Genomic DNA, 52363 nt, shown 5'->3' on the forward strand with positions numbered 1-52363 from the left:
TTTTGCCATAAAACGAAGCAAGGTCAAGGGACCTGCACAAGAGATCCAGGTTTTAGGAATAAAATGGCAAGATGGGTGTCATCAGATCCCAATGGATGTGATAAAATTGCAGCTATGCCTCCACCTACTAATAAAAAGGAGACACAGACTTTCTTGGGCGCTGTAGGTTTTTGGAGAATGCATATTCCTGACTACAGCCAGATTGTGAGCCCTCTCTGTTGAGTGACACGGAAAAAGAACCATTTCAAGTGGGGTCCTGAACAACGAGACTGGGGGAGGGGGCGGGGGAAATCAATACTGGCACCAAAAGAGTTAAACCATAAACATTCACTTTTTTTTTTTATTAAGAAAGCATGCACAAAAATAAACTTGTGAGACCACGCCCCTCTTTCCCTGACCACTGGAACAAAGCGCAAGGGGCCACACCATGCTGGAGGGGACACCCCACACTACAAGGGCCTGCAGGACCCCTCTCCAGAACAGGCTGCCTTGCTTTCCCCTCCCCTCCCCACAGGCTGGTACCCAAGCACCCTGCAGAGCTCTACGCCACCCACCCGATGCCTTCCCACCCACTAACAACACACATTTATTTCAGGGGCAGAGGAACGAGGCTAATTTGCACACTGACCGGCATGTATTTACATATCCAAATGAGGCGTAACTTAATATGCAAATGATGTGAATATGCAAATCAGGGGCACTTGGATACGCGAAGGAGCCATCTTGTTTTCCTTCCAGTGGTGTTTTCAGACTTCTACAGGGCCGTCTCTCAGTAACATCCTCTGCAAAGCATGAACTGGCATCTACCAGAGGCTGTCTCTGGCACCACTTTCCACATAAACCCAACACACCTGCTTCCAAGCTCTATCATTCCCATCCTGAGGCAGCAGAGATAACAACTGACTCCATGTTGTAGTTGTCTGGGATTAATTTCTCTTGGAAACACTCAGTGATGAACACTCCCCCAAACACACACTTTAAAAAGAAAAAAAAAAAACAGTCCCATCACCCCTGCAACACGAGACTCTGTCCACTTCCCTGACAAAGATCCAATTGATCTATTCCTACAGCAAATTTAAAGAGCAGTACTAGTTCCCTACCCTCCTGCAGTCAGAGTAGAGGTTATAACTCCCCTGCTCCAGGTCTGTCAAACAGCCATGATGTTTTATTTCCAGCTTGGTTCTCTTCACTGGTAAACAGGGAATATGGGTGGGGGGAAGGCTTTATTAAGAGGAAACAAGAGGTTTGACAGAACAGAGCCATACCAGAAAAAAAGGGAAACACAGGACACAGCTTTGGGGAGGAGGCATCTCAACATTCACTCCTGCTCCAGAACCTTTTCCACCTTCCTGATTTGCAAGTGCTGACAAAACTCATCCTTCTGGATTTACCCTAGATTCCATCATCTCCCCAGCTGAACTACAAGGGGTCTGACCCACCCTTTTCCCTTTTATACAATGCTCTTTGGCTGTTCAGTTTAAAAATTTGCCCCCACTTCATCCTCTCTCTTCTAATGCACCTCTTAAAAAAGACCACACTTGTGAGGGCCACCCACTTACTTGACCAGAGGATCCAGCCCCTTGACCTCTAAGTCCACTATTTCACCTCCACTCTGAGCAGCAGCTTCCTCTTCCCACCATCAGCCCATTCGCGAAGTGGGAACCACTGACTGAGAACTGGCACCTACACAACAAGGCTCCTGTTGCTGGCACTCTCAAACCACAGGCAAGGACAGTCTTCAAAGAAATACGAGGGGCAGAGGGCCGAATAACAACGGAACAAATACTGATGGGAGAAAACTTCCAAATTTGCATATGCAAGTAAGAGCCTCACTACATATTTTGAAGAACGGCTTGAAGGGGTGGGAGGTGAAATTAAAAGCTCTGGAAAACAGAATTCGCTGAATCACATGTGACACCCCTGACTGCTTTGTTTACTTGATGGGTATGTAAGCTTCACCTGGAGACTGCAAAGGCAGTGTAGAAACAGTTCAGGATTCCTTCAGAATCTCTCTCAGTCCTCACAGATGGCACTGCATTCTGAAACCAAACTTCTCTGCTGAAACACCATCTCTGCTACATTTTCCTTTCTCCAAACTCAGGTCTACCCTCCCAGCTGAAGCTCCCCCTGCCCTCAGGGACTAACCTCTCTCTGTGCTTGGAAACTGTAATTATTTTCTTGCTTTTCCTGCTCATGCAAGGAAGTTCATGGAGCTAAGATCACCCCTCCAGTGTCCCTTTAGCCCCCTGACCTTTACGACATTTATGAAACAACATAACTACAGGCTCCCAGGGTCCACTGGGCTCTCTCACTCCAGTAGCCAATACAACAGATTCACCAGCCACCTTGAAGGGAAAGAGGGATTGTTAAACGCAAAATGATGAGGGAAAGATGCACTCAAGGATCCAGCCTTCCGAGGTCTTTTCATGGCACCAAGGACCCATCTTTCCACCCTCCACAGGGCACCACACAACATGAAAGAGCCGATCTGATGCATCAGAGGCCACCAGAGGCGGGGGAGAGCTGTGCTCAATTATTGGTAATAATAATAATAATAACAATAATAATAATAAACAAAAGAAGAAAAAGAAGATAAAACAGGACGCAAGGAAGGATTATCTTCGGCAGCATCTTGCGGTGGCTTCTCTGGCGGAGATAGAGAATATATATCTATATACAGACAAGGCAGGGAGGCTGGGGAGGGTGGTGCTGGCACCATTCACCCCATGTCCCCCTCCCCTCCCACATCCTTCACGAAGGACGGGCTATCGAGTCTGTAACTTGCTAGGTGATCAAGTCCCAGTCGAAATCATCGGGGATTTCCTCATTGGCACCTGGAGGAGGCCCTGGAGGCCGAGGGACCAGATGGTGAGCTGAGTCAAAAATGAAGACAAAAAAAAAAAAAAAGACAAGACAGGAAAGACAAGAGAGAATTAGTATTAAAAATGTCACGCTTTTTCACAGTGGGCCCTTGGGCAAAAGAACACATAAGGGATTCCAGCTTTCTCCCTTCCAAAAATCTAACAAGCAAGAACACTACTGTCATGAATTTCTCCCTGTCAGACAGCACCTACCAATGTCTGCAGGTGGTCTGCTACAAAATTCTCCACAGCAGCTTCTACCAAGGTTAAGTTTCAGTCTCCTTAACTTTCCTTACAGCTGTCTGCTGATAGAGCAAAAAGGACTTCATCAAAAGAAGTTTCTCATGTAAAGTTGCCTTCAAGCAACCAACTGAGGGTGAGGCTGAGCTAGAGGACTATTCATGTGAAGTGAAAGAAATCAGGCCACTGAAATCCTAAACCATGCCAAAGCCATGGCAGAGCCCTAAATGGAGGGTCCCTTGCACTGCAAGCTTCCTTTCTACCCTCAGTGCTCCATTTGATTAGTAAGTGCTTAGAGAAATGCACAAAGGGCTTGGGAACTGGTTCTTCAATGTTTATTGGTATAATATGCCTTACTGTCACCCCTTACCTGGGCGATTATATCCTGGAGAGTCCTGGGTGGACATCTGGTACATAGGAGATGGCCCGGAGAAAAGATGGGGAGGCTGGGGCTGACCATAGGAGTTCACTGTGAAAGGAATAAAAAAACCAAAACCAACAAACCTGTTAATGTTCTGGTCAGATGTCTTGGCCCCGACTGAGTGGCAGCTCAGCCACAGAGCAACTCACTCAGACCCATGGGATACTGAGGAGACGTTCAGCTGTTGGGTCCTAACTGCAAGCTATAGCTTGGTCAGGGATCTTGTTCTTGGAACCAGCAGGAGTTTATCTATTATTGTAAAATAAGAAAATGTTCATCCAGAAACACCACAAGTTGGCTCAATATAATCCATTTAGTTCAGTACTAGATGACACACACCATCACAGTTGTATCAAGGCCATGATATCCTCTGTGCTCTCCTCCTACTCCTTGTCCAGTTAGTATTTTCTGCAACACTGGGTGCAAGAGATTTCTTCTTTACACCTCCTACAGCTCCTGCCACCTGGAACAGCAACCTCTTTACCTTGCCATTCCTTTTGGTTGGTAACCTACAAACACCACCACCTCCTTCTCCTTTCATGGGTTTACCTTTTAAATGTATTTCTGCCTGGAGAAGTTGCCTGTCAATGCTATGCATCACATAATAACAGTCTGTCTAGGCCACAGACATAGGACAGCCTAATTCTTTAAAGCCAGAGGAAGCTGAGTTGCTACAAACAGCTGACAGCCCAGCCCTGGGTTGCTCAGTGCTACATTGCCCGGGAAGGCAGGAAGTAGTTTAGGATATTCGTAGAATTGGGCCTTTATTTACAAGTCACTTTAGTCTCCATCTTCATTACCTTGGTTCATAGATTGCTCCTGTTTGCCACTGTTCAGGGCACAAGAATCAGAGATTCGGGGGGTCTGCTGTGGGCCAACCAGATGAGGGAGTTGACCAGTCTGGGTAAGGAAGTGATTAAGGGAGTCACAGAGGTTGGCAATATGGTGCTGATCCAGTGTCCAGTTCTTCCGCTCAGCCTGGCGCAGACTCTCCATCAGCTCTGCAGGGGACAAAGGGCAATGTCAAACACAGTACTCACACTGTGGTCTTCCCTGCAAAGAGTTTCTGTCTTCTGCCTCTAAATCCTACCTTCTTCCCACAAACCCAACTTCATTGCTTTGAATCTGTCACCAAACTCCTGGAGAACTCCATATCTAGGATACTGTCTCACTGACTCAAGCAGGGGAGGGAAGAGTAAGAGGGAAAAATTTCAGTTAGATTTCTGACATACTTCTTGCAGTGTCCAAGCACTTCAGGGTCTTTAACAGAACCTCATTTTACAAATAGAAGAGCTGAGTCACTGAGAAAATCATGCACTTGACAGGATTACATTGAAAAAAGATCTGGCCACAGCACTCACATATTCTAGACTACAGCCCTAGTCAGAGTCACTAGATCTAGCCACTAGGCCAACACTGACCTGAGAATTGGGAGTGCTCAATGCTAGACCAGTTCAGCCGGTTTACCATCTTGAAGCTTTCCTTCAGGGAATCAATGTTGGAGCACCAATCAGGGGGAAATGCTGCAATGAAATGGGGACAAGATTATTCCAATACCGACGGCTCCTTCCCTCCATTCCTTATTATAAAATGGTTGGCCCCTCTTCACCATCTTTGGCCTAATGCTACAATAGCTAGAAATCCTTTTTCCCTTGGAAGACCAAGGATGGGGCCTTTTTCATTTAGCCCCTGCCTTTATCCTGCATCCCTAAAGAGAATTCCAAACCCAGTGTGGATGTATCCTCCTTTCTTTCAGTAAGGAAGCAACTTCCCCCTCAGATTTCAATCATAACTGGCCTTTGCCCTTTTTCCACATAAAACACAGGCACTACATAGTAAAAGCTCACTTATGGCATTTCTGTCTGGGGACTCCTCTCTGCTGCCTTTTCCCCAGCTGTTCTTTCCATCACCCTGACTCACCAAAGCCAGCATTGTTGATTGAAGCCTGCGACTGCTGCTGCTGCTGGTGCTGGTGTGGCTGCTGCTGTGGGTGGGAGTGCGGGTGATGTTGATGCTGGTGGTAGCCTCCATGCTGCATTGGGGGTGGGTGCATGGACATCACTGGTGGAGGGCCATAACCTTCACCACCCTGCTGCTTCCCCCCTTGGGATGGACAACCCTCTGGGGTTGGAGTGTGGAGTGGGGCAGCAGCACCCACTGATGAGGGACCTTGCTGCTGCTGGTACATGTAGTAGTTGTGGTTGGAGGGCTGCATGTCACCAAGGAGAGAAGAGAAGCCTGCCAAGTAGGAGGAAAAAAAAAAAAAAAAAAAAAAAGAAGAGGAGGGAGCTTTAAGAGCTGCCTGGATCAGACCTCTGCTTAAATTATCCATCTCTAATTTCACACTGCCTATTCTGCTATTTATGAAGCTTTTGGAGTGCCCTCTGCAGGCTGCCAACAACTATCACCTGCACAGTTATGCCCTCACTGTGCTCCAGATTCTCTTCAAAACAAAAGGCCCTACAACAAAGCCCCAGAAGGATTTAAACTTCTAATAGAGAGTTAGGCACTTAAATTCCTCCCTGGATTTTTCCTGTATTTATCAAAGTAACCCATGCTTTCCTGAAATTTCACACACGTGCTGTTCTCCTAGAAATGACCATTAAGCAAACAACAAAACACTTAGAAACCAGATAACTTGATAAATCTGACTTGCTGTTTCCAAAAGCTCTCTTCAGTTCCTGTCTTACAAGAAGTTTGGTCAGGAACCTTCACAGTTTTTCTCACACAGATCATTAGAGGTCACACATTCTACTGCTTGTATTCACAGAGCACATTACATGCATCAGGGCTCCTTTATTACTTTCATTCCTCTTGACACATTGGGAGTCTCATTTCTGTCCTCTTGTATTTCAGGTATCCCACTACATGGAATGGCATCAGGTGTTCTCCACTCTTCCCCACATCAGGAACTTGGCATCTCTCTTAGGTCTCCTTCCCCAGTTCATTCTCCCCTTACATTGTGGAACCTCCGTGAAAAATCACAGTGAAAGGCATTACGAGCCACTAAACTAAGCTACCTATTTATTACGTTGAGCACCCTTACTTGGCCATCTGCAAGCAAGCTTCAGTTTTTCACTATATCCAAAATCAACCCTTAGAGCACCCTACTACTGTGATGGGGCAAAAGGATGAATACTGTCATCCTGACTCAAACACTGCCTACAAAATTTCCTCCAAAATTACAAGTTTTCCTAGACTACCTTACAGTGGAAGACTTGGGGGAAAAAAAAAAAAAAATTCTGCTGCTAAGCTTTTACAAACAGAGGTACACACTCAGTCAAGGTTCTTCTCTACATATGGCTACATACATGTAGCTTGCTTATTCTACAACATCTCACACAACAGGCTCCTACTAGGAATCTCAAGTGCCAGCATAATGAAAGCAGTAAACGTAAAAAAAAGATTATTTCACTGAAGTTCAGGTCAGTTCAGGAGGCTCTTCCCAGAGTAGCAAATTTTGCCTACACTATATCATGGTTGACAACAGAGACAAGAGGCTCATGTAACAATATATTCCTTTTTAGTGTTTAAAGGCAGGACAACTGGAGGTTTTTCTGGAGTGTTTTCTGTGGACAACCCATCCCTACAGCCGTTCTGCCCTCTGGTGGCTGCTCCCCCAGACTCCAAAAAGGCAAGCTGTGAATGGAGCTGCAGGCTTGCTCTTTTCTGTGCTCCAAACCCATAAAACTCAATTCTCCAATGCCTTGTACAATCCTAGTTTTAACAGATCTGAGCAATAATGACTTTCCATTCTCCTTCTGGAGAAATTCTACATATAACAGTCCCCTCCCTCTTTTGGTTCCTAGCCTGATAGATTGTGAATACTTCTCTGACACGCTTTTCTTTAGGACTTCATTTTGCTAAGCTTCTGCCATTTTAGTATTTGCTTTTATATCAACACAAGGTATTCTTAAATCATTATCCTCTTTATTCTGAGACAACTAGGGGGAGCAATAGATAAAGGACATGCAGATTTCTTATCTGGTCTTGGCAGAAATAAAGACAACATGCCAAAGAAGAAAAGTCTGTTTGCACAGGCTCCTAAACAAGTAAAGATAGCAAGGATAGATCAAGTCAACAACTGTGTGTGGGCAGATACCTCCCCACCTGACATGATACGTATAGTTACTCACCGTGCTGAGAGGAAGATGATTTCTCCAGCATGGATTTATAGAGATTTCGGAAGGACCAGCTGAGGTCCTGGAAGTTGATCTCAGAGTAGGAGAACTTGAAGTCATGGTTGGCACTGTACAGCGGGGACGGCACATCAGCCCCTTCACGGCCCTGCCCCCCTGCTACAGTAGAGGCAACATCCACAGGCCCTGCACCCTGCTAAGGAAGTCAGAAGTAATGACTTTAGATTGTACTTGGTTTTGTAACTTGAGACCAGGATCCAGAGACTAGATACAGGTAGAACATGTACTGGCAACCCAAATCACTGAGCTCATCTTCCAACAAATCTTCCCAAATACCATTTTCCTTGAGGAAAACCAATCACCACCTTCTCCCTCTGGAGCACACTGGCTCCAGATTTTTCTTCAGCTATCTAATACTGTTATACCTTTATTCTTATCCTCATCCAGCCCTTTGTTAAAATTCACTTCCTCTTTATTTTTTGACTCTGCTATTTCACATTCTTCCCTTCTTTTTTTTTTGCCTCTATGTCACCATTTTCACAATTCCCTCTCTTCTCACCGCTTTGCTTTTCCACTCACACTCTCCTCCCCCTCTCACTTTTCCCCACCATAAGGTTTGTACACTTTACCCTGCTGCTCACCTGACTGTAGTTAGTAATGGGGGTGGTGGTCTGTAGTGACAGCTGAGGAGTGGCCTCAGGTGGCAAAGAGGCTTCTGTGCTAACTGGAACAGCCCCTCGGGGGCTTTTACTGGCCTCTTGCTCTGGAGAGTCTTGTGGTATCTGTGGATGGGGAAGAAAGAGAAAAGGAAAGGAGCAGAAATCAAGAACATAGGGAGAAGTGAAACTGCAGATGGGAAGCCAGCTCCCCCACTGTGGAAGTTCATGGCTTAGAAAAGAGGAGGAATGGATCTTAGTCACTGAAGAGCCAGGATAAAGGACTTTACACAAGATTAACTTTGCTACTGAACAGCAGCAGCAACAACAGCCAATTGGCAGGATATACATGCTAGTTCATTCAGCCCTAGCCTTTTTATCCCCCTCTGTACATGCTGCCTCCAAAATGATACCATGGTCTGGTGCTGGAGGGACTCCCTGAAACAAGAAGGGAATTTCCCCTCCCACTCCATGCTGTCTGGAAAAAACAACACTCACGTCATCATCTGGAGGATGCCGCCTCTTGCGAGATATATCTGGACATGTATCTATTGTCCAATAAGAGCCCTGGAAAGAAGACCAATTGGTGAATGTATGATTAAATCAGAGAGCTTCCTGAAGCAGGAAGTTACCCACTAGAAGAATGCAGCCTCAACCAAACATTAGGACCACAACGACCACCCTCCAGAACATCAGACAACTGAGACCTGGGTGTTGCAAAGAGATTCCCCTCTTGCATTGGGTTGTATTGAACAATGAGGTTTGATGCTACTGGTGGAAGGCAGAATGCTCTACATTTGCACCACTCCAAGACAGGACACCACGAAGAACAAAGGATGTCTTGATCCAAGATAGGTCAACTCTTTTGGGCATGCACAACCCTTTCAGTACCTTCCTCACAACACAAATTTGTTATTGGCTAATGAGAACCAACTCAATGTTTAGATTGGGCAGAAACAGCTAGAAGGATCACTCTTTGTCCATGCTTGGGAGACTCCACTTTGAGTACTGTGCCCACTTGGGGGGTTCCCAGTGCAAGACAGATACTGACACTCCAGAATGCATCAAAAGAGGGGGCTAAGAACCAAAACACATGATATACAAGCAGTTCACATAGAGAGATCTGTTTAGCCCAGACAAGAGAAGGCTAAAGGGATCTAACCACTGTCTTCAACTGTGTAAGGAGACTATAAAGAAGAATAAAACTCTTCTCAAAAATACACAGCACAAGAAACAGAGGCAACAAACACAAGTTGCAGCAAGGGAAATTACAATCAGATATAAACAAATAATTATTCACAATGATGGTGGTGCAGCACTGGAATAAATGCCCAGTTGTGGTATCTCCATCCTTGGAGACATTCAAAACTCAGCGAAGACATCAACAACCCAATCTAACTGTCCCTTTCTGGGAGGAGAGTAGCGGTGCATGTTGACCTCCAGGTGCCCCTTTCAACATAAAATAGTCTATAATTTTGTCTGCTGTTTTCTGAATAAGTATAAAGAGAACTCCAGAGTGTGATTTAGCCCATTTTAACCTCCAATCTGAATAATCAGTGACAAGCACAGGCCAGGTTTTCATTATAAATCCAGCTGAACATGCCAATGAACACCTGCAAACATCATATACCCTGAAATCAGTTAGGATTTGCTGGAATAAGCCATATAATAAATTGTACTTTTGAGCAGTGATCTTCAAAGATATACTACTTCCATTTATAGATGCCAACTGAGCACCACCTAGTCCTTTAAATATAACTTGAAGTAAAAGGCTTGAGCAAGTGGCCCTTTCTGGTAACTTTAGGATGGGGGAGGAGGAGACAATCTTTCTGTTTAAATACATAGGTTCTTGTCCCCATCACCTCCTCCTGCTTGTTTGTGGGTTTTTTTAACAGTAATAATATCTGTATACCAAGATGCCAAGTCTTGGTTTTGCTAGCAATTACCTTTACAATCTCTATATACTAACAGAACTTTATTAGCCCGTACTTAGCCAAAAAATTCCTAAATTCCTGAGTTTTACTTGTCAATGACTTCTGCAGATTCAAACTGGCAGTGACACTTTTTCCTCAACACCAAATATTTTACAGTCCAAATAGGTAGTAGTTCTGCTCTCACTTCCATTATCTTGCTTCCATGAAACCCATGATGTCACATCATAGTCCTGCCATTCACCAGCAGCAACTACGGTTTTCCATAATAGATCAAGCTGGCCTAGACCCACATTTTACACACAAAAAACAAGAAGAAAAAGAAACAAAACTAATAAAATATATTCAACCCCATTTTTTCCTTATTTCAGTATCTCTAAAGTTAACCAAAGATCACATATAAAAACAACTGCTAAAACCATTAAGGCCCCTATACCGGTTCCCTTTAAGTGAATGCCTCTGTAGCCAAAGCACTGCAGTAAATCTTACTACTGTTCCATTTTTGCCTACACTTCAGGTTTCAAATTCCAACCATGAGTTAGAAAGGGCAACCCCGGCTTATTCTCTGCAGTTTTAAATTGCGTGCCCAGGAGCATGCAGATTTCTTACCTTCCCAGGATCATCTCTCGGTCGAGGCACCTTCCGAAAACATTTATTCAGAGAGAGGTTATGACGAATAGAGTTCTGATGAGAGAATAAGAGACACAGGTAAGTGCTACAACAAAAACATACAGCTTTCTGAGTATGTCCAGGAAACGAGTAGAGAAAACAGAAGAACAGTGCATACTCAAAAGCCAAATCTCACTACATCTACACAGAACAGAGCAGAACAGAAGCTGTGGAAGGGAGAGGGATGGATTAGGATGAACAATACGGGGCTGAACCACATATACACCTACAGAAGGTGCAATGAAAATAGTATTAGTGTGATGCAGAGGTTGCTAGTGAGGTAGGTTTTGTGGGGGGTTTTGTTTTCTTTTTCTTCGTTGTTGTTGGTGATTTTTTTGCAGGCTCCCTCTTAAGGGGCCACCACATACAACAGAATTCTCAGAGAAAATGGGATTTCTGGCTCTGCATTTTCTCCAGTTGGTCAACTTAGTTTCACATCTGTCTTTTTATTTTGCTCAGTGAGGATACTTTGCACAGAATTAAGAATGTAAGTCTTGTAATCAGACAAAATGGGTACTTTTTGTGACCAATGCGAGTCCTCACCTTCCAACCAATACCAGCATTTTTGTAGTAGGGAAAGTTGTCACAGATCCAACGGTAGATCTCACTAAGCGTCATCTTCTTGGCAGGTGATGAGTTGATGGCATATGTGATCAAAGTGGCATAGCTGTAGCGTGGCTTCCCATCTTGGTGCACTGCAGCCTCATCCTTACTCAGGGTGGCATTGGGATCTGTTGGTGAGCCTGGGGGACACTTTCGGGCAGCACCTGGAGGTCCTGCTTGTGAGGAACCCCCTAATTTTTCTATAGTAGCCCTTAAGGTAAGCTGTGGCAGCCAGTCTATGGAAGTGAGGCTGCTTTCCAGGTCGGAGGCCATGATGCTGGATGCAGGAGTACCTGTGAGAAGAAAGGAGCCAAAAGAGAACTCCTGAGATATAAACAAGGTGAACCTTAAGAACAGAAGCATCCATTTGCATTCCTCTTCTGCTTCTCCCCCATCAGAAGTACCTGTGTAAAGATTATCCTACTTCATATATCTTATTCACAGCCAGACAGAATCATCCAAAAAGCCTTATGACTGTCTCTGGAAGGACCATCCTTGCTGATATTAGCCAGGACAGTGATGATGGTAACACTGCTAGGACAGACTTACCCAAAGCATCCCAACTGTTCCCAGGTAAAGAACTGAGAACTAGTCAAAGGAAGTTGAGCCTTTTCAGCAGCTGTATCACATTTGCTCCACTACTATATAAGCAATATAACCTTGTGACCCTTCACCAAGAGTACCTGTGATCCAGTAGGTTGTGTCAGGTAAGAGGAAAATTATAGTTAAAAGGGAATACTCCTTCATGCCACATACAAACCACAGTTTAATTAGATCATCTGTAAAAGTCAGAACTGTGACTATCTTAATTTGTGGGGAAATTCACTTCTCCCTAAGGCCTAGTCTCTCTTTTTGCATCAGGTGACATTATAATGAATACTACTCCTTAGAGCTAGGATTACATATCATTTTAAAATGCCAACATCATGCGTAGTACTGTATACAGATAATTACATCTACCATGTCAAGGTGGAACAGACTATATTAAGCTCATAATAGTTAAAGCTTTGCCTACCATAACCCGTTTTTCCTAAATATACATTTCATTGAATTAAATCTACCTTAATGCACAATGTAGCAGGCAAGTATTTTCCCCAAATCTGAGACACAAGAAAAACTTACTTGTCCAAAGTCACACAAGAAGTTTGTCACAGGGTAGAAACAGACTCAGGATCTTTCCTCTCATAAGTATTATATATTTCCCCCTCACAAAAATAAAACACACATGTCCAACATGGCTAGCACTTGTACCAAAGGTTTTCTACTTCACAGTTATTTTATATGAAGAAAATATTTAGCAGCATAAACTCGTACACTTAGCACACAAGCTTGTATGCTGTCTTTTGTAGTAGTCAAGGCAAGCAGAAAGATCATAATTCTTACTCATAATTGGCTGCATCCTTATACTAGGAGCAATCCCTTAAAGTCTGGACTGAGATAGCTAAGTTTCTATGGACACAACCTGCCCTGCTCTGCACTTACTCTTTCCATAAAGAGAAAAAAACATGTCTTGAAGTGCTGTAAGTTCTGCATCTTTCATTTTTGAAATTAATCTTTTAAAAAGATTAGATACTATCTTTAAGCATGCTAGTACATACAAAAGGCAAATGCACAAACACACGTACACGGTCATGTAACACATTAAGCACATGCATACATGTAGGAGAGAACAGACGCACATGAACACACTATGCTTTGGAAAGATTCATCAGCAGACACCTCCCACTAAGTGCATCACTCAGATGAGTGGATCAGATGAGACAGGGAGACACCCATCTGCATGAATACCAATTAGATCGTCATTCTAAAAATAGGTATTTGACAATAATACAGTGTGGATGCACAGATCCAGAGACAGACCAACCAGCATTTTGACACAGAAGCTCCCTGTTCTTCCCCCACAACTACATGCATTACACCTTGCACTTCTTCACTGAAGTGCTCTCACAGCACAAAAGCACTCAAGAGTCTACACTCTAACACGTTTGTATGCACTAAACCTTTCGTTTTCATGTATGTGCTCATCACAGCTCTTAGGGCTCAAATACCTACACAACGCCCCAACAAAATCTACCCCTCAACCACCACAGGCAGTGGCTCCAAAGCCCTGGGCTCAGAAAGCATCTCCTACCCTGTTTACTCATAAATAAGACAGGGTCTTATATTAATTTTTTGCTCCAAAACGTCTTACTTTTTTACTTGTATATCCGCCTGGACACTATTTAAACTGACTTTTTAATGAACTGTAAGTAGGGTTTATTTTTGGAGTAGTGCTTATATTTGGAGCATCCTCAAAAATCCTGAAAAATCACGCTAGGGCTTATTTTCTGGGTAGGTCTTATTTTCAGGGAAACAAGGTAGTTGCACAGCTAACATTATCACTCACATTCATGTGCATGTACAGACTGAAAAGTAAAATTGCAACACTACAGTAAGAGTGGAAACATACTTCTGTCTGTGGAGGAAAGGAAAAGCCCAACTGCTTTTAACTTATCTATCTACTCATCTGCCACGTTATCACATATGACAGCAATGACTGCTTGCTACACAGCTAACTAGATCATCAGAGCTGCAAAAGGCTTTCCATTATCCACCCTCCTCAAGTTGTTGTTTATTGAATATAGCTCTTTTTGACTGCATCAATCTAATCTCAAACTTTTTTTTTTTTTTTTTTTTTTAAGCAGCACTATTCCTTCCGGAATTATACAAAAGTAAAGCAACAATGTATTTTTATCCAGTGGGCATGGACAGACCACTGAGGCGTTCCAGTGACTGAAACACAGCTGCATTTGCATTAGCCGTCACTAAAAGTAGTATTCAACTTGGAAGAAAACAAACATGAACTAAATATCAATTGAATGCTTATTTTTGTAAGTATGCCTCATATAAATTTTAATTTCCACAGTGCAATCAGAGAACAAATTACTGCTGCTCATCCTATGTATGTTAAACCACTATGAAATATCAGTTGTGCTACCAATACAAACCCAAAGTAAAATAAATACAAATTTCCCAGCCACCCCCTCATTTTTAAGAGAAGCACAGAAATCCAGAAAATTAGGTTACAAAAACCTACAGCAGATTAAGATACCAATCTGAAAGAACTACTTTTCAGGAAAAAAACAACAGCTTTTTAACAACACATACACCAGACAGCAATTTAGGACAGAAATTGAAGACTTAGACCCAATAACAATCACACGGGAAATTTTGAAGCAGTGGAATAAGATTTTTTTTTTCCTTAACCTTGATCATGCCACTGGATCCTGGCAATATGGGTTCCGTAATAATCAGGCATAGTCAAAACATAGGTAAGGTGGCATTCCAGAACACTATCAGTGCAAAAATATATTTGGTGTAATTGGCTACTAAGTTACTTGAAATAATGCTTACTATAACAGCAATACCTGCTATAATTTGTACTGCGTATCCCATTTACCTGATTCAAGCAATACACCAGCTTGACACTACTTAATGGTATGATAAAACAAGACTGAAGCCAAACCAGAGCAGTTGATGATTCTTCCAACTTTCCCTTCCCAGTTCATTGCCTGTCAAATCTTCTTTCAAGCTATTATCTTATGATCCCACTCAAAGAAAAAAAAAAACAAAACACACACTTATGACTAACAAACACACTGAACTAAAACCAAGAGTGTTTGAAAGAGAATACTACCACATTAGCAAACCAGAATTAACTCCGAAGAAGCAAAAAGAAAGTTGGAAGTCCAGAATTTACAATCTCTGACTTTACATAGTAAACGGTATCTGTTAATGTATTTGGCTGCCTTTAAAACCAAGGGTAAGATAGCCAAGTCATAACCACCATCAACAGCTGGAAACTGACTGCAAAGCCTTCATTTCTCAAGCACTAACTAGTTCCAGTACAACCCCAAGTCAAGACAGGGATGCAAAAATGACAGCCAAGCACTGGTCCAAAACTACAATTAAACATATGAGAATCTGTAACTCATAAAGAAATGTATTCATCATTAAAGAAAATCCTAGCATTTAATACCTTTTAATAACCACTAATCCACTTGGGACTAGTAATACTCCACTACAGCTTTCCAGGAAAGCTACTGCCTTACTTCGAACATTTGCAACTAGCAAATCAAACCTCAGGCTGCAAAAAAAGGCAGGCTTCTCTCTATCATATTGTACTATCCCTGCCAGACTGAAGAAATCTGTACTTTGCCTGCCCTGCTATTTTGCAAATGCTTGCTCTAAGACAGTCAGAGCTTATCCAAGATCACTACTACTTACATATCGGGACTGAAAAATGTAGGAAATGTGGGGAACAGCACAGCAAAACAGGCTTTCAAGCAGTGAGAGACATTGCTGTAGAACATCTATAAATGTAAGGCCACCTCTATTTACGCTCCTGAAACACAGATCCAGTGATCTAACTAACAATATCCATGTAATATATTCAGAAACACACCTAGCTTCTGAGGTAATGAACAAACAAAAAAACCTCAAACCCAACTAACTGGCAAAAAAAAGAATCATTTGATTGCAAACTTTCTGAAACACAAAGGTGTTGGAAAACTGGCCAATCACCAACCACATAAACAGGGGCAAGTTCTGAATTTTGCACCTGCGACACAGCAACCCTGGTTGTACATACAGAGTGGGGGATGAGATGCTGGAAAGCAGCTCCGTGGAGAAGGATCTGGGAGTTCTGGTTGACCACAAGTTGAACATGAGCCAGCAGTGTGCCCTGGCAGCCAAGAGGGCCAACTGTGTCCTGGGGTGCATCAAGCACAGCATTGCCAGCCGGGCAAGGGAGGTGATTGTCCTGCTCTGCTCTGCACTGGTGTGGCCTCACCTGGAGCACTGTGTGCAGTTCTGGGCACCACAGGATAAAAAGGATATAAAGCTACTGAAGAGTGTCCAGAGGAGGGCTACAAAGTTAGGGAAGGGTTTGAAGAGGAAGCCATATGAGGAGCAACTAAAGTGACTATGTTTGTTCAGCCTGGAGAAGAGGAGACTGAGGGGAGACCTCATGGCAGATGCAGCTTCCTCACAAGGGGAAGAGAACAGGCAGGCGCTGATCTCCCTGGTGACCAATGACAGAACCCGAGGTAATGGCAGGAAGATGTGCCAGGGGAGGTTTAGGTTGGACATTAGGAAAAGGTTCTTCACCCAAAAGGTGGTGGAGCACTGGAACAGGCTCCCCAGGGAGGTGTCACGGCCCCAAGCCCGACAATGTTCAAGAAGTGACTGGACAACGCCCTCAGACACATGGTGTGAACTGTGGGGTTGTCATATGCAGGGACAGGAGTTGGACTTGATGATCCTTGTGGGTTCCTTCCAGCTCAGGACATTCTATGATTCTATGATACTTTGATGAAAAAATGCAATTTTGACATACTTGTGTAAACTACACATGCAAGAGACCCGTACTGTTAAGCCAATACAGAAAGGGGAAAAGAATCAATTTTGCTAACTCTGGCAGAAGATAATTTTGACATTTTAACACATGCCTTCCTTCAAAAATTAGGAGGTATGAACTAAGAGGGCATGAACAAAACATTTAAAAATCTTATCTTCTCTAAGCAAACATCCTAACTGAGAGATATTTGTTTCATGTAAGTCATACAAAAGAATATTGATCACCCTGGATAGTCTGAAATTTTTATCCATCATTTTGGCAACTACTTGTGAGAAGCCTTCAGAAAATTTTTATCTTTCTGGAATCAATTCCAGAAGGAAAAGAGAGGCTGCTGGGTATTATTCATAAAATGAAACTTGACCTGAAGGAGTGGCAGGTGTCATGTTAGTGTATCAGCAAACCAAAGAAAAGCAGTGCAGTTTGAAAGTACACTCCTGTTTGCAATGCCATATAAAAGGAGGGAAACCAGTCCCTGTGGCAAAGAGGGAAGAGAAATCATCATACTCCAGAACCATGTTTCCTTTCTTTGGGAGCAGCAGAACAAGCCAAAAACATCTTCCCAACAAACTATAGATGTGCAGATGTGGTAATAAGGGGCACACGGTTGTCACTAGTCATGAACCACAATGAAGAAAGATTTCAACCAAAGGAAGCACACAGTCACCCAAGAGCACATAGTGTGGTATCACCTATATGAATACAAACTGTCACAATCTGCGCCTGTCCATGTCACAGTTGTCTGACTCTATACCCCTACTCAAAACTACTTAGTGTGCAAGATGGAATGGCTTTGAATGTTCAGTGCTATTTTGTGTAAAAGAACACAGGTGGTTCAGCAATTATGGCATCCTGAATTAGAAATCTGCTAAAAGTTACAACACAACACTAGAAGATGGTATTGAAAAGTCAGACTTAGAGAAGTACAATAACTTTTAGATCACATATAGCCTAATAAAAATCACTGATGTAATTGTTTTATCACAATTAAGTTGTTATACAGGTACAGTTTTCCTTTAGCAAATAGTAATCTCAGCAACATAAGGTTCATATTAAGTCTCAAGGAAAAATGAAAACAAATGTTTTCACAATAGTTACTAATTACATAAATATCATAATGGCATATTTTAACATAGGATTTTTCGATTCACTCCATTTTGTGAAATGTGCACGAGAAGGGTATAATTTTGTATTTTCAATTTAGTGAATGAACAGCACTGACTGTGCATGCATTCTCGGTAAAAATGAAGCATGTAGTCTTATAGGGACTATAAAGTCACCAAAACCCCCATGTAGGAAGAGCATCAGGATCCAATTCCAAAAGCAATTATGTACTCCTCTTGTACAAAAACTGACAAACCAGTATAGTTTACAAGACTTGACCTGCTTATTCAAACTTATCAATAGACAGCATTACAGCTAAAGTCTAAAATATTCTCATGTCAAGGGACAGTATCTTTACAGACATAAATGGCTAGGATCAAGCACAGCCAGTGCCTTGCCAGATTTTAATAAGACCAACTAATCATATATTTTTGTTGTCTGCCATATAAACATGGAGCAAAAAATGCAGAGAGAAATACTACACAAACGTTGAAGAGACCCCTCAGAGAGTCTGAAAATATGTGTTCAAAGTTAAGATTAGCTTACTTACTTATGGTGCTGTGTAAGTGAAAGTGTGGAATATATAACACCTGTCAAAAGAAACAGCAAGTGATATTGAGAATACTGGTATGCCCAAAATACTTTTGAGCTGAAAATTATTTTCTTTGTAATGAGACTACTATAAAAGATTTATTCTAATAATAAGCCAAATGTCCCATGACAACCCTCACAATAACAGATCTGAAGTAAAAGTAATCCAAGCACTTCGAAGAAGCACAATGAAAATACATCACCACAGCAGAAATGTGTCTACAGCATCCCTCCATCCTCTGTATCACTATGCAATATTTTACTATTTGAAGCAGGAGCTGTAATTCTATACATATGCCAAGGCAGGCAAGAGAAATCTTTGGCATTTGCCTTAAGAACATTAACAGAGCAATTACTCCTACACTGAGAAAGGTATAGGGTATTGGTTTCGGAATAATTCGAATTTATGAGCACATATCTGGAATGAAATTTTCCCTTGGCAACAAGGAAGTCTGTGGTAGAGAAACTGTATTTAAGAGAAGGTATTTCCTGGGAATACTCAAATTTAATAGAAGGATTTCAATTTTAGCTGCCTATCAGAATCACATCCAGTACTAAACCTTCAGTACAGGATATGCAAACACTGATACGATAAGTAGACTGTCTCTGAAATTAGAGACAACATCAGAAGTAGCTCAGTGTGCAGAATATCTCTCTCAGATGATCTTCATATCATTGCAGATAGGTACAGAAAGCCGGGTTAAAAGAATGCAACATGCACTTACAAATGAAAACTGTATTCTTATTCCCATTAAAAAATGGGTCTATCAGTGAAAAATTACTGTTAACCTTACAATTTAATAATAATACTACTACAAAGTTTCTGTGTAAGAGAGCTCCCAGGGCTAAATGAATGCCAGTCAGGCATAGTGAAAATGAAAATCTGCAAGTGGTCAGAACCTGTTCACCAAAGGCTGAACCACTGAAAACAGATTAGTCAATATGAACTCTGCAATAGTTGCTGAAACAAGCCACAACCCATTTTGTTCCACTTGTGGAAATGGGTATCAAGTACTAGTAAGAACTATGTACTGAATTCATAGAAAATAAGGAAACTAGCATCAAGTGCAGATTAGTCGGATACCACATGCCCAAACTGTACATACAGCAGATGCTCCCAGAGTTAAGATCACCAAAGCACTGCAGAAAAGACTGTTAAATATGAGTTTGGAAGTGAAGTGCAGCTGAAATTGAAGTTGCAGAACTATCAGAAGAATTGAGTAATACTGTATGAAACTCATAAATCAGGTCTCAACTGCTGTTTTAACATAATTCCTTTTTACTGTTCTGTTAGTTGTTATTCTGAACTAAACTGACTGAACTGTCTTCTAGAAGACAAAACACCTAACAATCCCTAGCCAGGTTCAAACCTTGTAACGGTTCGTATCAGGCTTTAAGGTCAAGAGGATTCAGAACCACACCAGCAAGGAACACACACCCATTAACAGTGTCTTTGGGCTTAAAAAGCTAATATTGCTATTTGCCTTTCTGCACCCTACTCATAAAATGTTCCATTTTGGCTATCATCCTCAAACTAAACGTCCTGTTAATTTTCTTCCAGATATTGAAAGACACCCCTTACTTCCACACACATAGTTGCAACTGCAAGTAAATATTATTCTGCTCCAACCCTGACCTTCCTAGTCTTTGAGACGATGTGTCTCTTGCTTATGATGATCTTAATTTACTTTTGTAATCATCCTTCTTTACAAAAGAATCCAGGGAGAGGAGGGTACACGTAATAAGATAACTACCTCCGAGTATCAGTTAGACCTTTTGAATAATTTTCAAATATGCAAATAAGTAGTTTCCAGTACATCCAGCCTCTATTGGCTGGCAATTTTCAGATAAGTATCAAGGTATGAGTCAGCTTAGGAAGAATGTGGAAAGATGCTCATGCAAGAAATGGAAAAGCACAATGTCATGCTTGTGTTCCTAGCAGAGCAAAGGACAATAAGAGACAGCAACAGATAGGGGAAAAGCATAAATGTGCAGGTCACTTAGACTGAGTACAAGAAGCTGCCATCTTATGTAGTGGATGATAGCCAACAAACAGGCTTGTCAAGGAGGAGATGGCAACGTGCTAAGAAAACACAACAGGAAGATAGCTTCAGTAATTGTGGTTTTAACAAGACAAGAAGGTAACACAATTGTCAGAGTCCAGCAAGAACAGCTAGCAGTAACCAAGATGGTAAATGAAGAAGCATAATGGTTACTCAAAGAGACTAAGAAGCAGAAGGAGATTCAGGCCATGAACCTGGAAGATGAACCCCTACCCTGTACATGCAGAGCAAGAAGAATGCAAGAAAACCCATGTTACAGGCCCAACTGTGGAGACTCACAACAGAAGAAAGCAAGAAAAAAAGGGAAATCTCAGAGGAGCTTTCTGGAGTTCCATCTTGGCCTCAGCAGTCTTAAACTTGCTGCAAATTGTTCTAAAGTATGTTAAGACAGTATGCCAAATTGCGTAATTTAATATCACTGGCATGGAGGTGGTAAAGAGAGGATACCGAAGGTGGGTCTTTATGTCTAACTTACAAGAAAAATAATGGAGGAAGGTAAACAGCTTAATGCAGAAATTACTGAATGAATGACTAGAAAAGCAGGAGGGAAACCAGGAAAATACTAACACAAAAGTCAAGGGAGGACAAGATTTCAAGACTGGGCACGATCAAGTGTCAAAAACAGCAGGGAAGCCAAGAAGGATGAAGATGGAATAGAGACCCTGAGACCTGCCAAGAAAAGGTCATTAGAGATCTTAGAAGAAGCTTGAAGGGAGTCCAAATATCTATACTTAAAGAAACTTAAACAGTTCTAGGTGGCAGACATGGTAAAGGATCTTTCAGTTTTGGAGTCACAGATCCTTCCATGAAATAAAAATTAATTGGGGCATCATGTCCCAATTCACTGTTTTGTAATGCCATGAAAAGCTGCATCTAGAGATTTTGAGTTGAATATCACACTGTAATTAAGGTAATCAACAGTAAGAAGAACAGCTAGCCTTTATAAAGTATTTTTCATCCTTATACTTTGGAACCCTTACAAAGGATCAATAACCTATTAAGGACAAATGGGAAGCCATGCATAGGGAAGTGCGCCACCCAAGGTCAGCCAGGAAAGGAGAAGCAGAACCATGCAGAGAACATAATGCCTCCCAAATCCCAGACCAGTTCCCTACATTCATAGCTCGTCTGCTTTGTTCAGGTAGAGATAAAGGGAATTTCAGAGGTAACTATTTTAGCAACTTGTTTATTTTCTCTGCAAGTTCCTCATGGGGAGGGAGCATTGTTTTGGTTCTACTTAACAATAGCTTTTTGGGAAAACTGAGAATTCTGAAACTTTGCTCCTTTAATTTGTGACCACAGAAAGTTCAGATTCCTTCCCAATTATTCAGATTTGAACTTTAAACAGTAATTACATATTTCTGACATAATCAGCCACAGTCTTTATAGAGAGCATAAACAAAATCTGAATTGCTAATTGTAAAAAAAAAAAAAAAAAAAAAAGCAAATATTTTTTCCTTGAGGTATAAAAGCTCTCATTTGTCATTTCCACCTCTCCCTCATTACTCAGTCTCTCTTATGCATAAAAAGGGGGCAAAAAAGAAAAAAAGAACACATATCCCCTTACCTCTTGACTTCACATCAAGTAAATTGACCAGCTTAGAAGGATGAGGAACGAGGTATTGCACCTTGCACAAACTGTTCACCCCAGTTCTCAAAACCAAGATCCTGAAGTGCTGGAAGGAACCAGAAAATGTAATACAAGGGCATTTCTGTCTAACCAACTAAAATCCAGCTATTCCTGAGGAAGGGAAGGGGGTAGAGGAGAAGAGAGGGTGAGAGAATAAATGAGCTGGATTATCGAGACAAAGTGCCATTTCCCAGCCTAGCGGAACAGGAAATTTTCAGATGAACAAAATTCTATCTATTATACAGGGTGTTTCAGAAGATGGTCCTGAAGTATAACCCCCACAGTGGGGTTAAATGCACTTTGCATTAAGTTGGGAAAGGAACCCATGTACAAATCTATCGAACCTTATATGGGAATGAGATCCACTTACAAGTACACTACAAAAGGCGGTACTGATCCTCCATAGACCTCCACAGATGGGCCCATCGTTTTGAAACACCTGGTATAGTGATAAAAATAAAACAGGTTTCTTGACCTAATCTCAGACCAAAAAAAATGCTTTATATCCACAACCATAGAATCTAACAAAAGCTAAACCAAGAACAGGTAAAAATGCACGTGTGGAAGTAGGGGTGGGGCCTGTGAGAGGCAGTAAGAAAGAATTCCTACCAGTGAAGAATCCTAGAGAGGTGGATGCTTGCTTGATGAAGCGAGAAGTTGCATTTTAGGCTTACAGGACCACAGGACAGAATGCCAAAGGGGTAGCATAAAACTATATGTAAAGGGCAGTACAAAGAGAAGTGGGAGGAGGAGCGGGGTGTAGGAGGAAATGAGAGTAAAGGGGTGGAAACATGCTGGACCTTTAAGGTGCAGGGAAGGAAACTGACTGTGACACGATGCTAGGAAGCCCAGGATGGGATTCAGGAAAGGGTTCACAAAGGTCAGGAACTAGCAAAATCTGTTCGTGGTCTACCTTTAAGACACCAACTCCAATGTTCATAGTAGGATGGGGTAGAGGACAGGGCAGGTCAAAGACAGAATGATAAAACGACAGCCTAGTCCAAATCTTGGCAAAGCACCACAGGACACAACATTAAATCTGTCCTAGACTCTGTTGTGAGGTCTCCAAATTTTGAAACATTCCCAGTATTTCACATTTTCATTTCAAACTTAAAATGAAAACTTGTGATTATTTAATTGTGAAAACATACTGTAGCATGCTTGCTCTCCCCTCAGCAATACACACACAAACTGCCTTTAAAAGAGAAAACATGACTACAGGGCAGAAATATATTATAGATTTCTAAGTTCATCAATGAAGAAGAAAACAACAGCAGAATAGATAGCAATACTGACACCTACCAAGATGATAAGCATTTCGAGGTTGAACATATCAACTGGATATCCTTGCTAAAGTAACATGATGTGCAACAGCCAGCAATATAGATTTAAATGCTTTTCTTTAGGCTTCAGAGTTAGCACGACTGGAGAGTTCAAACATTTTGGAGATACCATTTTAGGCTGTCCATTAATCCGGGCACTACTTGTATTTTGAAAATTGTCTTCCAGACTGAAAGTGCTAGAAACAATAGTTTTTAAAGTTTCAATTCTGAAGCATCACTCATCAACAGATTCTGCAAACTAAGTACTATAAAACAGAGAGGGTTCTGTATGAAAGGCACCAGTTAGAGTTCTACCCAAGGTTGGGAGAAACAAATGGAAAAATGAGTCCAAAAGGATTGCATCTTTTGGTTTCTAATGATGGAGATGTAACTCCTGTTTGACAGCTGTGTAAAATGAGATAATCAGTGCAGTCCTGCTCTTGAGGGACAACTGTCCATATCACAGTTGCCATTAACCATATCCCTTTTCTGACACTTGAAATAAAAGGCCAAAAATCCAAACCCTGATGTACACTGAATCTCCCACTCTATGAAGGTCAGCTGAAATTTAGGGGAGGAGGTAGTAGGCAAAGACATTTGTACCTCTTGGGCAAGAAAACACTTAGCCAGAGACATCAGCCATATTTTTAAAGAAGAAAAAAAAAAAATGGTACTATAATAGTCACAACACCACCTTGGACTCAGAAATTCTATCCAAACTCCTCAAACTGTTTATTGTATTTCACTGCAAGTTTTCTGACTCCTTATTCTACCCTAGAAACTTGCCTACAGAACCAGATTTCAATATAAAACCCAAGAACTTACAGAACACATACTTAAACATTAATATAACCTCATGATCTTTCAGTAACATTTCCTATAACTCTCTAGACCACCTCATTTCATTTTACCTAAGGGCTTGACCTGAGAAATGCCACACACTCAATTCTCAGATGGGAGCAGAGTGCACATAGGACAAGATCAGACTAATTCAACTTTACAAGTCAGCTTTTAGAAGCATGAATATCTAAATTTAAATTTACAAACTCATACACACATAACTGTCTCTTAATTGTTGAAGACTTCATTGCTTCACGTCGACTCTACATTCTTGGGCACTTAAAAGAATTAGGCTATTTACTTAGGTACCTAAATGTGGTTTTTAAAGCCTAATTTTAGGTGTTCTGGTTTAACATTCTTAATGGAAACTCTTAAAGACATAGCACTTTCATTTAAATGTGTCTATAAAGTATCTCACACTTTTAAGAAGATAAATAATACTCTCCCTTTTTCTTTTATGGGTACTTTTGTATAAAATAAATGGTACAGAACAGCTACAGCATTCCACCTCAGAAGAAGCTGCATTTTAGCCTGTGATAAACGTTTGATGTAAATACCACGATCACACTGAAGAGCTATGTCCTCTAAAAATGAGTCCCTTCCTTAAATTTATCAGTATGTCCTTGCTTTTGTATAGCTGTGTTTTAGACTATGAGATCTGCAGAGCATTGTCTTAATTTTGTGTGTTCAAGTCAACACTGAATACCCTGTCAGCAATTAACAAATAACAGTTATTCTACAGCATATGACTTTCACCCTTGTATGTTTGTCATGAATATTTAAAGCTCAGGCAGCAAATACAAAATCTTAATTTTTATCATTAATAATGAAGAAAAAAGTTTCATATACAGAAAGATAATTGTTGTGGAAGAGCAGAATTCTGTAAGGCTGGCATATATATTCTGTAAAGTACCCTGGCATCCATCAGAGCCAAAAGCACTTGAAAAAATGTCAAGTCACTACTGTGAGGAAGGGGGCAGCGTGAGCTAAATTAACCTCAAGAGCATGAAAAGTCAGTTATCCCCTTGGATGTACAAAGGCCAAAATGCCACAGTTATCTCTTCCCTCATGCTAGATAACACAGCTGTACTCAAAACAGGCTGATTGCATAACTATAGGGCAACAGGTAGGAGGGCACCTAACAATACCCCCAGAACATATGTATGCTTCATGGTTCAGCCTTCCATTATAAAGAGGCACCTTCTGAAGCTAGGGATAACTGTAAAAATTCTCTGACAAAATGACAAATCACTTTGGAGGGCCCTGGCATCTTTTGTCTGATCTTGCTTGCAAATTACACCACGGAGTTCCTTCTTCAGGGACTCCCTGTTAACCACTGTGTTCCCAAATGGATTCCAGAACGGTTCCTGTCTGGGCCAAGGACCCCTTGGTCTTGGATTTCCTCACTGCTATCTCACTCAAGAACATAAACTGGAATATCTCAGGTGAGACATCCTTAGGCATGATTCTTCTGGTACAGGAATCTGCTAGGGCTTCATTTGAGATTTAGTCTCCCTTGGACTTGATTTCTCAGGAAATCACTAAGTTAGTATCAGAATATTCATTTGTGACTGAAATTAACTGCCTCATTTACAAAAAGCAGCCAGCTTGGCTTACCATATCACTAGCATTAGGAGTCACATTCCTAGCCCCTAAACACAGCATAAAAAACACAGATGAAGACTAGTGGCAACAAATGGCTTCTTTTGGCTTTCAGAGCAGATTCCACCAGCACTGTCACCACTTTCATTCCCAGGCCCTGGAGCACCACAGGACCCGCTGTCAAGGGTACTCTTTCCAGAATTCATCCCACAGCCCCCAGGTACATCACGACACACATCTCTGAGCTCTAGCACTGGGATCTGTACATTCAGCTCCAAGTCACAGCAGAGGTCTGCATCACACAGCTATTCCCACAGTTATGAGCACAGTAGGACCCATATGGAGAAAAACTGACACTCCAACCCCACAGGTGGATTCTTGTACACTAGTGGTACAAATCACTGCTCCTGTCTCCTCAACAGGTTTTTTTTGCCAGTATTATCCTTCTCAATGACCCCCAAATGACAGAAATTAATTTCACACCAGCGACGATAAAGGCTGTGCCTAGGATGAATACACCAGTGAAAGAAAGTAAGAGGGAAATGGGCAAAGAGGTTTCTCACAATTAACCAGGGCTGAGGTCTCCCATAAGCTAAATAGTGAGGGAAAGAATTAAGTCAATTCCATACAGCATATAAGGGAAAATGAGAGAGATGGAGAAAGACATACAGAAAAATAAGGCTAGGGAGAGGTTCAGGAACAGAGAAAAAAGATTAAAAGGAAAGCAGATACAGTGAGAGAAGAGACATGGAAAACAAAGAGCGAAGGCAAAAGAGAAGGACAGCTAGGAATAGAGAAATGATAAAATGTGGTCACTCACTCTGTCTGGAAGATTTTCTGGAGGAAGGTGGCTTATCTCCAGTGTTGGTTTCTGGGGTACTGTCCTTCACACTCTTTCTCGAAGGCCCATCCTCAGACCGTTGCTGTCAAATATTCCAAGACCTTCTTCAAGAAATATTTTGAGGGCGAAGGGATCGTGGATGAATTCAGGATCTTGAGTATTAAAACAATCTGTGTGGGATTGTCAGTCCCCTAAAACTGCTGGTTTTATCCCAGGATGGAGATCTTCTCTCCCTTCTGGCAGCTAAGGACTAAAAAGGTATTCCCCTGGGAGGCAGCCTTTTCACTGATTGTCAGATTATTTCAAAAATCAATTTCTTCAGTCTCTCTACCTGTAAATTTCTTCTTGCCTCTAGCTGCACCTTGTCCTTACTGGTGGGCAAATCTCTTTCTGTGAAAAAAATCGTGCTATCTCTGTGACTATTAACAGCGAAGACTGCCTTTCCTTTCCCTGTAACTGGGAGGTGTGTCTTCTCTCCTTGCACAGGATATTTGAAGAAAACCCTCCTGGGATTGGGGAATGAGGGATCTTCCTTGGGATGAAGAAGAATGAGGTCAGTATTGGAAATTACCTTTATCTCCAGTGGTTAACAGCAACTGGAAAAGGGAAGAATATCAAAATCTGGCTCTACTTTTTCTCCTTTGCTTTCTCTGCTGCCTCCTGAGCAAATATGATTACAATTACTAGGTAAGTATCTAGAGGTGCTACTTATTTCTGCCTTGAGGACTGCCTCTCTTTGGCACATGCAATTTCTTCTGTGGAGACTCACCTGTTACTATCTGGTCTGGTAAGAGCTGTCTCCTCTGCTTGAGAGACGAATTTCCTCAGTAACAGGGGGGAAGTGGGTGGTAAGGGTTATTCTCACAGCCCTCAGAATCTGTGGTCTGAGGATGCCTCTCCCCTCAACAGGTATCGAGAGAGCTCCAGCAGGCTCTACTCCACAGCAAGGAAGAACAGACCCGCTTCTAGATAAGTTACAGGGCTTGGTGTCAGAGGCCTCTGCCCAACCTTGGCTGGTTAGGGAGGAAGGGGGCAAGTACTAAGCTCTCTCGCCAGGTGTGGGGAAGGCGGCTGGCTGGCGGGTGCGCCCCGGCCTGCCAGCGAAGGGTGGGGAGGGGCGAGGGGGCGTCCCTCGCGCCGGGAGGGGGGCTGTCTAACGGGGTGTCCCCTCACGGCTGCGGATGGGGCAGGGGGGCGGCGGGCAGGGTGTCTCCTCCACCCCGCCAAGCTACGGGGGTGTCCCCCCACCCCGGCTGCCCGGAGGCTGTCCCTGGCTTCCCCCCAGGCCCCAGCTCCTCTTGCCTGGGCCCGACTACCACGGGAGGCCGCAGCGACCCACGGGCCTGCGCGGGGCTGAGCGGTCGCCTCCGCCGACTTCCGCCGGGCCTCGGCTTCCTCCCCAGGGGCTCCCCGGGCTCCGGTGCGGGGGGCCCCGGCCGAGCGGCGTTGAGTCTCTCCAGGCCCCGCCGCTGCCGCGGCTGCTGCTCCGGGCTGCGGCTCCACTGCAGGCCCCAGCTCCTCCCCAGCCTCCGCTCCGCCTCCCCGGCACCCTCTGGCCGCGGCCGCCCCCGCCTCCTCGGGTTAAGGAGGCGCCGGTCTGCGGGAGTTGTGGCTGCCTAGCGCGGGGGCGCGCACGGTACCCGGTGGAGGGAGAGCCCGGCTCCGCCCAGGTAGCCTGGCTACCCGTCGGGATCACAGCCTACCCCACCCCGGGAGCTCAATTCACCCCGGAGATGGCCGCCGCTCGTGGGGCCCTCGCCTCGCCAGGCCGCTGCCAGCAGCGGTCTCTTGCTGCCTCCCAGCTGGCGGCGGCAGGTGTTAGGCCACCCCTGCGGCAGCCGCGCACTCACCCGGCCGTCATTTCCTCCGGCTCGAGAGAGCTCCCCGTTCCATCCGCGGACGCTGCTCCCAAATGGCTGCCTGGGCCTGGCAGCCCCCGCTGCAGGTCGGGCTTGCCGCCCTGGGCAACTTGCTCTGCTCTCACCAACCACGCCATGGTTGCACCCTTCTCCAGCCCCCCCAAAAAGTAGACCCTCCATCCTTGGTAATCTTTCCTGGTGCCTTGTATTGGCCAAAAACCTATTGCAGTCACATCCTCAAATCTTATGAAGCATTTCTGCTGCAACCCTGTTAAAAGTCTCATTGCTATCTCTCCAACGTGTTACAACCAACTAAAACCAGATAGAAAACATTGTGAATTACAGTGTTGTCCTGTTTTCACCTATTTGACTGAAAACTGTGAGTCTCCTGTCAGTCCGTTGCAAGGCTGGTCTTAGGGACACAGGCAGAGGCAACTATCCATTATTTTACAATGTTAAAGAGGACTGTGTAGTGAAGTAAACTAATTAGATCAAATGCTACACAATGTATCTATGAGGAGGAACAGCCACTGCCTGAGATCCCCCTACATCTGAGGTCAGATTTCCACATGGAAATCTGAAAAACACAACCATGAAAGAGCCTCCCTTGGGGTCCCTACCCCAGTTATCTAAAAGACATGCTGTATTTGATAAGGTCTTCTTTCTGTGAGTAGTTTCACATTCACATGCCTCCAAATGGTAACACTGCTGTAAGGCTTGGAGTGGAGGATAGGACACTTGCTAGAAGAAAATTACATTTTCTGAGTTTGCTTTTTTTTTTTTTCTTCTGGAAACTGTAATATGAAAATTGTTCTGATAGTAGAGGGAGTGTTGTAAGACTTGCTGCTTTTGCAGGGCTTATTTGACCGTTGCACCTGCAATGACTCCTTGCATTTCTTCAACAGGTCAAAAGCTGTACCAAAGTCCCATGCCCTCATATCAGGAAGTCACAAGAATGAATACTCAACCTCCATCCTCTCAGGATACTGTCTTGTCTTCTCCCACACCAAAACTTTCTTCTGCCCCTAGGCCAGCAGCTCTGGGCATAGCTGTCCTCTCTGTGCTACTACCTGTTCTTCTCTGTCAAGGAGGGTTTCCTGCCCTTTTTCCCCATATTATTCATATTATCTCATTACAGATCCCATTACAGTGTTCCTAATCACTACCGAGGGCCAACAACCATCTCTTACCCTCCCACCTCCACAGCAGAGCTCTGTCCTATTCTGTCCTTTCCCCCAGTCTCACTCCAGTCCTGGGTAAACATCTTGCTCCAGTTCCCTTGTCATTCTGCCTCTACTTGGACTTCTCTTTGGGTCTCCCTGGTATTTCCACAGCAAGTTCTCCAGTTTCCCTCTAGCTAGGATTTGTGTCCACCCTGTGCACATGCTCCTCTTAACTCTACAGAGAGACAAGGCAGAAGCACCACTGTGCTGGGAGGCACTAATGGGTGGTGTCTGTGACTTTGATCTATAGCCAACTGCAGAGGTGTTAGAAAACTGCGGTCGAACTGAACAAGTGCCAGGCATCCAGTGTGTCTTCCCCATTTATTTTTCCTTTTGGTTTTCAGGATCCTCTCTCCCAAATGAATGTCTGAAGTATGCCAGCTTTTTATAGACAAAAACAATCAAACAAAATTATATGCTGTAAGTAACTTATTCCACTACTTGAAAGAATGTAAACACAAAAATGCCATCCAGCACACAAAAAAATCCATTGGGAGGCAGGCCAAGAAATCAGTGTTGTAGAAACAGCAGAAGTGAATGAACCATGATCCATTATCATATTTTAGCATTCAGAGAACAAAAAGACCCATCCCAAAGCCTTTTCAAGCTAAGTAGAAGATATAGCAGATGGAGGCATGGCAAAAAATGTGAAGTAGCCACCACATAACTTATTTTTACATTACATTCACTGTATTTTACCCTTCTCTTATTTTTTCCAAGATGCCACTGGCATTGTGAATGACAAAATTGTTAATATTTGTCTAAGGAAAGCTACAAATTTTGACAGATGGGTAGCGGGCAGTTGATGCTTCTGGTCTCCAGGAAGGTGTAGGAGGTGGCTTTGTTTTTTGGCAGTTAGAACGCCGAAACTTACGGTATTTGGAAAGGAATTATCTCCACATCCTGGCTGAAAGCCTGTCCCTTCCCTTTGCAACTGATAATAAACAGACACCTCAGCAATCCCGTGTAACATACAGGTATCCTAATACATTTTTCTCCCTGAGTAGGGTTTGGTGGTTGGTGTTTTTTTTCCAAACCATCTTCTCACCCAAGAAAATATTTCCTTTATATATTTTTATGTAAGCATATATAAAAAATTTCCTTTAGTTGCTGTTGTTGCCTCCCCTGAACCATTTCTCAGACTGCTATAAGGAAATTATGTATCTGCCCCCTTTTCCAGGTAGCCCCATGTAATGATGTGTCTTACATGATCAAGAGGCTAAAAGTGTTTTAAAACTATGTGTTTAGGACCTTCGCTACAAGAAAGGATATGTACTCTGCATCACTACCAGCACAAACACACCTTCTGGGAGCTCCGCAGTTTCAAAGATTGGATAAGCATTAAGTGATGTGTTTGTTGGCCGAGCCTCGCACACCTGCAGAGGCAGATGCCTGGCATTGCCTCGGTGTGACAGCTCCCCATTCCCACAGCAGGAAGGCTCCTGCGAGACTCTTATCGCCTGGTACATAGCCACGGGACCGGTCTTCTCCGCGAGCCGGCCCCCTTACCATGACGGTAAAACGGGCTCACTCTCCGCCTGCCGCCCCCGCCCTGGAAGCCCGTTGGGGCAATGAAGCAGCGTGACCCTGCCGCACGCCAGGCATCTCCCGCCTGACGCGACACCGGCCGCCGTTACCGCGCGTCTCCCACAGCGGGACTTCGCCCGTCTCCTGTCCCCCCCTCCCGGAACAGTCTCCTCGCACCCCGGGCAAATGCCGCAGGCCCCGCTACCGCCGGCTCCCCTTCTCGCCGCGGCCAGGCGGGCGAGCAGCGCCAGGCAGGGCAGGGCCCGCGGCGGCGGCCATCGCGCCTCCTTAAGAGCACGAGGCAGCCCCCCCCGCAGCGGTCGGGCGGCTCCTCCTCGCCCCGTGTCGCATCCAGCCTGGGAACGTGTGGCGGGGAGCGGGGACGCGCCGCCAACGCTGCCCCGGCCCGGGGGCGGTCTCCAAGACGGGGTTAGCGGCTCCCCCGCTCAGCGAAGCGCGGGCAACAGTCTCGCAGCGGGCGGCCACAGGTCCACTGGGACAAGAGCCTCTACCGCAGCGCCCCCTTCCCCCCAGTCCCGCTAGAGCCTTCATTCCACAGCGCCTATTGGCGGAAGGTGTGGGCAGGGCTAGCCCACAGTCCACTGTCTGGTTGGATTCTGCCTCCATCCATCAAAGCAACGGCGACGGAGGGGAATTTGCCCTTCCGATTGGCCGTGGCCCGAGAGAAGGTGGTCTAGACAGCGAGGGAGAAGTAGCTCCCATTGGTCATCCCCTCTGCGTCAGTCAAACGAGTCACAAAGGGCCGCGCGTCCGGCCGGAGCGGGACGCGGGCCCCAGCAGTGGGGTGTTTGTCACTGTACGTAAGAGCCACTTCCTGTCCGGGCCCGACGGCTTCCGGTTAACTCCGCGGTTTGAGGCGGGTGTCGTCGACCTTCGGCTGGTGCATGCGCGGCGCGGGTGGTGGTGCCTGCTCCTACGCCCGCCGCCGCGCGGCGGACGTCACGTCGCGTCGCGTCGCGTCACATCACATCGCGCACGGTGTCGGGGCGCGCGGCGTGGGGCCGTCTCCCGCCGGGCCCGGCGGCGCTGGGCGGCGCGTGTGGCGGCCGTGGGCGGGCTGGGGAAGGCAGCGGTGCGTCCCGGCGCCTCCTCCGGGAGCTGCGGCCCTGCCGACATGCACTGACACTCGGGCTGCAGCGGGGACCTCCCCTCCGCAGCATCCTTGCGGCTGGAGCCGTGCGGGGGCGTCCGTTCCCCCCACCTCTTGTCACCCCCCCCCACGCGTGGGGAGCGGCGTCTGCAAAATGGCAGAATGGGATCCATGTTGTCTTCTGGCAGGAGAGCCCACGCTGTGATATGTGCGAGTGGAGGGGGCTCTTCCCATCTGCCAGGCCTTTCTCGTGCTTTGTGACCAATTCCAATGTAGCACTTGGTGGGTAATGGTGAGGACACATGAGGGAGCGCAGTGATGCTGTTAATGTCAGAGTGGTGTTCGTCCCCCTGTAGATAAGAGTAAAAGAAGCGATTAAATCTGGTATTATCGCTTGCTCAGCAGGTGTTTCAGGATAAGTTTAGTCAAACGGACTTTTAAATTTTATTCAGCTGTATTATTTTGTTTGAATAACCTATTTTAGCATGAGTAGCCAAACTTAGCATGAGTGGTTAGGATCACTGGAATTCCATGCCACATACTGTGAACCTGTCACGACCTGGTTGCTTGGTGATGGGGGTGCATTGAAGACCAGTACCAGGACATAAAGAGGAAACACTGTTATTAGAAACTACAAACCATCAATAACAGTAAAAAAGCTGCCTGGAGGACAGAGGAGGAGAATCCAATAAGAAAGAAGCCCCCAGATGCAGAATTATCATTGGACTAAAAGAAGTGTGGTCAGCACATGAAGGACAAGTGAAGAGCAGGTGCATGGACTGTGAGGGTTTAAAAACCCAAGCATACTTTTTGTCTCAGGGTCACCCTCCTTGAGATGCATCGAGTCTGGACTGTTTCTTTGCTGTACCTTTCCATTTATCTTTTATCTTTTGATTATTTTTTTTAAGCAGAGACATCTGGGACTATGCTACAGGAAATCCTAGGGTCAAGAACATTTCTTTAACAGCAGGTTTAACTGAATTCACAGTATGAAGTGTATCCTTAAAACGCCACTCAGGCTCTCAGCAGTGGAGTGTGTTTTATTGGTTAACAACTGTGTCTGTTAAAGGAGCGTGCCAGTGTAACCCTGCAAGGTTACATTAAAAAATCACATCAGCCCTGCTCCAGAGGTTTTAGTCACTGGGAAAGATAACAGACTCTTTCAGGTGGACAGAATCCCTTCTGTCTCTCTCCATCCAGAAAAGTACAGTTTCTACATGGACTATCCTGTCTCTGCCATGGGCCCACTGCTGCTTTCAAATAGGACCTGCAACCATAAAAAATCGTTCTCTGAAATTCTCAGAAGTCTAGGACAGGGATGCTGGCTATGCTTTCAATACAGAAAGTCTTTTTCAAAAAAGAAGGAAAGTCCCAGACTTCATTTCTTAGTGACCAGTGGTTTGTTCTTTGTTTCTTCCAAGCCTGACTCCGTGCATACTCCATGCCATCACACATTGTTGTGACAGTAATTTTTTCAGGCTACAGCTGCATTTTAATGTGCTTTGAAGCAGGTAGTTCTGTGAATTGCAGAACTAACAAAGCCTGGTTCCTGATTACTTCTGGTCTCTTGATTGGATTCTTTGACAACTGATAAGGCACAAGTTCTAACTGAAGCTTTTCCCCTAACTGGTGTATTTGTAATGTCTCATTTCATTCTGGTTCTCTTGTGCCTTTAAATCTTTAGTTTGAACCATGACCTTTCTGCCTGCAAGGACTAAAAGGAAGTATCCTGTATTTTGTCTCTTATTTTCATGAACGCTACAGGAGTTCTTGGGTTTTTTTAGATGTCTGCAAGAGACTTTGATTCTTCTCATAGCTTTATAGCAAAGATTTAAACCTGGGTCACCTGCTTTTCCCTTTATCTTTCAGACAGGCACAGTGGCTGTAGGTAGGTACCAGAGCAGATCAGGGCTCATTTCCAAGTATCATGAGCAGAAGGAGGCTGCTCCTTCTATGTCCGCCCAAAGTCAAATGCCTGTTTTAGAGACGTGCCAGCATATACCAGGCAAATGCTCTCGTTACCCAGCTTTGGATAACTGGAGGCAGTTGCTTTCTTAAGGCTTTTTTTTTTTTTTTTTCTTGAAGCTCTTCTTTGTGTGAATGATTAAATATGCATAGAGACAAAAATAGATGGATTATAAACCCTGGTTTTCAGGACATTGAGTCAGTAAATGGGAGGTACCAGGGAGATACAAAATGACAAATGCTTACTGTAAGTAATTGCATGTTCATACTGTGATATCTCTGACAGAAAACAATGTGGGGAGGCAGGAGTTGGCAGGAAAGCTGCTCCTACAAGCAGGGGAAAATGCTTTAACCATGATGTGCTTGGTCTGCCCCAGCCCTTCCTACAGGTTCCCTCTGGTCGATTTGTGCTCTGAGTGGGCCTTTGGGAGTGACGTCTTCTAGACAGATGGGTAGGAGAAAATCGTTTGGAGGAGTCTTGTTCTGGAGCTTCAATTCAAGCTGAAAATCTTGGAGGATGAAGTCAGAGCTGAAAGAGTCAGCAAGTACTTACATGAGAATAAGTAATACTTAAATTGTGACTCCTGTGTGATTTCAGCATTTGTAAGGCCAGAGAGCGGGGGACCTTTAGGGACAAGATTCCTGGCTGTCACGGTCTGGCAGACCAGGGCATCACGGTCTTCTGGAGCACTTCCAGTGGTCTGAGGTCTGCTATGTGCTATTCTAGCAGACTTGGATGAGAAAAAGCAGGTTTCTCAGGAAGAGGACTGTCAGTGAACAAAGTAGATTTGTTCTACCTATGTTTTCAATTCATACTGGTTTTCCTTCAGTGTAAAACTTCTGTGCTGGTTTGACTGAAAGCAAGTAAATTTTCTTCATGCAATTATAAACTTATTTTTTTGTAGCTAGCATGGTCATTGTTTGGATTTAGTTTGAGAACAAGAAGATAACACCCCAGCACAGAGTTAATGTTTTTCTTCAAGTGGCTTTCCAGTGTATTAGAGTTGGAAAAAAGAGAATGCAGGAGCTTACTGTTATCTTAGCTGTTGTCTGGGATCTAAGGACTGTTCTGAGGACCCTGCCCAGAGGTGTGAGGCAGCTGGGGAGGGGGGGCGTGGATGGGGCAGAGCTTGACTGACATCCAGACTGATCAATAAGAATATTCCATGCCTTTAGCATCATGCCTCATATTTAGGGAGAACTGCGTTTTTCTGGCTAGAGATAGAAATGGAGACCTGTTCCAGTACTGCTCCATTTTGGTTGAATTCCGTTAGGGAGTTGCTCGGTTTGACCTTGTACTTTACTGACTCAAAAGGTGTATGTAGTGTTACTACATTAAAGATGATGAAGTACTTACAAGTAAGACATTTCAGAAGTTACACAGACAAACTGATAATATCAGATTCTAGGGCCTAATAGCTCACAGAGGTATTGTTACACATTATGTTACTATAGACTCAATTAATACAAAGCAACGTGCAGGAAAGTTATAAACTGGTTCTCGACTAAAAAGCTGTATGTGAAAAGGTACCGTCTTACTCAGCAGTTAAGATGCTTAGGTGCATTCTGAGTAATCTTCTGACTTGAAATAATTTTTACTGTTTTTCTTGCTTGTTAGCCCTTCAGAATTAAAATAGCTTTGAGAGAAGAAGCTGGATACTACTCCTTCCTGTATTGGATTGACAAAATTGTATTCTAAGTTTCAGAGAGTTAAAGTGAACTAACCAAAAGATCAATTAGTAGCTGTCCTTAAAGAAAAAACATGTTTTGTGCCTCAAAGTTTGGGTCTTCATATTAGGCAATGCCAGGAAAGGAAAGCTGTGGTCACATCCCAGAGCTGGAATTGAGGAGAGCTCTGTCTGCTAGTAAGTGCAGACAGAAGTTGCTGTGAGACAGTAAATGTACAACCACCTCAAGTCACTTTTCAAAGAGCCACTACACTTCACAGACACTGAAGCATAGTAAGTCTGATTAACAGTCTGTCTACCACTTTAAAAGCAGATGCTGTGAAAATGCAGACAGGATAAAAAGTTTAATCACAATAGCTCAAACTAATGATCAGTTCATGCCATTGCATTCTGACTGAGAAGCAGACATCAGAGTTAATAATAAAAGACAAAAATCCTTAGAAGCGCAGTGGATACCTATGATATCAGCAATAGTCTTGTATGACAACCATCCCTGTGGATCAAAGGGAAAAAATGATACCCATGTGACTTAAGTTATAATTTCTGAGAAACTGGGAGTCACACAAGAGGTTTCAAATTTTACAGCAGGAAGAAGCTTGAATTTGCAGCAAGTAATAATTAGGAGGGAAGCTAGAACAGGGAGTTCCAGAGAAAGCAATGAAATAAATGAAAAGTATAAATGAGAGTCTTCCAGGGTGTGAGAACCAGTAAGCCTATGAAAGAATTAGCAGATGTGTTGGATCAAGGGAGGTTTTTTCATATCCACCTTCAGTTTTGAGGATGCAGGAGGCTTTTATAATCTTGTCCTGCATCCATTCTATTTTTTACAATGAAATAATTTTTAGAGATTGAGATCTCATAAGGAAACATGGTAGATTTTAAAACATATTATGGCATACTTCCAAGAATTCCAGATAAATTCAAGTAAGAAGTAGTTGGGCACCTAGGCTTCTTGCGTAAGGAAAATATGTGGTCTCTCATAGAAAGCTGCCGTGCTTCTAGAGCATCAGGAGAGGCAATACAGACTGTACCCACAATTTAAAAAAAGGTGCTAGGGATGAAGCAAGGAAGCAGAATAGTGAAATTTTCATCTGTTTCTTGAAAGCAGGTAATTAAAAATATGTCAAAATGCCTGGAAGACTATGATAACCAAGATGAATCATTTAAGCAAAGAGTATCTCATAAATCCCTTTCTCACTTTTCTGGATGTGTCAATAAAGAAGTTATTAAAAGAGAAAAAATTAATCTGATATATTTAGGTTTTTAAAAGGCCTTTGAGACTGCTTCACAAAGACAAAATCTTGATAGGGAGAACGGATTACTAATGTAGGTCACTTTGGGGCCTTATCTTGTTTCATATTTGTATTCATGGCCTTGACATGAATAAAAAGAGCATTTGGATGAAATTTGCTGATGGCACAAGGACAAAATGATCAGGATGTTATAAATGAATACTGAAAGAGCTCTGAGATTTGGATGAAATTGAATTTTGGATGAGATTCAGCTATGCAAAATTTAGTGCCATGAATTACGGCCTTTTTTTTTTTTTTTTTTTCCCTGGGACCTCACCAGTTGAAAATGAGAGAGAATGAGGAAAAGGACCTTTAATTATTAACTGATCACACACCCTGAACTGCTAAAAGGTAAATGGGATCCAGGAAAGTATCAAGCGAATATTTTATTTAAAAAATTGCTTATAGAATATTGTGAATAGCTCTGATCAGTCATTCTCAATAAAGATTAATTCAAACTGAAACAGGCGTCAGAATGTCTTCTAGGATTTTCTGGAGAATGAAGATTGTGTCACTGTAGTTTTGGCTTAACAACCTTGACTAGTAAAATTGAAACAGGGAAGAGATCTGATGGGTAGCCAGAAACACACCTAACAGTAATCATCAGATAGAGAAATGAGCTTTTAATTGAAAGAATGCTACTAGTTTAAAAACAAATAGGTATAGAGTGGCCTCAGTTAGGCTGAACAGTAGGAAAAAAACAATCCAGAATTAAGTAGGGACTTTCCAAAGTGGCCTTCCCTAAATTGTGCATACAAAAAATGTTAAAAAAATTTAAGCATTACAGTGTAAGATGAGATGAATTGTCTTTGAACAAGAACTGTCCTATAAGCAGCAAGTAAAGAGTGCAATTGAAAAATTGATTTTCATCATGGCAAAAGGTTAAAAGCAATATATCTTAAGGATTTATCCTGTGCCCTGTGTTGTGTTTATTGTTCATCTGGAAAGAGGAGAGAAAAGCAAACAGTGAAGCAACAACTTCTGCAGAAGACAAAGTAATTCAGTATACCTGTATTAGAGAGGACTCTGGAAGACTTCAGTCGGACCTAAACAGGGAAGGTGACTAGGCAGCACATCATTAATTGAAATTCAATGTTGACAGTGCAAGGGCAAGGGAAACATTTAGGCTCATGTTACCCCTTGTGGGGTTTAAACTAACTCTATAATAATCACAGGCGTGATATTTCAGTGCCAGTGTGGACAATCTTGTCTGAATGCTCTGGGGAGGACACAGAAGTCTGCTCTTAAAGAGGAGATTTCAGGAAATGGTGACCTGAGCAATTAAGGCATGTAAAAACTCTGGGAGATTAATAAAACTGAGATCACTATTTCAGAAAGGAGGAATATAGTAGAGGACACTTAGTTTATGAAAAAATCACTAGAGTAGAAAAAGTAGATTTGAGAGCCTCTGTTCTTCCTGTATCATCATATGAGAACAAAGGGACCATTCAATGAAACTGTGGAGTGAAAACAGGGAAACACTTCTCCATGTCTTGAGATTACACTGATGAATTCATTGCTGAGGAAAGTGGTTGAGCCAGAGACTTCACTAGCTTTCAGAAAGAACTGGACTTATATGTAGTTCTCATGAGTTCCTAGCACTGCCATCAATGACAATACATTTGGGACAGGGTATTTTATAGGGTTATGTCCCATGAGCTGTTGAGAGGTTGTGATGGGGAACATCCTGGCTGAGGATGCTGAATTATCTGGTAGGTGACTGATGGCCAGGAGACACTGTAGTGGAAGATGTCCCAAAGCTGTGTGAGTCATGCTGAAACATAACTGAATTTGGAAGATACAGAGCTTGAGATGGAGGCTGACTAAAGTTTCCTTTCATGGACAGGCATCTGCTGTCCTACTCTTCCACTCAGCCTGAAGCGTTAGAGTGAAAACAGGAAAAGGAAACAGCCAATTAACTTGAACTTAATTCCGTTTCTTCTCTAAACTATTAAAGCTTTCTCATCAGTCCACATTTGAAAGCACAACATACTCCTTCAAGTGGTGTTACTGTTGGCCACCCACGATTTTAATTACTTGCGGGATTTTTTGCCAATATTGCTAACTATGTTCTGAAGTTGTTGGTTTATAGGAATAGTCGACATCAGATGCCTTTCTGTCCAATGAAAGAGGAACTGGAATAACTGTGTTCCTGTGCATAATCAGAAGATTTTTGTCTCAAACATTTGAAGAGACACAGCATGAATACAAGGAGGGGGAAACAGTATTTGGAAAGGCTTATGTAAGGTTTTCAAAGGATTTTTGAATGGCTGCTGTTCTGAAAATACTGCCTTCTGCTTAAGGAGTCTGTGTCAGGGAGATAGATTACTTGATGACAAACAAATTGGTAGTAAACATTCGCAGAGTCCCTAAACACCAGTAGGCCTGATTCAGTCTGTGAGCTTTGAAATTTTACTGTGAATCATCCTTAGCCCTTCTTGAGAATTGGTATGAGCCAGCAGTTCTGCTCTGGGTTGCTCCAAATGGCATTGCTGCAGCTATGACATGCACTTGGTGATGATGCAAAATATTCAGAGCTAAGTTAGCCTGCAGCCTCTGGAAGAATTGCTGTCAGCAAGATGAGTAACCATATACTCAAAATGACCAATTCTGGGCTGGAAGGCTTATTTACCATTTGATTCTTGCCATGCAAACCAGTAGCTCTAGGATACAATGAAAGAGGTATTTGTATTTCCCATTACTCCTCTTCAGTTCTTGATAGGCAGCACTAGATATAAGGAAGCTCTCTTTTCCAGCTCAGAGAGAATGTGGAGATCTGTAGATGAAGCTCTGGGAACACAGGAACCCTCTGTTAAGTATTCAGAGTAACCTGGCTTAGTTTCAAAGCAGCATTGGCTTTGGCTCTGACAGGGAGTCTTCGTGTCTAAGTTCAAATCAATGGGAGTTGTGTGGTAAAGCATGACTCTGTGGTAGAGCAATGCACTTGACCTATTAACCTGTGTTTCCAATAACCTGGATCCTGAAAACCAGCAACAAGCTCTCATTTTCTAAGGCAATTCAGCTAAAAAAAAAAAATCAATAAACTTGACTCTGTCATCATAGGGAATCAAGCATTACATGTAGAGACATGCTTGTGAAAGATGTCTTTGGACCTAAACTGCAGTAGTCCCTTGCCCCAAGTGATTTTAGTGCCATGCAGAGAGCATAAAGTAGTTTGGAAGTGTGAAAAGTGAACAAAGTGTCTATAAATTGGCTCAGTGCCCACTCACGGAGAAAGGCTGACTCTGTGGTAGTAGTAAATTAAATTACTCTTCTCTATCTTTGAAGCTAATGAGCATGGACTGACCATACTGTTAAACTCACCCTCCGTAACAGGCTGGCTGCATGCGGATGTCCTTTTGGACCATTGCTTACCATGTGCTGACTCCTAAAACATTATCAGAACTGTTTGGAAGATGGCTAGTTGGCTGCGAACATCAAATTTCAGTGCTGGGGAATGCTCTCAGACACCATTTCATTTACTAGTGTGGCTGTGTAACCAAATCTCTGTCACAAAATAGTTTGGAGTCAATGAAGATCTGCTCCTGGCCTAAGTTGTAAAAAAAAAAAAAAAAGTATATATATATATTCTTAATAAAAGCCTGTGTCTATGAAGTTTCTAGAGTCTCCTGTGTCTTTCAGACCCATGTAACCCAGTGCCATCATACTGTGGTGGGATGAGGTTACCTTGTTTTGGAGCAGAGCAGTGGGCTGACAGATTGGTGGGGTGTCTCAGACTGCCTAGGTTTGTGATGTCTGTGGAATCAGGTGTTTAACTCCAAATGGCTGTGGAACACCATCTGTCCCCGACTGCCTCCCAGCAGTATGATGGCAGACAACGCTGTAGTGCCTGTCTCTGCTCTGCGTCCTGAGGTAACAGTTGTGAATGCACTGGACCGAACATGAAGCTGGAACATGAAGCTGAAACATGCAGCAGTAGAAAGCTGGATGAGAGAATCTCTGCTGGTTAGAGCCCCTCAAACACATACCCTTCCTGTCTTGCTGGTGGGTGTCAGTACAGATGTAGAGAATAAAAAATTATTTACTTAAAGCAAAGGATGTTTACACCTGCACCAGGATTTTTTCCAATCAGCTCTTGTTGGAAGTGGGGATGCTGCATTGCAGAGTTCCTTCCTGGGACCACGCTGAGGGTCACAGTACTAGCAAACATCCACACACAGTCCCTTTGTCTTTTCTTTAATGTTATGAGTGCAGCTTCCACTGACTGCCCTCTCCTGGGGTTTACAGAAACTGTTAAAAGAAATGCCTCACCTTCTGCAGTGGAGGGCTTGTTTGGGCCCTCATGACACCATCAACAGCACACACAGGAGTCTGGGTAAAAAGTGACATATATTATAGGCGAAAAGTACCAAAACAACGTGGATGGTCTTCATTAATTTTGTGTGGCAAGAGAAGGTTCAGCCCTGGGACTGAGTTAGTGAGGCAGCTGCTGCACTTCCACAGGTAGTTTCACATGGGGCAGAAGCTGGTGCTAGTGCACCAACATCCACATGGAGCTTCAGTGTGGCTGCCTGCTCCCAGGATTTCATCAGCCAAGTTGCTGGGAGTGACAAGATGTCATGAGTCATCTCTGCCTCTGGGAACATCAGAGTGGGTGTTCTGTGCCTGAGTGGTAAAGTCAGTTTGCTGGAGCTGGGCTGGAGCAGGGAACAGGGGCAAGAGCAAGGCTGGCACAGAGAGAAGCACAAAGGCAGGGTTTGAACAAGGAGGTAAGCATTGGTGGGAGCAAAACCTAAGGAGGACTACAATCAAATGCCATCAGAATGCTCTTCTTCTGAATTATCCATGCAGTTTTTAGGTTTGGGAGGAAAAATTCTTTTTTACCAGGGAACAATTCAATGACAACAGGGTAAATTTGTGACTACCTGCAGAAAGTCTTGGGCTGTAGTTTAAGCCAGGCTTTAGCAGAAGCTGCAATAGTGCCCACGAAGGAAAAGGAATGTGTCAAGGCAAACCATCTGATGTGAGATGTCTCTCTTCCATGAGGTCTCTGCCCGTAATCCAGCAAGGGGGGACCTTGGCGAGACAGAGAGGGAGTCTGGGGCTGGCTGGTGCTTTGTTAGTTCCTCAGTAAGTAGAAGTGCAATCTTACAAGGAGATTTCTGCAACAGGCTGATGGGGTTGGTAATTTTACATTCATTAACTGACCCACTGTGGATGACTCATTCAGCAACTCTCAGAGCTAGAGTGATTTCTAATCTAGGGTGAGCTAAACCATAAACTTCAGAGGTTAGGAGAGAGTCTTGACTACAGCATGTGCAGTAGTCAAGAAAATTGCCAGTGTTGAACTGAAAACTGAAGAAGGCTTGCAATGACAGATATAACCTGGATCTAGATTAGATTAACTAACACATTAATAATCTAATAACAGGAACATTCTCCCCCACTCCCTTGTAAAGTGAAGAAATTGTGATGTGGTCAGAGTAAACGCCTGTGGAATAAATTACGAACAAGCCCCGCCTGGAGAATGGTGAGGGCCTGGATCTTGGTATTTATTCTACATTTCCAGGTGCTCCTGAAATGCCACCAGATGGCAACAAAAATCCGTTTCAGCGCAGCAGGATCCTGCGGCCTGCTCAAGTCCAGCGCTTTCCTGGCTGGAACGTTTGCAAGTCTGCAAAGGCTGCCTGCCGCTTCCCCGGCCCACAAAAAAAAGGGGGGGGGGGGGGGAAGAAAGAAAGAAAAAAAAAAAAAAGCCGACGCGATTTTATTGTCACTGAGCACGTATACGCTGGCTTTTTGTGAAGTCGGGTACTTGAGGACAGTGAGGGGGTGGCGACTGGAGAGCTGAGCCGTCCACAACGGTGGGTGGTGGGCTGGTGTAAGCGGCTCCGCAGCCGCGGGCAGTCCTTGCTCCCGGTGAAGAGGAGCGTGGATGTGCCAGCCTACACCGCCATCAACCGCTGCTGGCTGTGCAGATGTATTCTCGGTGACCCAGAAACAAAAATAGCTAGGAGAGAATTCAGGGCAGGCATTGAGATAGATGATCTGGCTTTGGGAGAGCCCCGAGGAGCACAGTAGCTGGGACCAATGCCGTCCAGTTTAGGGTGGGGAAGTGGGGGGCAAGAGGGGTGCAGGGCTGCCCAGGCATCTTGAACTGGCAAACTGAGTCATGCAGTCACTGCTGTGAGATTTATCCTCACATCAAAATTAATTTTCTCTGGCAGCTTCAGTCACCATTGTGACCTCAAATGACTTGAGCACAGTTGCTATGGGAACCGTTTTGCTCTTTCCTGCATCCCATCCACTTATTGTCTCTGGCAAGCAACTGTCAGTCAAACATTACAATAAATCAGCCAGCCCCTCTGTGCCCTCTGCCTGTCTCTGCCCTCCTATTTTGCAACAGGTTACTCCTAAGAGCATGGCTGCCAGATCTTAGCCCTGCTCCCCGCTACCCATTGCTTAGCAACTGCTGCCTGAGGTAAGCGGGAGGGCCGGTTTCCAGGGGCAATGAGTACATTTTTACATCATAAATAGCTGTTTGGATACATCACCACACACCTCACAGCCTGCCCTAGCTGTTTGCCAGGGCTCGGTTCAGGAGCAAAAACAGCTTCAGGCGCCAAATGACTGCGGGAAACTGAATCCCTAAAAATGGCCCCAGGACTGAAAGAGGTGAGCTTGCAAAAGAGGGTTTCCCTGTAGCACACACAGCTAGTGTAGCTAATATAGCTAATTTAGCTAATTTGGAGATGGGTGGGTCATCTACCAAGTCCTGGCAGCATTCCAGTTGTTCAGAGAAAGCAAAAAGCAAGAGAAAGGAAGGAGAGGAAGGAGGGGAGAGTGGTGAAGGGAAAAAGGGGAAGAAAAAGAGGGAATGGGTGGGAGAGCTGGGGCAAGGAGAGACAGCAGGTTTGGGTGACTGGGAGGGCAGATGGGAAGTGGTGTGATGGGCACCAGAGGGAAGAGTGGGATGCAGCTGAAAGTGGGAGGATTTGGAGTGGGCGAGTGTTGAAATGAATGCTTACCAATATTTAAGTACCCCAGAAAATGTATCTGAAGCTTGTAGCTAAAAGGCAAGATAAAGGAAATTTTAAGTTGCAAAAAGATCTAGAACTGGGAACCTTAGGAAGGATGGGACTTGGCTGTAAATCTTTAGTCTTACGTCACAGGAAGGAAATGCGCAAACTGTTTTCAAGTGCACATGCAACAGATGTGACATACATTGCAGATCCCCTGCAACAAAACAACAAGAGCTCTGCTGTAGACAAATAATAGTGCCTTCTATAGTGCACTGTCAACAGAACAGCTGTAGGAAATTTTATAGATCTGTGCACATCTGGGAGCAGACTAAGAAGCTCTTTATGCTGGTTAAACCAAGATCATGCATCAGTATTTCTTCAAGTACAAAAGGATACAGCAAAACAAATCTTTTTTGTGCTATTTAACATTATCCATGATACATTATGGATATGTGTGCCTGTGTGTGGCTTTGTAAATGATCTGGCTTTTTACGGCTTCCTGTTTGTCATTTTTGGTAGCTTCTGCCCTCTTTTAGCAGCAGCAAGGAAAGAAAATCCAAGCCACTGGAGGAAACAGTTAGGTGCCATTACGAGCCAAAAGCATTGCAGAATATTAGTGTGCATTTAAAGACATAAAAGACATACTAATTGACCTTAAAGTTGAATGAGTAACACAAAATAAATATCTGGACTTAAGCTAAAGTTTCCCTAATAAATCAGCCATCCTCAGCCTCAAACAAGAACATTGTGTTTCAGCTGACACGGACAGTTTTGGCACTCATCGAGGCCTGTTGTCTCTCAAGGAAAAGGAGGGCAATCTGGAATCCCCAGCAGATGTGACCCTATCCGGTGTCCCCAGGCAGTGGCTGGCAGAGGGGAGTGCTGGAGCTGGTTTGCTCCCCTCATGCAATCCATTTTTTGCTACAACCTGCCCATTCCTGGGTACTAGAGGCACAACTGGGAAGGTGGAATCAGGCCTTCTTGTTGTTCTTGATGTGAGCTGTTACTCAGCCCTATCTGTAACCTTTTGCCTTCATGCTTTAACTCCAGCATTATTTTCTAGTCTTTCTTTTGTTCCTTTTCTGCCTCCCTGTATGATTAGTGACAGTCCTCTGGGATCCTAGCCTCACCTTATCTATATCCAAGACAGAAAATAACTTCTTTGTTCTTCTAAAAAAAAAAATACCATCTTTGAGACTGAAGCAATAAACTTGGAACGAGAAGCAAGCTCATGTTAACATAAACATGCCAATGGGAAGTATCTAAGTGAGAAAAGCCATGTGATTCACCTGGGAGTGAGTAAAAGTCCATCTTGTGGGTAGATGAGTCTGAAGGGAAAAACAAGACTTGTGTCCTGTTTAGGATGATGAAGAAGCCATGTAAAGGAGCTTCTTTGGGACAGAAAGGAAGGAAAAAGAGATGAGTACCAAAAGAACAAAACTGAGGAGAAACTCTTGGACAGGATGTCAGAAACTGATAAAAACTGAGAGATGTGCAAATAAACACTGTTTTCTTGCTTCATCTTGCTTCTTGTTTCATCTTGATCCATTTAACATGACTTAAAGCCATTATGCTGTGTCCACATTAGACTGGTTAAATGACCAGATTATCCTTTGTGGCTAACATCACACCTCAAACTCAGTCTAGATTAAGCCTGAGAGGAGGAGATAGATGTTGGAAAAAAATGAGGCCAGGGAGGAGAAAGATGATGGAGAAGAGATGATGCAGAAGATAACTATTGTACAGGCAAGGGGAACGTGTAATGTGCAAGAGAGGGAGTGCAGGAGGTGGGCAGTGCTAGGTACAGAGTACAGCACTGAAGCTTGGGCGTGAGAGGGCACCTGTTACGGGGGAGTGCGTATGGGGCAGATGCAAGAGTGCGTCGTGAGAAGGGGAGGCTGGAAGAGCCACTTGCGCATTCACATTATATTACTTATCTTGGAGCTTTGGCTGCAGAGATGCTAAGGTGGAAGAGAACAGAAGAAGGACCAGGGGATAATGGGATGACAAAATTAGAAGGCTTGAAGTCTATTTCTAGGTCTGGCAGTGGGAGGGTGATTGCATGTCAGGGAAAGCAGCTGAAGAAAATGTCACAGGGCAAGTGGTCAGGGCAAAGATTTCAAATGGTAACAGAGCTCCTCCATGAGGATTATCTGGGTGTATAATAGAGGGATGCTGCAGGCAGAGGGACCCCCAAGGAAAAGAGGCTTGTGGGAGAGGTGGTGCAAGGTAGGAATGACAGAGGTGGTATCTGGGGTGAGCAGACATAGGCTTGTCTGTGTTGGATTGCTGTGATTGATCTCCACCCAGTTTTCCAGGTTGTATTAGTTTGCATTCATGCAATTTGTGCAGTGAGTAGGATAGGTGACATACATTTTCCTGTTCCCTTTGAAAAGGGGTTAAATTTATTGTCATTTAAACTGCTGCGGTTCTGTCTGAATTTCAAATTGGTGGAGCTTGACATATTCCCAGGGTCAAGTCACAAAGTGCAGCAATTGTTGTGGGTCTTCAAAGCTGAAGGGAAGTTGGGGTACAGGGGACACAGAATGGGGGGACTTGAATACCATTGATTGTTGTCAAATATTGCAGCATCTTTCCAGCTGGGGAAGAGCCAGAGTGAAATTGAGGCAATTGTAAGATCCTCCCTGCCATGGATAAAATCCATATCTGCTCTATGAGTCCTACTACCACTGCTTAACATGCCACTAACTCTTGTGTATGTATGCATTTGCTCCTATTCTGATTGTACCTGCCTGCTTGAAGGGTGCCAGAAAGGGGTACAGAGGCAACAGAAGAGAGGGTAAGCTATTTCATCATGGAAACTTGCAGTGGAGTATAGGGAATAGCTTATCTAGCTGACAAGTCAGTCTCGAATGGGAATTTGAAAGAGAAAATGTCCCCACAATAGGGATTCTACCCCACTGAGGTATCTTGGACACTTCCATTGGTTTGGTGGGAGTTGAAACATGACTGCCCACCAGCTGAGCATGTGATAGGGGAGGGAAAGCAGAGTGGAACTAGAAAGGCTGGTGTCTGCTGGGGAACATGGACATGGTTTATTGCCTGAGAGCTGTGCGTGCTTGTCAACCACAGCTCTCTCTGGATCTCTGTAGCCATTTCTGTACTAGAAAACAGAGAACCCAAACTTATCTCCCTGCTGTCTTCTGGGCACCTTGAAAACTGACTGATGGAAGGGGCTGGGCAGGTTCAATGTCCACAGTTGCTGCCTGGCAGGAGACAGCTGATGTCTGCAGAGCATAAACTTGTACAAACCTGCTTCAGCACAACATTTTACATCAGGTCCAGAAATTAGGTGATTAGGAGGCCAGAATTAAAGACAGAAAAAGAAAAATGGTGTTCAAGCATGTCATGTCGATTCTCTGTGAGTGGGGTCAAGTGCGCTACCAGCTACCAAGGTTCTGTTCAGCCTTTTGAAGGTCTCTGTGGAGAGAACAGTCCATAGCTTTGCAAGAGTCTGTGTTGTTCAGTGTTAGCTTGGTCCTGTCTTTGACCAGGTTGTGTCCTGACAACAACAGCTTAGGAACAGTGTCACAGTACTGAGCAGTGCTTATTCTTCTCAGTAAAAAGCAAGAACATGCTTGGGATCACATAGGCAGTCATGATGATATTCTCATTTTCTGTGCAGCAATATCCCAAGGACTGTACCCCAGCTTCTTTTGGTGCATAACACCGCCCAGTGAGTTCTTCCCAGTTTAGGGTGATTGTCCTAGTGGAACATCAGTTTCCTAGTCACCTAAGCACAAAAATTTGGAGTGCAGCTCTAAAGGCCATTTTCTTGTTTCTGATCTGGGCTAAGTGGACAGAATCTGACATGTGTAGGTTCCCCTGATAGCATCGGCTGTGCACGTTCCCAGCAGGCAAGTGAGGGTTTATGATCCATAACTACATTTTCTTGCTTCCCAGCAAATTATTCTTTGGTGCCAGAGGCTTCAAGTGAGTAAAGGAGCATGAAATCTAGGATGAACATGAAACACATTGAAAATACAGCATTCGTAGTGGCTCCTTTTAGCAGACCTATAAGCTACCTGCGTCATGAAGTCTGCTTTTAGTCCAGAAGAAGATTGTGGATTGCCTAGCTGGTGAAGCACTGGGCCTCTGGATATTTGGTTTAGTTTATGGCTCCATCACAGATTTTCTCTTGCGTCAAAACGTGTAATTGATACATGCCTGGTTCCCATGTCAGCAAACCAGAGCTAATACAAATTGTTTTCCCTTCTGCCTGCGGGTGTTGAGATAGTTGTTCAGGGCACAGCTATCTTCTACTGTTTAGACAGTGTTTTCTACATGTCATCCTGGTTTAAGATGGACACTTTAAGAGGACTAATTAATCCCATTAATAATCGATCCCTAGCTGGCTCCAGGCTCTGAAGATAATATCATCAGTAGTTTCATTTGTTGGTTTCTGCAACATTCTGAGCTCCCTGGAGTAAACTCTGGAAGAATCAGGGGAGTGGCTGCCATGGGGAAGTAATTCCAAATCTTACACTGAGCCTGACACAGAATGGGATGGGATTCAGGGAGGCTTGGTTCTGCTGGATGAACATCTATTTTTCTAAGATAATGGCAACAGTTGTCAGACATGTATTTTGCTACTACATTTTGCCCCACCGTTTAAGGTGTTCCCATAAATCTTGCAACAACACTTGGTTAGGAATCAATTGCAGATAAATGTTATTTATGAAGTTTTGAGCTTCACTGCCTTTTTAGGTCAATTTAGGGTCTCGTGACTAGCACATTGTCCTGTCTGTCTCTGATCCAGTGATTCTTCTGAAAGCCTGAAGAATGTGTTATCTGATAAGTCTTTGAACCTGTTAAAGGTGGTTTGGCTCGGGGTCCCAAATTCCAAGGGAAACCTGAACTCTTGGCATGGGTTAGGCTGAATGGTTGTGGTGCCCTGTACCTTTGTGATACAAAGAGCTGCACAAAGCCTGCAGCTAAAATCAGGGATAGTGCAGGAGATATTTCTTGACCAAGAGAAAATTACTGAGTTACTGAAGTACTGGGATTTCAACCAAAAAGAAAATTCTTCTGCAGACAGTGGAGGAATCCTGTACCTGTTCTGTCCCCATTACTCAGTGCTGCACTAATTGCTTCACATCACACAAAAATGCTGCAAGAACATCCTTCCCTTACCCTGTCATGCAACTTGTACCCAGTTACTTTCTAAAAGTCAGAAAAATATCACATACTAGAAAGACAGAGGTTTCCATATCAGCTGTTTCTGTTTCTCCTTTTCATGTTTATTATGTTCTTGTCTTTTCTTTCACAAATATATTTCTTTTGCACAGCTAGTCCTTTCTTGCATTGTCTTAACCTGCATCTTGTTCTTGTCTCATTCTTTTTTCCTCACCTTCCTTAATTTTCTGTAAGATAGATATTTTGTTCCCTTATTTTTTGCTTCAACTCTTCTTCATCCCTTTTTCCATTTCTCTGTCTCACTGTGCTACCACAAGAAGATCTAGAAAAACAGATGTGAGTTAAAGTTGGAGAAAAGGAGTTCTACAGTGACTGTAGTGCCAGAACGCGGGCTCAAGTTAGGAAGCCTAAACAGGCCATACCCTACCACTGCCTATGCACACATGAGAGCATTTCCCAGGACCACATCAATGTCTCTCATAGTTCACCCACCCTTCCTTCAGCTTCCTTCACCTAAAAAACATGTTCCCCTCAAAACACACTCAGCGGCTATCATAAACTGGAGGCAAAATTCTGTCATTGCTTTATTTCTGAAAATTCTCTTTGCATCCTTTCTAGATGAGACACAACATGCAGTGATGATTAGTGTGCTTTTGGAAAGCTCTTCTCATTACTGGAGGCAACTGCAGTGGTGTAGGCCCTAAGAAGTTAGCAGCTGGAAATTCTGGGTCAGACAGTGGGACACATCCCCATACAAAGAATGATTAAGAATGCTTTGGGTATGAAGCATGGGGCAGCCTGATTCTTACCTTACAAGGCATAGGTACAGAGAGTTGGCTTTCTAGTCTTCATTCCAGTCATTTTTTTCAACATGAGCATGTTTGAATTTAAGAGGAAGAGGACATGTATATTTTAAGGACTACCACAGGTAGTTATGAGACCTAATCAGGCATTCAGAGCAGCCTGGTGAGTAGGTTTATCCTCCAATAGCAGCTTGTGGATCCATGAACACCATGTCTAGGAATATAGAAAAAGTGTCATTTAATCATAGAATCAGAATCATAGAATAGTTTGGGTTGGAGGGGACCTTCAAAGTTCCTCTGCAGTTGCTGAGACTTTCAAGATTGGTTTTGTATATTTTGTATTATTTTCTCTATTCTTATTAGTAGCATTAGTAAAACATTTTTAATTTTTCCAACTCTCTTCTCTCTGTCCTTCTTTTCCTCCCAAGTGCCTGTCCTTAGTGGGAAGGGGGGAGAGGGAGGGGCTGAAGGCTGAAGCGGGGGAGGAAGGGGGCTAACAATACATCTGCCACGGTTTTATTGTCACCCCGCAATCAAAGCCCTCGACACCAGGGATGAGGCATCTACTACTTCTCTGGGCAACCTGTGCAAGAATTTTACCACCCTCATTGTAAAAAATTTCCTCCTCATGTCTAGCCTGAATCTCCCCTCTTTTAGTTTTAAACCATTACCCATTGTCCTATTGCAATAGACCCTGATAAAAAGTCCATCACTATCTTATAGGCCCCTTTTAAGTATTGAAAGGCCACAATAAGTTCTCCCCAGAACCTTTTCTTCTCCAGGCTGCACAACCCCAACTCTCTCAACCTGTCTTCATAGGACAGGTGTTCCAGCCCTCTGATCATCTTCGTGGTGGCCTTCCTTTAGACCCTCTCCAACAGGTCCATGTCTTTCCTGTACTGAGAGCTGCACACAGGATTCCAGGTAGCATCTCACCAGAGCAGAGGGGCAGAATCACCTCCCTTGACCTGTCGGCCATGCTTCTCCTGGTGCAGCCCAAAATACGATTTGCCTTCTGGGCTGCAAGCACACATTACCAGCTCATGTCCAGTCTTCCATTCACCAGTACCCCCAAGTCCTTCTCTCTCATCCCCCAGCCTGTATTGATACTGGGGGTTGCCCTGACCCAGGTGCAGAACCTTGCACTTGGCCTTGTTAAATCTTATGAGGTTTGCATGGGCTCATTTCTTGATCTTACCCAGGTCCCGCTGGATCACATCCTGTCCCTCAGGTGTGTCAGCTGTACCACCCAGCTTGGTGTCATCTACAAACTTGCTGAGGGTGCACTCGATCCCACTGTCTGTGTCATTGATAAAGATATTAAACAGTACTGGTCCTGATACAGACCCCTGACGGACACCACTTGTTACTGGTGTCCATCCGGATATTGAGCCATTGACCACTACTCTCTGGATGCAACCTCAGTTCCTCATCCACTGAACAGTCCATCCATCAAATCAATACCACTTTAATTTAGAGAGAAGGATGTTGGGGGGTGACCATGTCAAAGGCTTTACAGAAATACAGGTAGTGGACATCTAAAGCCCTTCCTTTGTCCACTGATGTATTTACTCCATTGTACAAGACCACTAGGTTGGTCAGGCAGGTGTTGCCCGTGGTGAAGCCATGCTGGCAGTCTCAAATCACCTCCCTGCCCTGCATGTGCCTTAACAGAGAAGCCTAATGCAGGTCTCATGTTCTGGGGTATTGCACTAACCACAGAGCTACTCTGTCAATGGAGGGAAAGAGCAGGTTCTTTAATAGCTGCTTTTTTAGAACTAGAGAGGAGTGAGTGCAGGTTCAGAAAGGCACAAATTGTAGATCCCCTCTGAAGGGTGACACCTCCC

General features: G+C 43.8%; 1 protein-coding gene across 11 annotated transcripts; it reads right to left on the reverse strand.

Annotated features, from left to right (window-relative positions):
- Nucleotides 1–322: 322 nt before the first annotated feature.
- FOXJ2 (forkhead box J2) lies at nucleotides 323–28455 on the reverse strand. 11 transcript variants are annotated; one of them, XM_082043467.1, is made up of 12 exons: nucleotides 28211–28454; nucleotides 26888–27060; nucleotides 11461–11813; nucleotides 10858–10932; nucleotides 8816–8884; nucleotides 8303–8443; nucleotides 7659–7857; nucleotides 5443–5760; nucleotides 4944–5045; nucleotides 4323–4523; nucleotides 3472–3570; nucleotides 323–2873 (listed from the first exon to the last, which is right to left on the reverse strand). In XM_082043467.1, exons 3-12 carry the CDS (start codon nucleotides 11791–11793, stop codon nucleotides 2785–2787), a joined length of 1626 nt encoding a protein of 541 aa, XP_081899593.1. In that variant the 5' UTR covers nucleotides 11794–11813; nucleotides 26888–27060; nucleotides 28211–28454; the 3' UTR covers nucleotides 323–2784. The 11 variants fall into 11 exon arrangements, with proteins under 11 accessions (XP_081899593.1, XP_081899586.1, XP_081899592.1 ...); XM_082043460.1 differs by having other exon boundaries at nucleotides 26888–27873; XM_082043466.1 differs by having other exon boundaries at nucleotides 26888–27012; nucleotides 27678–28454.
- Between the last annotated feature and the right edge of the window lie 23908 nt (nucleotides 28456–52363).

Source organism: Streptopelia decaocto (assembly GCF_964273445.1).
Source record: "Streptopelia decaocto genome assembly, chromosome: 1".
Lineage (NCBI taxonomy): Eukaryota > Metazoa > Chordata > Aves > Columbiformes > Columbidae > Streptopelia > Streptopelia decaocto.

Bases quoted from the DNA above. Each gene is read 5' to 3' on its own strand.
- FOXJ2 (XM_082043467.1), bottom strand. From the start codon at position 11,793: ATGGCCTCCGACCTGGAAAGCAGCCTCACTTCCATAGACTGGCTGCCA. The intron at 5,761-7,658 runs GTGAGTAACTAT...CCTACTTGGCAG, and splicing joins ATCATCTTCCTCTCAGCACG to GCTTCTCTTCTCTCCTTGGT. The intron at 2,874-3,471 runs GTAAGGGGTGAC...TTTTTGACTCAG, and splicing joins TCCAGGATATAATCGCCCAG to CTCACCATCTGGTCCCTCGG.